General features: G+C 42.2%; 1 protein-coding gene across 2 annotated transcripts; it reads left to right on the top strand.

The window, feature by feature from the left end:
• The first annotated feature begins 9,775 nt into the window (after positions 1-9,775).
• SMARCE1 (SWI/SNF related, matrix associated, actin dependent regulator of chromatin, subfamily e, member 1) lies at positions 9,776-45,135 on the top strand. Of its 2 annotated transcripts, none has more exons than XM_054993172.1 (11): positions 9,776-9,859; positions 12,431-12,475; positions 13,230-13,273; positions 22,777-22,881; positions 26,972-27,052; positions 28,064-28,195; positions 28,868-29,039; positions 39,540-39,712; positions 41,723-41,824; positions 42,868-43,078; positions 43,354-45,135. In XM_054993172.1, the coding sequence occupies exons 2-11, from the start codon at positions 12,469-12,471 to the stop codon at positions 43,563-43,565; spliced, it is 1,239 nt and encodes a 412-aa protein (XP_054849147.1). In that variant the 5' UTR covers positions 9,776-9,859; positions 12,431-12,468; the 3' UTR covers positions 43,566-45,135. The 2 variants fall into 2 exon arrangements, with proteins under 2 accessions (XP_054849147.1, XP_054849146.1); XM_054993171.1 differs by having other exon boundaries at positions 22,777-22,944.
• The last annotated feature ends 21,592 nt before the right edge of the window (positions 45,136-66,727 follow it).

Raw genomic sequence — 66,727 nt, 5'->3', positions numbered from 1 at the left:
GTGAGGGGGGGGCTGTCTCTTTCACACACCCTGATTAGCTGAAGGCAGCGTGGGGTGTGTGAAACTGACAGCCCCGTTCTGCTGCCGCTTGCGGGCGGCAGAAGAAGTAGGCTGTCATTTTCACACACCTCGCACTGGGTTCAGCCGATCGCTGAAGGCAGCACGGGGTGTGTGAAACTGACAGCCCTGTTCTCCTGCTGCCTGCAAGCGGCAGAAGAACAGGGCTGTCTGTTTCAAATGCCCCCGTGCCAGCTTCACCCAATCGGATGAAGTCTGCGCCGGGTGTTTTGAAACTGACAACCTTCCCCTGCCAGTTGCAAGCAACAGGGGAAGGCTGCGACTTTCAAACGCCCTGCCCTGGCTTCACTTGATTGGATGAAGCCCGCGTGGAGTGTTTTGAAACTGACAGCCTTCTCCTGCCGCTTCCGGGGGACAGGAGAAGGGGGCTGTTAGTTTCAAACATCCCATGCCAGCTTCAGCAGCCAGTGCCAGGTGTTTGAAATGCCATGAACCATGAACCGATTCGTGAACTAGGGCAAGTTCATGGAAGTTCGTGGTTCATGGAACGCAACAAACCACGAATCACATGGTTCATTTTTTTTGTGATTCGTGCCCATGTCTATGCAGTACCACAAGAGAATATCGTCCAAATGAAAAACTACACAAATATTTCCCAAGGCTTATTTTATAAACCAGCTTAAGCCATGCTTTGCCATGTATAGATATCAGATCTTCTAAAAGATCCCAAACCCTAAACGAAGATGCAGTACTTTGCCCATAAGTATACATCTGAACTACCAAATTTTTCCCACTGGCCAACAGATGACATTGTGCTAAGCTCACTAGAGAGGTACTCTAATTGGCTTCCCCTTGGTGAGTATGTCAATGTTCTTGTTTTCTGGCATCCCTCAGAAAACAAACTACCAGAGAAATCTGAAAGCCAGATATAAGTCATATAGAATTAGCTGAATAATATATTTCTTGTTGGAGTTTCATTCTGACTTCCAGGAAGTAAAATATTTCCTTCAAAAGAATTCACTATTCAAATATATTTTTTTCCAAAACAGAAGTAGCTTTCACATATTTATTCATTTAGACTTTTTACCTTTTTCACCAAAGGCGCAGAGTAACATTCTTTCTTTATTGGTTTAGTAAATCTTGCTAGTTCATGTTTCTGAATATTGTGTAACTCTTGTATCAATAAGTTAAAATTCTAATTTCCTTGAAGCCAATGTCCAAACTCTTTATTCCAGCAGATCCAAGGTTATAGCTGCAGTATTGCAATTATTACAGTAACAGGGATAAAGGTATTTTAAATACAAAATATTGGGTTATGTTCTCTGTGCCTATTGATCTATGATCATTACAACTAGAAATCCATACTGCAGTAAGACAAATAGGACTAAAAAGGGCTATAAACTGAAGATAGAATTCTGCTCTAGCCTTATATGTATGTCATCTTGTTAACACTAAAGTAATCTGGGAGTAGCAAGAATAAAGCTTGCTCCATCAAGACATTTCAGCTACCATAAACTGCACAAATGCAAATACATCTAAATGCACACATCCAACATCTTGTCCTTAAGCACAGATGTACTAGAAATTTGGCCATTAACTGGTAGAAAATTGTGGGGGGACCTGTGGCAGCTTAAATTAATTTAGTTCCTGGTTAAATGCCATTCCTGCCCTTCCCTGAAATGGTTGGGAGAAAAGGTGGGGTTTACCAGCAACCCGTAAAACAGAGTGCCAGCATATTGCTTTATGCCAGCAAAAGTGCCAACTTTTAAGGTGTCATGGTGGTGTCCCAGCCTCTTTCTTCTGCTGAAAGACATGGTGAAATATGCTTTTGCCTACATAAGTCTCAAAGAAGCCAACCAGTTATTTACAGGCCACAGATCCCTGATGTGATTTAAAGCTGAATTGACAAAAGCATATATGATATAAACTAGCTGTGCATCAACATCTAGAAATGATGCATTCCAGACCAAATGGCATTCACTTGTGAAAGAACCCATACAACATATAAACCAAGAGAAAAGAGAAGTCCTTTCTCCCCACTGACCAAATGTTTGTACATATACAAGACATCTTGTTATATATGAGTCCAGGATCCAAAGAACCAGGCAACTGTATTGTCGAAGGCTTTCACGGCCGGAGAACGATGGTTGTTGTGGGTTTTCCGGGCTGTATTGCCGTGGTCTTGGCATTGTAGTTCCTGACATTTCGCCAGCAGCTGTGGCTGGCATCTTCAGAGGTGTAGCACCAAAAGACAGAGATCTCTCAGTGTCACAGTGACACTGGATTTTTGATGAAAGTACAGATATATCAAACGTACTCTGGAAACTGAAGCCAAAAATAGGTGTAGAACAACTATGATTTTATAGTGGAACTAATCTATTATTTTAACAGTCAAAAGGAACTTTTGCCCATCAATACATCCTGGAGAATCAGGTTCAGATTTTTCCTTCTTTAGGCCTTCGGTAGCATGCAGTAATCTTACTAGAGGGTCAAAAGTTGCCTTACATGGAATGCATTAGAAAAATACAACACAGCAAGTGTTATGTTACATTTAGATAAATCTCCAATTTTTAGCAACATACATTTCTACCATAACTTAAAATACTATGCTATCTTACTGTTAATATTTATCTTTTCAGAAATTCTGATCTAGAACTGTTAATATTTGATTGCTTATTCTAAATGTAAATTGTCTCATTTACTCCACGTCTTTTCCCTTTATTTTGTTGTTTTTGTTAATGTGTACTTTTTACAACACTTGAATTTCAATGAGTAAATTTAAAAACTACTTTTAAGTATTGGGGGGGGGACATTGGGATATGAATTTCCCAAAGTAATATTACCACTGTGCAATATACATTAATAAAACTGAATCTGGCAGTATATAACCCCAGTGTGCTCTTGATTTTCACAACTTGTTGGTAAAAAATGAAGGTGAATGCCTAAGTGAGTGTCACGATCAAAAATCAAATCTGTACCCTCCCTCTCCGATTAAATTCCAATAAATGGTAAAATGTAGTACAAGGCCTCTCAGATGAGCATGGAAGCACTCTGGCATGAAGCCCACTGTATGACCTTGACCCAATCACTTTCATTCTCAACCTAACTTAACACACAATTGCCTCAACTGAATCTTTCAAACCGTCCACAAATGCTCCTTCATACAAACACTAACAGTATTCTAAATGTTTGAAGGGCAAATGCAAAATTCTGATCACAGAAAAAAGTCTACAGCTTGCTTATTACTCAAGGATGGTAAAAGCACTATTGTGAATCAAGTGACAATGGAGGACCAGGGACTACCTCTAAATCATGTCTTTGACTTTAGAAGGAAAGTAAATAATTACATTCACAACATGCTCTACTCCACCTTGACAGATCTAGTGGCTATGAACAACTTTGCCCTGAAAATCACATTCAATTTATTCATCATCATCCAACCATAACAGTATTCAGGAACTTGTTCAAGAGAATCTGCTACTTCTTCATCTCATACAGACAAAAAATAGTTGAGCAACATTGGCATACTGATGATATCTTGTTCCAAAACTCTGGACAACTGTTCCCAGTGGCATACCGATATTTAAAAAGAGCCTTGCAGTGAACCACAAGATAAATTCTAGAGTACAGAACTAGTTACCCACCACTACCCTTTAGATAACACTATTTTCAGCTATATGAAAGCTAAATCACAAAGGAATGGCTATGATCATCCTACTTTTATCTCAAAAAATAACATGAACTCTTCCTGTGCCAAAATTTAATATTTATTGGTCTGGTTCTAGCCTGCTATGTCACATAACTGCGCCTCTCTCTCTACTACAACTCCATCCTGCAATGCTTTTGTACATGTAGATCTTCAGAACAGGCTTTATGTATGGTCAAAGGGGACCCCTTCTTTCATTTTTCAACAGCAGAAAAGCTGGTTGGAGCCAATCAATTATAACAAAACCATAAGAACAAATCAGCAATGCAATCCTAAGCAGAGACATCCTTTGAAGTCCACTGAAGTGAATGAGCTTAGAAAGGTGTAACTCTACTCAGGATGGCACTGTATGGGAAGTAAACATGCTGCTGTTCACTGAACTGAGTCTAACAGGCTTGGGGTGCCCCTATTAAATAATGTTTAACTGTATAAATCTTACATTTAGATTTCAGATACTTCCTTTTGACTGCTAAAAACACATCAAAAGAACAACGTTTGACTCACAGAAAAGCCCCCAGGAAACTGTTGTATCATTATCAGCAAGATAAAAATCAAACTCACTTAATCTGACTTCAAAGAATTCAGCAGCACACATACACACACACACAGTTATGAGGCTGAGGCAAAAGGAAAACATCTTTGAAGATTATGTCAGCTGGCTGCTTCTTCAGGCAGCGTATATTTATACTAAGATATAAGAACCCTGGGAAACATTCTATAACTTTGCCTTTCCCCCTATGCACGTATTTATTTTTACAGCTTAGCTCTTCTCATTCTAAAGGCTCATGAAAAACTTTATTTTTGAAACAACACATTCACAATTCAAACAGGTGTGGTTTTATAAAAGAAAGGTTTAGCCCTATCCACTTGTCATTGGAGATACAGACCTAACCATCACTCAGGCGGTAAACCAGGTTCTAGATTACACTATTCTGGATTCTAGGTATGGGATCACGTGACAAAATGCTCCTACACACACACACAAAAGCCTGCGTATAAAAAAATTCAGGGAGAAGGTCTTCCTCCCCAACATTAGTACAGAGAATTTTGTAAGGAAAAGCATTCAGTCATGTGAGTCTTCTCCTGCAGTCTTGAACTGGTCCTACCCAAATATAGGCTAACTACCTAATCAGTATTATATAGTTTTCCTAGAGGGTCATTCTTAGCAGGTCACTTTAGAGTCTGAAAGTCTAAGTGTTGGTCTTTCGGCAGGTTCTGTTACTAAGTAGTTCCCCTTCTCTTTTGCTTCAAGACTGGGCAAGAATGACAAGTGATCATAATAGGCTGAATTTTAGAATACATCTGGGGCTGGACTGGTGGCCCCACAAAGCCTGAGTGGCATGAGGGTGCTTCTGATGGCCTGTTCAGAAGGAAATACAGCCAGGCAGGAAATGGTGTGCCATCATCAAGGGGGGGGGGGGCTTGGCCTGACCAGTAGGGCCTTCAAATGCAAGTGGTAAGCCATAAGGAGGAAGAGGCTGGAGGAGAGCCAAGGGGGCTGAGCAAGGGCCAGGTGGCAGGAATGTGACCACAGCTGTGGCATCTGGAAGGTAGAGGAATGCACAGCAGAGGCCACCAAGGGGAACAAGCAGTCAGGCTGGCTGGCAGCAACATGAAGACACCAGTGAGATTCTGGGAGGCAAGGAAGCTCTTTAAAAACCCAGACTCAACAAGAAAAGCAGTTGGGGGAAAGGCCAGACCCAGGGAAGGACCAACGAGAATTAGAACATATTTATGTAACAGGATGCACAAAGTGGGTGAAGGAACTGTCAAGAGGAAGGTGGCACTGGAGAACACCCACTAGAGTGAGGTTTAAAGGGGATGATGCATTACTGATCAAGGCCAAGGAGGAACCTGGGAATCCCAAGCCCAATATTGGGTGTTTTTTTATTATTAGGACCAGTGTCAAAATGTTGTTCCATCTATTCACTTTGTATAATTAATTAAAGCATGACTTCTTTACATATCATAAATTGGATTAGATGAAGAGGGAGTGAAAATTGGCCAAGATAACTTTTTAAAAAAAAATATTTTATTAGTGCAAAACAAAAATAAATAAATAAAAAACAAACAAAAAATTAAAAAGAAAATATAAAATATTTATTTTAGTTATGTAATTTATAGTCTGCCTTTCTCATTGAGACTCAAGGAGGATTACACAGTGTGAGGTTAGTACCGTCAATATCAGGAACATTTCCATAAACAATGCCATAGGGTAAATAGATACAAGTTCACAAAGACACAGCATTAGTAGGAATCCAATGCAACATAGTGGTGAGGTCTCTGGTTCCTAACTCATTAACATATCATCTGAGAACCCCTCCCTACAATACACCCCTCCTACCTGAGTAAAAAGCCTTTTTGAATAATTTGGTTTTGCATCGTTTGTGGAAAGCTAGGAAAGTGTTAAGTTTAGAACCTTCTGTGAGAATGGGTCTGTCCCATAGGAAGGCAATAACTATTTTCACTTTTTTGAGATGCTTAATGATCCAAATACATTTGTTGGGTGTGTTTAAATGTTTAACATTCCATGTAATAAATTTTAAAATATTCATTGGTTCAAGGAGGGAAAAAAGTAAATTTTCCTTAAAATATTAGGAAATATACTAAATGAGGAAAATACATGTAATTATAGACCTATCATGGAAATTGCACCCAGCAGAATCCAGAGAAGAGAGAATAGATGAGATCTGGCTTAAAACAATGGCACCCTCCCAGCCTTGAGGCAACTGCCTCTTTAGTTGGGGGGGGGGCATGCCCTGACGTATAGCCAAATTTGAAGAACCCAGGCAGAGCAAACAGGGTAAGGTTCAATAATGAAATACTAGAGCAGTTAAGTAAGAGAAGAGTCATAAAAACGGGGTAGAATACAGGAACACTACAACTACCAAGAGCAAAACTAAAGAAGAAGCTAGATGGAAAATAATAAAGCTCCCTAGCAAGTCGGCCTTACTTGATCCCTATCCCTATGCTATATCAACCCCTCCTTCCAGTAGGCCATTCCCCCCTTCAGTTCCTTCCCAATACAGCACCAATCCCGATCAGTCTGAGGGAATGCTCTCCTGCCATCACTGCGCACGGCCTTATATACCCTCTGTCCAAGCTCTGCCTCATCAGTGATGAGATCCTGCTTTTCCAGGAAGGAGTAAAAGCCAGAACAGGTCGGAACGCACCAGAATGGGCATTAAACAAATAGTGCTACCACAAAAAACAGTGGGATGTGTTTAAGACACCAGAGAACAATATTTCAGAAATGAAAACATGGCGATATCTTGCTTTTATTAACCCTTTCCCTGCCAAAATGCTCCCGAAACACTATGGAACAGGCCAGAAGAGGCACTAAAGAAATGCTAGGGCCACAAAAAACAGTGGGAAGGAATAAAGACATGGGAGAACAGTAGTGTATAAATGAAAACATGGAAATAGCAAGTTTCATTAACTTTTCCCTGCCAAAATGGCAATAGCATGCTTTCATTAACCCTTCCCCTTCCAAAATGCTCCTGGAACACCACAGAAAGGGCCAGAACAGGCACTAAAGAAGTGCTAGTACCAGAAAAAACAGTGGGAAGCATTAAAGACATCAGAAAACAATATTTTAGAAATGCAAAACTTGGAAATATCAGGCTTTCGTTAACCCATTCGCTGCTAAAATGTTCCTGGAACACCACAGAACAGGCTGGATCAGACACTAAGGAAATGAGAGGACCAGAAAAAACAGTGGGAAGCATGAAAGACACTGTAGAACAAGATTTGAGAAGTGAAAACATTGAACTGGCATGCTTTTATCAACTCTTTCCCTGTCAAAATGCTCCCAGAACACCATGGAACAGGCCAGATCAGGCACTAAAGAAATGCTAGTACCACAAGTAACAGTGGGAAGGATTAAAGACAAGAGAACAATATTCTATACATGAAAACATGGAAATATCAGGCTTTCATTAACCCTTTCGCTGCCAAAATGTTCCTGGAACACCATGGAACAGGCACTAAATAAATTCCAGTACCACAAAAAACAGTCGGCAGCATTAAAGAAACTGGAAAACAATATTTTAGAAATAAAAAAGCCAAACTGTTTTATTAACCCTATCCCTGCCAAAATGCTACCAGAACAGCACAAAACAGGCTGGAACAGGCACTAAATAAATGCTAGTACCACAAAAAAATTGGAAAACATTAAAGACAAAGTGGCCTGGAGCTATAGTTACCAACAGTTCTGGAGAAAAATGTCTTGTCCCTTTAACAGAGGAAATGGGCAGTTGAAGCTTTTCATACTATGGAGTGGCTAGGAGCCACTTCAAGACAGGATATATGTTCCTACAAATATCAGGTGTACCTTTGTTCGCAGAAAAATCTTGAACTAAACATGGAGGTTACACTCCATGTAAACTTGCTCAGACATTGCACAAAAACTGTCTGAAATATGGGGTTGCCAAGTTCCATAAAAAGGTAGGGATGAGCTATGGGTGAGTTCTAGAAAGGACAGTTTGCCAGATTTTTAAGAGGGGAGATCACTGAAGAATTGGACTGGAACTAGGCTTGCCAGCCTCCAGGTGATAGATGGAGATCCCCCAGAATGACAACTGATCTCCAAGCAACAGAGATAAGTTACCCTGGAGAAAATGGCTGAATTATACCCCACTGAGACCCCTCCCCAAACCCCACCCTCTTCAGGCTCTACCCCCAAAATTTCCCGGAATTTCCAAATCTGGACCTCGCAACCCTACTCAAAAGAGCAGGGAGCAGGGGTTTCTGCAGTGCACCCAGATCATGTTTTCAGCTCCCCTTCCCCATTGCCTGGAGGTAGCCTAGGGCTTAAAACATGGCTTCAAACCAATAGGGGTCGCCTGGCTGGAGGCTCCAACTAACAATCAAAAAGAGATGTCCTATTAATATATATAATAAACCAAACAAAGGAAACTGCTTGAAGCAGTGTTCCCTATAGACCAGTTCAATCAGTGGGTCTGCAACCGTAAGACTGGGGAGGCTGAGGATGGTGGAGCAGCAAATGTCAAGAGGCTTCTAAGGAAGTGTAGTTTGCCATTATGCCCCCCCACCACCCAAACACACAAGCCCCTGCTGGCTTGTACTTGCATATTAGCCTAGTAGCTGGTAACCCTCCACCAGATAAGGCAGTGTTGCTGGAAGAGGGATGGGACCAGCGGAAGTAAAGAGCCATTTTCCATGACTATTTTGGCAACCCTGTTCACCCCTATTGCTAAATCATAAAGATGATCCGTTTCAGTCTGTTATTCTCATCACTGCAGACAAACATCATTGGTTGCCCTGATGAATGTTCTACACTGGTCCTCTGATTGGGAGACTGCATCCCTGTTTGTCTCTCTGTACTTCGCAGAGCCGTTTGATATTGCTGCCAGTGCCATCCTCAGGTCTTAATTTGAACCAGGTCTGTTCAGCATTTAACCCCATGAATTTACTTTCAGCGCCAGGGTTCCTAACCACGGAGATCATCGAAATATTGCACAGAATGCCCCTGAGTATGTGCAGAGTGCCCCTCCACCAGACCCACAATTAGTTCCTCAACGGTTAGCAACCGCTTCATCCAACGACGATTTTAGAAACTAAACAGCCAGCCTGACAGGAATTTAAGACATTGCGGGGGGGGGGGGGGCGTGAGAAAAGGCGTCCATTCAACCCTTACCGGGACATGTAATTCGAAACACCGCCCTCACCCCCGCCCTACCCGCGCACGCGCATCTACCACGGTCGCCGTCTACGCCACTCGCGGGCGCCACCTCTTTGAGCCGCGCCACCCCATCGTCACGTGACATGAGGGCAGCTTTTTGATCACCTCCCCTTTTACGGCTTCTTAAGGTAAAGGTAATTTTTAATACATCCGCCGCAGTTTCGCTATAATCTTTTTTGGGAAGAAAAAAGCAAAAGCGTTAGAGAGCTGAGAAGAGGAAAAATGTGTACCCAAATGGGGAGTTTGTTTATGTGGGAAATGGTTATGGCAGTTTTTTTAAAAACACGTGAGAAAAAGTGTTGTGTGGAAAGCGGCAAAAGGAAACAGAAGCTGCGCCTGCCTCTTTCTCTTCCTCCTGTGCCTTCCTCGCCATCCCTGACTGCATCGGTTCGGAGACAAAGAAGCAAGGCCTGAGGCCCGTGTTGGAGCCGGTGAGTCTGCGAGCCAAGCTGGACTTGGTTTAAGAGAGAGCGAGAGCCTGACTGTCCTCCCTCCTTTTATTCCACCACTTGAATCGCACGAAGCCACTCCTCCTTATTCCCCCGTCGCCTCCCTTGCAAAGCAACGATGGGCAATAATTGTTGGGGGAGGGGACTTTCTGTCCGCTCTACGCTGGAATTTTGTTTTTGTCAGTTTTTTTAACAACAAAATGATTCTAGTACACCCCTTTATTATTTTTGTATACAAAAATAAGCGATTTTTTTCGATCTTAGAATAAATGCACTTCTTACCTAATCAGTACATATTGGGGGGGGGCGGTCAGTTAAGAAACAGTAATTCTAAATTCAGTTTTCATCACTATTTATCTCTCTCTCCAGGAAAATAGCATTTTCCCTTGCATCTTTTCCAATATTGAAAAAAAATCCAATTTCTCCACATATTTAAAATGTTTTAAACAAGTTAACACACTCCTGATTTTCTATTGTTTTGTTGTGAGTAATAGTTTATTATAAATGCCAGCATCTCCTTGGCTTTTTTTCTTTTCATAGCCCTAGTGCAAATGGTTAGAATCAGTGAGCATGACAACAGAGTATGTGTAAGATCTGCCTTTGCCCCTACACATCTCTACCAATCTAGGTTAACAGTACTATAAAAAAATTTCAGTCTCCATATTGTCAAATAATATACCAATCATAATTATATAATATTCTTTCAATAATATATAAGGTGTCAGACTCATTCTTGGCATATGCATATACTCCCAGTTTTTTGTCTTGTGCAGTCCTTTTTAATTTGCTCAACCCACCCACTCAACCCACTTGAGGGGCGAGTGGAATATAAATCTAATTAACAAAATAAATAAATGCAGAGTTTTTCTTAACCTAGCAAGATTAAAAGTGGGATATGACTTGTGATGTTCTCTTCTAAACTTTTCGCTTTTTTATAGTATAAACGATATAAACAAATAGTTTTTTAAAAAACTAAAAGATCTGTGTGTACTGGTTAAAATTTCATCTGTGCCCCAAACCATTGGCACATTGCCGTTCTTTAGCCTGAGGGCCTAACTGCACAAGATGCTGTTCCTGGGCTTACCCCAGATCCCGTGGAGCAGATGCGCTCTTAGATTTGCTACTGAAACTTCGATTCTCAGACCCATGGAGTCCTGATTCAATCCAAGAGGATTATGACATACAGGGAGACAGGGCTTAAGCTTTCCCTTGTCCCATCTTTCATACATGAAACAGCACTGGGGAATTATTTGCCCCACTGTGTTCTGACAGATGAGCTACATGAAAGCTTCTCCATTGGGACAAGCAGCAGTTCTCCAGGGCTGTTTCAGGTCAGAACCATGGTGTGGGGACCCTTAAGTACCCTCTCCTTGTGCATCACAGTCTGAATTGGATCCCTTTTCTCTGGAGAATCTGAGTTTCAACCAGGAATTCTTAAAGCACATCTACTTGACAGAATCTAGGACAAACACGAGGTAGACAGAGGAGCAGTGTCACATGGAGCAACATGAATAGTAAAGTTAAAAGTTTTGTTGCCAGGAATGGTAGTGAACAATGGTGATGCAGTATGCTGGTTGTAATTGCCCCAGCCTTGTTACTGGGGCATTTCCAAACCTACTGCCCTCTCCACAGACTGGCTGATTTTTCTTTTTAAAATGCATGAGAGAGACTTTCTACGATCAAAGCTGTTCATACACTACCAATGGTGAAGAAAGCTTTCCACCCTACAAACAATGACCAGCACTTAGTCTTGTGGATATTCTTCTACAGCAGGTTGTTAAATTCCTATAAAACAAGATGCTTTTGGTTAGTGCAGTGCATTTGACTACCACCATTATTATTAACTATTCTTCTCTCGCTTCTCCTGAGCTGCTAGAGGAATGAATGGGGGTACCTTCATAATTATGTCCATTATGCTGATGGTAGTTCTTGGAATATGGGAAGGGGTATATATAAATTATAATTCCATTTTAAAAGGGTAATTTAATATTAGACATGGTAAGTTATTTGTACACTGACCTGGATGGCCCAGGCTAAGCCTATCTGATAAGATCTCAAGAGCTAAGCGGGGATGGCCATGGTTAGCACTTGGATGGGAGACCAACACGGAAGACCAGGGTCACTATGCAGTGACAGGCAATGGCAAACCAGCTCTGTTTGTGTTTTGCCTTAAAAACCCTATGGGGTCACATAAGTCAGCAGCAACTTGACAGCACTTTCCATCACCCAGATTATTTATAGATATGTATGTATTGTGCCATTGATGTTCATAGTGCTTTACAAGAAGACAGGCCTGTGTCCTAAAGAGCTTCTAATTTAAAATTCAAGACTAAGGAAGACAACAAAAGGAGAAGAGGGAGGTGGAGTGAAGGATAAGTGGAAAGGCTCAGTTTCACATACTTAAGTTCAATGGGGAATGAGAACAGAGGGTGAAGTTGGGGTACTGTTTCTGGCTCTTGTCCAATGTATCAGTTATGATCTTTATCAATATGTGTGATTGGTAGACCTTTCTATGCTGAAGTTGGTTCATGCTGTTATATTGTTATTTTTCAGGTTGAACGTCACCCGGGTGACCGTTTTTATCTACCAAAATGTCAAGTAAGTTCAACAGAAGGCATTTTCTGTTTCATTTACCATTCATATAAAATGGCACATATTGTTTCATTCCACAGTTCATTACAGTGGATTGTTTCATTCCACAGCTCATTACTCTTTAATCCTTCCAGCCTGCAATGCTCTAGCTCTTGAAAGGGGAGTGTGCAATTGACATAGTATTGCCTCAGGTAGACAAAATACATTGCCATGTGCTTTGCTTTAGCTCAGTGGAGCTGAGAGTCCCTTTGTTGCTAAAGTGCTACAGTATTCTTCCATGACTGGTGGCACAGGCTTTGCACATGAACTCAGGCGCACTTGTTTTAAAACTACTCTGCTTGAAAACTAAGCTCCATAGGAAACATTTGCATGTCAGAAAGCTTTTCAAGCAGGAACACTTTTAAACATGATTCTCCCATGTGAAGAGGAAATGGTACCCACCTCAGTGATTGAATTAGCCACCATTTGCGCATTAGTAGGGAAAAGAGTAAAACTGGGAAGAAAATCAATCTGTTATGCTGATAGGTACACTTTTGTATTAGGGCTAATTCATTCTGTTCGCTTGCTTGACTTCTCAGAAACTCCCAAGCCATGGATTGGACACACCTATAATATTATTTGAGGCACATTTTCAAGTTTTACATCTTCCTCCTTTGTCATCTGTTCATATTTTGCTTTGATGTTTTAAAAATGCCTTGCAGTTTCTAGATTCCAGATCCTGTACATAGTCATTCATTTCCCCCTCTCTCTTTTTACACAGAAAGGCCATCTTATGCCCCACCACCCACCCCAGCCCCCGCAACCGTAAGTATGCAAATATTTTTCTTAATTTCACAGAGATCCAAAAATCTGGAGTCATTTTAGTCACATTACATTTGAAATGAAATGTAATGAGCATATAAGGAGCTCTGTGAGTAAGACAAAGTAAGTGATGCATCTCACTGTTACTGGCAAACCCTGACTAATCCAATACAGTTGAATCCCAGCAGGCCTTTTTGCCATTTTTGTCTCCTAACTGGCCCATTTCAAGAATTAGATTGTGAAATGTACCAATTTCTGAAATTTACCATTCAAATAAAAGTGAGAAATAGCACTAACTGCAGTACCAACATCCATCTTTCCCCACTAGACTACACCAGACCCTGTTTCTCACAAGACTTCAGATGAAGATTTCTCTATAAAATGTTTAAATAGGCTTATTTGAATTAACATTTATATAAATTTTTGAAAGAACTCATATCTTCACTTCCTTTTTATCTTAAATAATCTTCCTCCCCCCCCCCCCTTAAAGCAAAATATTTTTTAAAGGTTGCAGTTACACTTTTTTGGAAGCCAAGAGAAAAGCAGGTTCTGGTATTTAAAATGTGTAAAGGACAGAGGGTTTTTTTGCTTTTTGCTGTAGTAGACATTTTGTGTTTTTCCTATTCTTATTATTTCATTCCCAAATAGTGAGGTGTATCCCAGTTCCTTGGTAGGTTAGAGAAGAAGGTACATTGTTGTTGCAGATATTAGAGAGATAATAGCAAAAGTGATACACATAGAAACTTCCTTGTTGAAGCCCCAGGCTACTAGTTCCTAGTTTAGTCCCAGGCTACTAGTTTAGATAAATCTTCAGACTTTTTAAAATAGCATAAAATCACATTTCATTAAAATTAGCTGCAGCAAAAATAAATTACAGAAATCAATATCAATTCACCAAGTATCAAATTCCCAGATGACAGCTAAAAACAAGGTCAGCCCAGATAAGAATACAGCAAGTCCTCTCTTCTCATTTTTCAGTGGACAATGAAGGAGAGAAAGTGTTCCACAAATGTGGTGCCATTACCAATAATGCCTGATCCACACATCCCAATTCCTCACACCTCAGAGACAGCAAAGGAAGGCCCCAGAGGGTGATCTGAGGAGTTGTCTTGGTACAGTTGTTCAGAAATGGTCTTTCAGATAGCCAAACTGCTTAGGGCTTTAAAGAACAAAATGGACATTTTAAATTAAGATAGGAAACGAGCAACAGTTGTTCTATTGTTCTATTCAATAACCTCCTGTTAATAACCAGCAGTTGTATCTTTGGCCAATTGGAGTATTTTTAACATTCTTCAGAGGCAAACCCACACTGACCACATGAATGACTGTAGCAAGGCCAAGAACACAGCTAGAAATATCATCCCTGGTGCCCTACCCAGTACTAGAAAAAAGCAGTTTTGGATGTTTGTTTATTTAGCATGCATTTGGACCACATTTTCCATTGAAGATCCTTAAGGCATTTGAGCATCCAAATTAGTGAAGGATCTAAGAGTATCTCTTGATTTTTTTAGAAGGGGAATACAACCCAGTCCAAACCCTGTCCCCATATCAGTTGAAGGACCAGCTAACAGTATGTCTGCCTTATCTGGATTAAGTTTGTTTGTTCACCTCCATCCAGTCCCTGTCTGCTCACAGACACTGGGTTCACAGTCTCCCTAGAATTTGGTGGAAAAGACAGACAGCTCAGGTGTCATCTGCATATTGGTAACACCTTACATAGATGATTTCCTGCAATCACTGCTTACTTAACATGGTCAGAATTTCAGATTCTTCACTTGACTATGTTCAGCGGCACATGCCCAGACAGAGGGATTTTTGCCTTAGGGTTATCTCAGAAAATTTCTGGAGCTTGGAAGCATCCAGGGCTGACGAAGCTGGAGAGAAGAGTGGGTTGGAACGTTTCTCCCAATGACTGTGTTATCTTCTCTTTCGATTCTTTTTTTTTTGAGTTGTTATTAACTTCAGTGCCTTTGTTTCCAAGAATATACTATTGTTCCAAATATGAACTAGCTAAGCTGCCCTAAAGTGCACTACCTTCTAGTGATTCATGGTTTATTGCTCAAATCCCTCCATAGGTTTACATGAACTTCTCTTTCTGCACAAAGAACAGAATGTGTTATCTAACCTTGTGTTTTCTCGCTGCCCCCAAATTCCAACCCAATAATACTATAAACCTGTTTACACACAGTGAATTGCAAAGGGGTAGCCATGTTAATCTGTTGTAGCAAAATAAAGTCCAGTGGCATCTTAAAAACTAACAACATTGATTTCAGTATGTGCTTTCATGAGTCACAGCCCACTTTATTGGACAAAGTGAGCTGTTGCTCAGAAAGGCTAATATTGAAATAAATGTTCAAGATGCCACTGGATTTTTGTTTTATATGCTGTGAAGCCAGCATGATCTGTTGACATTCTAACCATAGTAGGGTCTGAGACACCTGGGTTTGAATCCCCATTCTGCTGTGGAAGTTGGCTGGGAGCCTTTGGGCCAGTCATTCTAATGGAGATATTCACAGTATCTGCATTTTGTATGTAAGTGTGACATGTGAAGACTGGAGAAAGTGACCACCATCAGCTGAATGCCTCCATTAGGCTTCTATGCTGCAGCGGCTCAGGAAACATCTCCAGGGCTTCTTCACATTGAGGCTTCCTTGTGGAAGAGCTTTAACAATCCCCATTGGCTTTGTTGTTCCTGACCCATGGCACATCATGCCACTTTCTGACCACCTTCTGAGCCATATCAGTGGCCCATAAAAGACCTACATAATTGAGGAACAAGAACTGCAGGACCCATGGATAAGGTTTGCTCCATCAAGGTGGCTTCTTGGTAGAGCTGCAGCAGCCTTTTCTGCTAACCCTGCAGCCCCTTGTGAGACTATGAGTGATTGCCAAGAAATGATGCAGTACTGGAAAAGCCATCTCCCACCCACATCAGAAATCAATAAAAGACCTGCGCAACTGAGGGATGAGGTCTCAGTAGGAGCTGGTGGTCCAACCAAGAAGGCTGCCACAGCTTCATCAGCAGAATCCTCACCGTGGAAGATAATCCAGAGAGCCTAACAGAGGTGCCCCCCTCTGCACCCAGGACAATGAACATGGTAACACAGTACTGTAGGAAGTCATGTCATATGAGGTTTTGCTGTATTTACATGGAAGGAGATCTCTTTGATATCTACAGGATTTACTTCCACATAATGGGATTACCATCCAGTAACCAACATCCTGTCTGCTGAAATCTTTGGATGAAGTCATGTTCTGAATTCTTCTCCAATAACAGATAAGATCTCCTGAGTGTGCAGAACAAGGTTTCCCTATGGGAATATCATAGCTATGGATTTCCATTTCTAATGGTTACAGAATTATATTGTTTTAGAAGACAAGACTACCTTATTTCATCAGGCCTTCAAGGCTTTTGATCTTTCCAGCTATTAGGCTGTTGGAGGAGTTGATCTTCTCTGCACTAACATTTTATACTGTGCTTTTATCTGTATTGTTTAAACTGGGAAACCCTGTGAGGTTCCATGGCAAACTGGGTTTCGAATTTGGGTCTCTCAGATCCTAGTGTAACTTTCCACTACACCATGCTGGCTTCAGCAGACATCTGTGTATAGGATCATCTGGATGAGTTGGAAGCCTTTCAGATTAAGCATTATTGTCATACAACTTATTAAGGAATAAGCTTGAGCTGTTGTATCATATTATCCATACTTGATTTTAAGTAACTGTTGAATATTACTAATTGTTAAACATCTGAATTTGAACATCATACATATTTTAGCAGAACATTGGTGTACCATAAACCTATATAAATTGCCATTTTCTGAGAATGCCTTTGGAGTGTTCCATTTAATGCTCTGCTTAGGCACCCATACAGGCATTTCCAGTTTCTGCATCACAGATGTGGAACTCCCTTCCCTTGGAGACATGCCGAAACCTAAGCTTCAGTGTTGTTTGGATGCACTGTTAAGGTCTTTTTAATTTGAGACAGATGGAGCCATCCTGAAAGGTGGGGTGGTGGTTGTTAAAAAAATTTCATATTGTGTAACTTTAAAGCAGCCAGGCAATTTGCCACTTGCCTAAGGAGCATGGCAATTAGCCCTCAAACAGTACCTTCCCGTGCTCTTGTCTTTACTGTATCTTGCACTATATCTCCCTTACAGGAAAAACAGCACAATATTATGGTGCTCTTGTGACATTGGTCTTCAATTGTTTAAAAAAACTAACAAAAGAAGAACTTAAAATACGAAGTAAAATAAGTTTCCATTTATTATATCATTAAGTGTGTGTTTGTGCGTGTGTTCACAATGATATTTTCAATGTCAGCGTTAAGCACAAATGTTTCATATTACATGACAGTGTTTTAGCTCTGGTCACACCTTTATAGAGAAGTTACTTTAAGTGATTGGGTTGTGGGGGTTGGATGTGTATAGGAAGGCATTAAGCATGTCACATGAAGTCTGCTGCTCTGATATCAATTTTTGTGCAATTGCTGTTGCCCACATTTTTGTTTCTAACAAATGCGTAGACAAGGGATTTCCAGTCTACTTGTGCTTTTGATTTATCAGTATAGGCATAGTAAAGGCAAATTAGTAGAAATTCCACTTTGCCACCCCGAAGTTTTTTAATATCGTTTTATCAAAAACATTAAATCCATCTTAATTTAGTGATCATCAATTCCCTTGAGTTTCTCATCCTGAGCCTCCTTCTTCCTTCAGAACACATTCATTGGCCACAGGCTAAGGTAATGTGTAAGTGTTTCAAATGTATCTGCTTCCAAATATAACAGACGGTAGCCTCTACTTGCTGTTTTTCCTTACATGCAAAAAAAAAAAAGAGCAGCACATGTGCATACAGGAACAGAGTGCAGAAACTGGAAAGAAAAGAAATGCAACTGTGAACGCTGCAGATTCTAACAAATCTTACCCTGTAACATTCCTCCAACTGCTTTAGTATGGATATTAAAGGAATGGTTGAGGGACTGGTGCCATGACATGCAAGAGCAGCCAAAGCCAAGTCATTACTCTGCTAAGCCTTGGAAGTAGCGTAGAATATAATAATGTGTAGAATTATAATAATGGTCCTGCAGACATTGTGTTTGGGAGCTCTATTATTTTAATGTTCCATTAAAATATATTTGGATACCACCAAAACTTCAGTCTAAGTGCTATCTTGAAGGAAGCATGGGATATCGTGACAGTTTTTAGATTTGCTGTATTAGTACAATAGGAAATAAAACACGAGCAGAAAATAGCCAGCCAATAGCTATTACTAATTTCTTGGCTATTTTTTTTACTGTTTTCTTATTTATTCCCTATTGAACTAATATATCAAAACTAAAAAAAAAAGTATAGTGTTCTTTATTCTCAACCCCATTTTAAGATGTCTAAATTACTTTTTTAAAGATTGCAGACATTATAATATTTTTCCTTTTATATAGGACCCTACAGTAAGCTAAATGGTTGAGTGGAGACTGGAGCTTGGGTCTGTCGATTATATTTATTATATATAATAATAATAACTGTGCGTATATATCACTATTCTCGACAGATTAGTGCCATACTCAGAGTAGTGAACAACATCGGTGTTATTATTGTCCCCACAATACAGCTGATGCTGAGAGGAGTGGCTTACCAAGGCCACCTGCTGAGTCACGGCAGTTGTAGGATTCAAACCAGCAGAGTGCTGATTTGCATCCCAACCACTTAACCCCTATGCTACAGCAGCTTGACATCCCCCATATTAAACCATGCACTTCTCATTACATTACAAAGGGTACAAAAGAGTTCTATAGGTAAACTTTATCTTCAGGTGATCTGAAAATGTATAATGTGATCCACTAGCATCTGGATGTGTCTTGGACCTCAAAAATTATCTGCCTTGTTCAAGATTGTCTTAGCCCCATAGCGTTAGGAAAGCTGGTAGAATTTTCCTTTTTTCTATGTTCCTATGAAGAACTGGATTGTCAGTTCCGAAAGATAGGTTTGCTTTCTTTAATTGGTCTTTCATTAGTTCCAAAGAACTATGTGCCAAGGCTTTAAAAACCAAGACTTTTACATAAAATATTATCTTTAGTCAGTAGCATAAACTCAGTCTTGTCTTTTTCATGTTGATTGGTGGCAACCAGTAGTTAATAAACTGAGAATTACCTCTTCAATTCAGTTTTTTTTAATGTTTTCTTTTTTATTTATAGCTTGCCTTTCTCAGTGAGACTCAAGACAGATTATACAGGTTAAGACAATGCTATCAAATAGTTTTGAGACATCCAGCAAACTATGCAATATGACTAGGAGCACAAAAATTAGAGACAATGCAAAGAAAGATCAGATATACGTCATAAACAGTGCCAAAGAGAACGGGATTATGAAAGCAGATAGTAATGCAGTAAGAGCAAGCTACTAACTTATGGCAAATAGCAAAATAGACTACAAACCTGTTCCCTTTATAAAAGCTCATTCTGTTCCATTATACTACAGCCTTGTTCCCTTTACAAAGCTGCCCTCCTGAATAATTCTGTGTTACACGGTTTGCAGAATAACAGAAGACCACAGTTACTGGGAGCTTATATGTGATTTTGCAAAGGTTTGTGGGGCCAGCTGTTTGCAGAGCATCTTACAGAACAAAGGAAGTGTGGGACCTGCATCTTGCTGCCTAAATGATAAGTCATAACAGAAAGGACTGGAGGATGGGAAAGGGGGTGATCGAAGAGCAGGGAGAATGGAGCTGGATGTGTTGGTGAACTGGAAGCAGTCACTTCAGAATAAGGAAGGCCCAGAAGTGAAAGGCAGGATGCTATTGCAGACATTTAGTGCATGTGTGAACCCAGCACACACACACCCAAATCTTGCAGGACCAGGTTTCCATTGCAAGCCCACTACTTGGAGGATTTTAGCAAAAAGTGAAATAATGGAGGGTAGGCAGTAGAAGAACCTAGTTGACAAAAGCCAAAGTTGAGAAGGCAGGACAAAAAAAAACTAGAGCTAGAATAGCAGAAGCTAAAGTCATAGCCAGCTAGATTATACAGGGGAGGCAAACACCAGAACTAGGGTTAAAAAATCAACACCACACTAGGGGCAGTTAGGGTGAGAAGGTGGTTTGGGAATCACTGTCTGTAGCAGAACTAAATGATCTGTTGCCATGAAATATTTATCCTCTTGGGATTAACTGTGTCCAGTTGGGTTAACCATTGTAACTGCTCACCAGAAAGGCCTGCAGTTAATCCATCCAGGTAGCAAGGACTTGCAAATCATAGTGACTCACTGACAAAAGCAGCTAGGTGTTTGGATCACAAATATCTGCAAGACCCTCCAACGATAGGGCTGAGACATTGGGAAGAGAGTGGCAGAAGGCAAGAAGATGGAAGGAACTGTTTGATCAAACACATCATCTTGCTTTATCAGATAAGTGAGATGTTGTCTTTGCTCAGCTTTGAGTGCTGCGTTAAGTGCTTGACACCCTCTTAATTGTAAGAGAGTAACACAAGACTAGAATGTGAATTCTGTGCTAACTTCATAAGTTGCAAGCAGCCAGTTCACTTCTTGCCTGTTTTATGATTACTGTATCTATTGAATTTTTCTTGGCTTTTAAAAATGTTTTGGAGAGGTATTTGAACAAATTGCCAATTTAACTGTTAATTGGTTTGGTAAACGGCAGCTAAATGAAAAAGGAAGTTGTTTAGTATTCCTGAGATTTTGGATCACATAGTTCAAAAGAGCATTTACCTCTTAACTGAAAAATATTCAGAGAAAGGTGGGGATTGGAGACAATTGTATTATACCTGGAGGAATGGATAATCTTCTCTCAGAGGAGAACCCTTCAGGACAGCAAGTCTTCATACATAGCAATGAAAAATTCATATACAGCCATGTACTGTTAGAAATCTAGTTCTCCATCTTAAACTTGCTGCTATAAAAGGAAGAAAAACATCCATTTAAGCTAGGCCTGTGTGTAATGCCCTCTCCTTGACTGGGTTTATTCAACCAAGATGCTGAGTAGACAACTTGTGGGTTTTATATGGCTCCTAAACTACTCCTGTGCGGCTTATAGGTTTTCCCTTATACACTGTGTACATAAGAACCAAAAACTCTCTTAACTGTCCTGGCTTCCCCTCTGAAAGACTTGAGAATTGTAAGCTGTATGAAGGTGCTAAGAATCTTGATCAAAATCCTTAGCTCTTGCACCTTCCCTCACAGAACTAAAATTCCCAGTGTTTCAGAAGGGAGTATCCTAGCAATTTAACCAGTAGGTAAAGTACCCTTTCCCTTAATCCTGAGTGTTCCTTCTTACAATAAATTATTGGCATTCTAGCATCTTTTACTGTTTGATGGCAAAGGATATATGCATCAACTAAAAGATGGTCTCCATTTTGATACATATGAAGGAAAGGAGGGGGTTGGGGACAATTGTATACACTGAGGACTAGATCCTGACGTCCTGAGTATGAGCCTTTGGGAACAGCAGAGTCTTCAGATACTGAGAAATAGCATTGCGTTGACCTCAGCTTTCAGGGTAAGAAATGCTGCGAACCTCACTGTTTAAGGAGGGGTAGAAGAGTCCTGGGCCTTTAGTCAGTTTGGTGCCTAGAAATTTCATTTACTTACTGCATTGTTATCCTGCCCTTCCTGCAAAGAGCTTATGTGAAGGCATACAAAGGCACACTTTTTATCCATTCTAACAAGCCTGTGAATTAGGTTAGGCAGAGAGAGTGACAAGCTTCATCCACCCAGCAAACCCCGTCACGGAATGGGTGTTTGAATCTGCGCCTTCCCAGTGCAAGGCAGGCACTCTAACCACAAGAAAGATTTCTCAACCGCAGGCAGAGATGGAGCTCTAAAATTTTGGAAATTCCATTTGCAGGGCAATTTAGAATACATCCAAGTCTGCGCACTGCTGGGGCAATGTCATTACTGGCTCAGTCTGTGCTGGCTTTTCCCTTTGAACCACGTGAGGTTAGAGCCACAAACTTGGGACTAGAAATGTGTTATTTGTTAAAGCAGAACAGCTAAGCAAAACAGAACCTCTTTTTGCGTATGCATGGACAGAATTGTGGCTTGATATCATGGGAAGGAATGAACATCTCCTTCCAAATAAATCTCTGATCTAGTTATTGGTGGGCTTATATGGTCTCTCTCTGTGTGTGTTGTCTTGTTTGTTTATTTTTTTAAAAGCCTGGGTTCATCTGAAATTGATTCTTTTATAAAATGTTTAAATTTTAACCACTATTGATAAAGCGCTGAGGCCCTCATGCTGGAAGTGCTGAAGTCATGTCTGTCCGCGATCCACAGTGATGATTTTTCAAGCCAAAAATTCCAGTTTTCCTTGACCAGGTTTCACTCAGTCTCACTGTCCCTCTTGAGAGGGAGCCAGCTGCTGCTGCTACACCTCATTTTGCTCGTTTTAAATTTCTGGTTGCTTTTGCATGCTGTATTGCAAACCATTTTCATTTCTCTGTGTTCTCCTCGTCAGGACTCATTTCTCATTCGTGTTTTTGTCTCATTTGTTTCCATCAGCAAATGCCCAGCACACCAGGGTTTGTGGGATACAATCCATACAGCCATCTGGCCTACAACAACTACAGGCTGGGAGGGAACCCGGGCACCAACAGCCGGGCCACGGTAGGAGAATCAACTATTACGTCATCCGGCAAACAACAGGAAGTGACCAGAAATGGCTTTAGAGTTAGGTTCTTCTGAATCTTAGCTGCTATCATCTTTTTTTAAAATATAAAAATGGAAATTTTTAACTTGTGATTTCTTCCCCCTTCTCCTCATTTTCCCTCTTTTTACTGTGCAGGTGGGACTAGCTAGTAGAAAATAGCCTTTTGTTTGTAAATTAGAGCAAGACGTTGGGTGAGTTCCCGTGCATGTGTATCACTTGATGTCTGAAACATCAAGTACTTACTGCATGGATGAAACAGCTATCACAGATCAGAGACCACTGGCAAGATTCCATTTTATCTCCCACCCGGTGGCTTTCCGTGGAAACAGTTCACACACATTCAGCTGTGTATCCTCAAATGAAGAGAAAATCAAGTGATACACATGCATGTGTGAATCAGCCTTTGGAGTCCTATAGGAACAGTTGGCTTAAAAGCTGGGGGTACTTTGACACCTTCAAAACTCACTCACCCTGTGGTGGCACAAACATTTTGAGATAATTACTGCATTCGAAAGATGGAGCAATCTGGGAAGGTGATGATGTATATAGGCTAATGTTCTGGAAGTGGAGTGAACATCTGCCCACTCACAGAACTAAAGATTCTTTTGAATTTCCTTCATGACTACCTGTAGACTGAATTTATGCCACATTCCAATGTCCTACTGAAATTAATTTAGAATTTGGCTACAGCTTCCTTACCTTAAGTGGAGAGGAGGGAGGTGTTGCTGCTGCTCCCTTACAAGCGGGCACACCTAAATTCCAACCACCTTTCCTAATGCTGGGGCTATTACCAAGCTTGATTCCCTTTGTGTGTCCATTGAAATGGGTTGTTCCCTTCAAAAATTTGTTTCACAATAACCTGTTAGCTTTTTAGCCACCTTGAAGTCACATTGTCTAGATGCTGCAGTCTGAGGATGAATTAGGATTGCCAACCTCCAGGTGGTGTCTGGAGATCTCCCAGAATTACAATTGTTATCCAAGCCACAGAGATCAATTCCTCTGGAAAAAATAGTTGCTTTGGAGAGTAGGCTCTATGGCACTGTACCCTGCTGAGGTACTTCCTCTTCTCAAACCCCACTATTTCCAGGCTCCAGCCCCCCAAAATCCAGGAATTTTCCAACCTGGATCTGTCAACCTAGGATGAATGCATGTGGTCCCATGGCAGTGTGTGAGCTGCTTCCCCATGTCATCTGCCCATGGTACTGCAGTAACATTTGGATACAGGAAACATGAAAGTGGAGCTATTTGCACAACGTATTCTCCTGTAAATGCCATCCTCTTAGCTGAGCAACAGTTGTATGGGAAAGAATTGCATCATTCACCCCACTCATGCTTCCTAGCCGAAGCAGTGCAGGAAGAAGAAACAAGCAGGTAACCTCAGCACATCTGCAGTGGCACATGTATTGGTCCTGCTCTTCTGGAATTAACTAGTAATTAATAATTATCTCTTATCTACTGAACGAGGATTTGAGATAGAATGAGGATTAGGCCCAAGGCCGTCCAGTGAAATCATAGCTGGTATGGGTCTTGAACCCATGTCTTCAGGGTTCTTTCTCTCAAACACACCTGATAACATGCTAAATCGAAGAGAGCTTTTTCTTGTCCTTCACAGTCATCTGGAAAGTAGAAGAAAAAATATGGCAATGTTAATAGAACTGGATAAAAAACAAAAGATAGCATCCACTGTGGTGGCATCTTTCAGACTAGTTTTTCAGACAGTAGTTTGGCCACATGTTGTGATAAGGATTCCTGATGTAAGATAAGGGACTCTTCTAAAACAGTTCAGCCCATTCATGGTTAAAAAGTGTATTCCCCAACACTAAACCCTGAATTCAAACTTGGATTGAAACAAACTTTTTTTTTGTTTCACAGATTTTCATTGTATATATCTGTCATAAGCGTTTACAGCTTTCTCTACCATGTATATTTCAGTGTGTAGTTTATCTTTTTTAAAAAGTCCTCTTGATTTGTAAGCATTAAATTGAATCACTGAATGTTTTCAGATCCATCTCTCTGTGTGTATTTGTATACATTTGCTAATGCATACACTTCACATACATTTTTCTACTTCAGCACAAGTGGATGTATGCATTGGTTCATAGCATTTCATAAATAAGGCCTAGAAAAAATATCTACCCCCATCCACTCTCTTATTAAGAAATGTCCAGGTTCTTCTGGAATGCTAGAGGTCTGATGTTGCATACCATTGCTACCACACACATACTGTGTTATTACGGTTCATTAAAGTAACCTCATTTTAATAAAGCTGAAAATCCATGCTGTGATATGTCAGCATGCTTGCACCTTGATTCTGAATACCGTTGTCCTATTCCAGTTGCACCATTGCTCTGATGTGCGGGTGGATTTTTCTGCTCATGGACTAACCTGTTAATTTCAGTGGAGGGAGCAGATGCAGGAAACATGCACATGGATCTGTTTCTCTCCATTGAAGTGAAGTCTTTGTGGGTGATGAAGTTCTCAGTACACATCAAAGTTCCCACTTCTGTAAGCAGTTACAGGTGAGGATCCAGTCCAGCAATATAAATCCCATCTTCCAAAACAGAATTCTCTTAACAGTTGGCAGCAGTTTGGCAGAGTGACCTTTGTGTTCATGGAGCTTCATCTACCACCATTGTCTACACAAAATTCTGGACTGTAGCCACTACCTGAAAATCTCATTGTTTTCAGCAGGTGTATGTGAGCCTGGGGTCATTGTGATTCTTGGAACTAGTTCCTTTGAAATTGGTGACATTGTTTAGCAAAATTTTAAAGTGTGTGAGTCTATCATGTTTAAGGCATACCATCATTTACAGTTGATTCAAGTGAAGTTTTAATGTTTTTTTTAGGAAGAGCAAATTGTGTGTTAAGCGCAAATGCTGTATTTTGCAATAAAATGGTTTTTGTGGGGCGAGAGAGAGGAGGACCATGCAGGTGCCAGTGAAATAACACTTTTTTTTTTTTAGTGTCTGTCTTTTTTTCCCTATTGAGTGCAGGCAAGGTGCTTGGCGTTTGTACAAACCTTTCAGGAAGACAAAGGTCCCTCCAGGAACTCACAGTCTAGTTTGGACATGGACAGTACAGTTCGGACTCATGTGTACAGGTTGAGGGAGCGAGCCTTGTTCTGATCAATATTCTGGTTTCCCGCCCATCCACTCCTCAGTCTGTCTTTATGGAATAAGTGTAACTTGAAAAGGCCTTGAGTGAAATAATATTCATACAACTCCAAGCTTTGTCTTATTCTGTTCTCCCTCTTTTTCTTGAACTTGCCTGTTCTTTCCTTAGTTATTGAGGTTGCATTCACACCTGAATTTTACTGCTGGTCTATCACTGGAACAGCCACAGCCACCGCCCTTAATGCTGTACAGAATTTATGGTTCCCCAGGCTCATTCAGGTGAAAATCCAGTATGGTTAACACTACAAGATCCAGGGAGCCAACACAGAAAGAGTAATCTTGGGCAGGTCTAAAATTCAGAGTTGTCATTGTCCAGGAGAACAGCTGTATAATTGTTTAGAGAGTCCTAACAACAGTGGCAACATTCTGCTCCCTTTTGTAGGGGATTTCCAGTAAGGCATAGTTTTCATTGCATGAGATGTTAGTTAAAGTGAGATTGGGGGAGTGGGGCAGGATCAGGAATTGTTACATCCCAATGCAGATGTTACAGACATGATGTAAATTGGAGCTGAAGTTCTTTTCAGGGTACAAGTTACAGGGTAAAAGACATGTGTGAATGCAGCCTCAGATAGTTAGTGCAGGCAGAGTAACAGTTGCTCTCATTAGAAAGAAAAAAGCATTTGGAACATGTTTTAATCAAGTTGCTGGTTGTACTGTTATGAAAATTGCCTCTGTACTGATAGACAAATTCATTAGAAGTACAAGTTACAGAATTCGTGTCTCCCTAACTCAGGGTGTTCTACATACTCTGTTCTCATGAGAGCCAATGATGTTACTTGTACCTGTGTCTTGCTTACCTTTATGTGTCTCTATTTTGCAGTTCCCAAATGTTTGAGATAAGATAACCAGTGGATTTTATTTGGTTCTTCTCTAGGCATCATCTGGTATTACAATCCCCAAACCCCCAAAGCCTCCAGATAAGCCACTTATGCCATACATGAGGTACAGCAGGAAGGTGGGTACAAAATGCTTAGTCTTAATTTCGGCAAGCAGTGCTTAAGCGGTCACACTTAATCTTGTTCATAGCTGTTCTAAAGTGTATTTGTGTTCAAAACTCAACCTGAATGCTTGGCTTGATTTTTTTAAGGGAAATTTTAAGAATGCCATTGTCTTCTCTTTTCACAATGAAGGCAGTGGTGAACTACCCAAGTGGAGGGACAAAAAATAAAAATTCCTCCCCAGAATGAAACATGGCCGCCACACTGTCGGGGGAGAAATGAAGATCTTTTTATTTAGTATTTAGAAAAAATGCTTAGCGCTTACCACCACTTCCTCTGCAGACAAGGATGCATACGGTGACTTGTTGGCAGAACTTTCTGTCGTAAAGTATCCGCTGTTTTGCGGCAAAGCAAGATTTGTTGCAACTCCGTAGCTGGACCTTGAAGTAGTTGCCAGTAGGATCTACCTTTTTTTTTTTAAGTTCTCTTCTCCTTTTACTTTAGCGAGAGGGAACAGGGAGTGTAATATCACTCCTTTTTCTTCTTTTTTTAATCCAGTGATTTTTTTTTCTCTGATAAAATGATCCACTGGATCTTGTGGACAGCGCCTGATCCAATCCACTGCCAAGGAGTGACTGAGCCAGAAGGAGAACTGTTATTACCTGCCTTTTTACCTCTGTTTTTTTTTTTAAAAAAGCCCGTCTCTTCCAGCAACCTGTCTTAAGTCAAAAAAAGAAGAAACGTGTGCAGGATTTAAGGGCACAACTGGTGGAAAGGATGCTGTGGAACTGAGAATAAAACCGGGCAGTGGATAAACCTTGTGCCTCTGTCTTCTTGCCCCAGAGAAATAATCAAACCATGGACATAGCCTAACACAAAATAATAACTGTTTTAATGTAGCCTTTTTTTGTGGGGATAGTTCTCTGGAAAAAAAAGAGACCATAGTCATGTGGTGGTGTTAACAAAAGATGTGTTTAATTTATAAGTATGTAGTTAGCTGGAGCTTTATTACAGATGTTTTTGTTAAGGTCTGGGACCAAGTGAAGGCCTCCAACCCCGACTTGAAGTTATGGGAAATTGGGAAGATCATTGGAGGGATGTGGCGAGATCTCACTGACGAGGAGAAGCAAGAGTACTTAAATGAATATGAAGCAGAAAAGGTACACGGAAGAAATCTCCCCCTCACTCCCAAATGATGCTGGAAGTCTCTCTTTCTCTCACACACACACCAAAAAAAAAAAAAGCTAAAATAAAGACTGGTTCTGGAGGAGGTGATGATAAATACAAGAGTTATTGAGGAAAGAAACTGAATCAACTCTTTGCTGTGAAAAGCCAGATCTCCCAGGAGCTTTAAGGAGTGTATAATAGAATCACGTTATCTTGGATGGCTTGAAAAGAGCTGTTACATTCCATCCACCAAAAAAAAAAAATCCTACCGTTAAACCCGAGCCAAGGTGGTGTGCCCTCCCTCTCTGGCCCCCATCTCCAAATATAAACAGACTCGGAAAGAAAGCGCGGTTAATCAGACTCCCCTGTTGCAGGCGCCCCCTGCTTTACATAACCCCTGTATTCCCTTTGGCATTCAGGTTATACGGACACACTGCAGAACGTTTAAATGCAATGCTACCTTGTCTCCGGGTGTGAGGCCCTTGCAGAACACAGCAGTTGTGAATGTAGTCAGCTGTTCTTGAGATTGCCATCCCTTGCTTCGTGTGATATTTTCCTTGCCTCCTGCAAGGATCTTGCAGTCAGAAGAATTCCCCACAAAGGGTATGGGAGATCATCTTGACTGCAGTTCTTTTTAAACAAATAATATATCTGTCAAACTATAGATAGAATACAACGAGTCAATGAAGGCCTACCATAACTCACCTGCTTACCTTGCCTACATCAATGCAAAAAGCCGTGCCGAAGCCGCACTGGAGGAGGAAAGCCGGCAGAGGCAGTCCCGTATGGAGAAGGGTGAACCTTATATGAGCATCCAGCCAGCTGAAGACCCAGACGGTAAGCAGGGGCATTAGATGTGTTTGCGACACTTAAAGAATCCCAAGGTGGTTGAAGGCACATTAGTATCTTCTTACTAAACAGCACTTGACAGTGGAAATCTGTAGTTCAGACTCCTATAGTAGTTTACATACCACACCAATTTCTTCAACCTACAAGCTCTTGGTGGAGTCTTCTCTGCAAGGCTTCTTAGCTCTGATGTCTGGGAAAATTTATATATATATATATATATATGCTTATAACTTACTTTGCAACTTGAAACAGACAAAATGAAGATATGTAAAAGGAAGGCAGTTTTATGCTTCGAAGTCATATTAGTCATCTTTCCAACAATGCTAGGGTGGGATTGTGTTCTTAACCTTTATTTTACTAACAGATGCATACAAGGATGTAAAGGAAAAGTAATTTTGCTGCCACCTATTGCAAAATCTGTCATCAGCAGGGCTAGATCTTAAGTGCCTGATTGTACAGGTGCTTAGAAATGTGATGCTGGTCCCTAAGATTTTTTACTTCCATCTCTGTACAATGTTGGATTTTTGATGCTGCCTCCTGAAAATGTTGGCACTACAGAACTTGAAAATTTGTTTTCCAGTTCTGTTGATCAGAATGTTAACTCTAAAATCCGAGTATACGGGCCTGAATGTTGAGAGGGGACCATCTGGAATTTCTTGTTAGTTAATGATATATCAAGGAAACACACTGTGAGACTTAGCAGGCACAATGGATGATTGCTAAGGGTTAATACCTATTCTGTAAACATAGTCTAATAAATAGTCTAATAAATCCTAAGGCCTGGCATCTGTGCCCACATGTCAAAATAAAAACGGTGCCACCACCGCTCCCTGTGGACTTTTGCGGGAGAGCCATGTAGGTGCCCAAGCTCAGCAAGGCGAGGCACAGCCACCACCAAGAGCATCCGCCTGCCGTTCCCCTGACAACCTCACTTGCACCAGCCAGTGGCCACAGCCCTCCCCTGACAGGCGCGCACCAGCAGCACAGCCAATGGGGAGGCCACGATCTCCACTGCCCACCAACATCCTCCCATCAGGGAGCAGGCATCCCTGCCCGCGGGGCGGGGGTAGAGGTAACAGTGAAGGTACGGACAAGGCACCCACCCTCTCACTCATCCAACCCCCATTTCCGATGAGGGCCAGGTCAGTGGCTGCAGGTCCACATGCCTGCAAAATCCCCCCCTCCTGCCACCATGAGAAATAAGTTCCCCCTCCCTGAAAAGTAGGACCAGAAAGGCTGCAAAGAGTGAAGAGGGACCCAGCACCCAGGATCAGCTCCCCAAGGTCCAGGAGAGGCAGCTATGTAGAGGCGAGCGGGGACGGGTTCTGCAGCAGCTGACAGCGCTGTCCATTGGAGAACGTCGGGGAGACTGGAAGGACCATTCAATGTGATGGGAGCAACCAATGCCCCTTGACTTGCACTGGTTCCATTACACTTCATAGGCGTAAGGGGAATGCGGGGTTGACTTCACGAGCCATGCTCCAGTCCCAGGATGACGCCTCCCAGAATGGAGTGATGGCCTGCAGGACCAGAGAACCTGCTCCGAGGGCACCCATCCCACTCCCCAGTACAAGATCCCCAGCTCTGCGAAGAGCAAGCAGGAGAGGTATATGGCCTTGCAGGGGAAAAGCCCCTGAGATCCCAGAATAGCACTCCATCCCCCCCCCCCCCCCGCAACACCCTTGCTCCCCGCATACAGAGGTCCTCTGCCTGGCTTATTAGATGCCTTTGGCTGCCAACTTACCTGAGTTCATGGGCGTCCTCGCCTAACGTTATGTAGGGCACCCAGGGAGCTGAATGGGCATGTAGAGGGGAGTGTGGCTGCCATGCAGCCGCACACTAATTGGTTCCAGTGGTAGTTGGCATCCTGTGTTCCACTGAGCCGCTTGTGCAGGGCCGGGTGTTGGGCCAGCGAGCAAGTTTTCCTCATACAATGAGCGCTAATGGACTGTGCTACTGTTTTTCACGGTGCAAGTTTCCACCGCTGCAGTGGGCATTCCTGGGCTTGGAGCGGCTTTTGGAGCTGACTAAGTTGTGCCTCACTCCCTGGCCTCTCCCCCCCCCCCCCCCCAGTGCTGGCGCAGGGACTTAAGCCTCACTCATGTCTCCAGCCAGCCGCCTGTCCTGGCCGCTGCCAGCTCATGGTGGGGGTGCACCTTGCCTGGCCGCCAGCAAAGGGGGAGTTACGCCCATATAAGTGCAAGTTACGATGATGCAACTCCCTGAGCACTTCTAACCCATCCCTTAGGATTGTGCAGTTAATCACTTGTTTCTTACTTTACATATTTCCGCTAGCCATTTATTTAAACATAGACTGTCAAACTACTTTGAACTATGGAAAAGCAAAGTGCTTCAAATACATCAGAGCTAAGTCAACAAGTGAGCACCTGTGGGTTAAGAACTATGCAGAGCTCAAAGCCTCCACTCTGTGTTCCATGGAAGTTCCATTTACAATCCTTAACTTGCTCTTTAATGTATGAGTTTCATCAGCAAACAGTGACGCTGTCTTCTAGTGCAAGGAGCCTTCCCCTAATGCAAAAGACTGTTCTTGCACCAAGGCAAGGGAAGGGGTTGCCATTAATGCAGGATCCTGCCTTATAAATACACTGGGATGATAATAGCTTGCTTTTGCTGGGGGGAGGGGGAATCTTAAAGCTGAGAAATTGCAGAATTCTGCAATAAAATTCAAATGTCTATATTTGTGTGATGGAAGGACAGACAGGTAAAAATAATAGGATTGGGGCTCTTGTTTAGCCTAGTGCCGGTGTTATTTGGCCATATACACAAAATCTCAGTTGGTCTCTCTGTTGAACACTCTTACATGCAAAGGCACGTCTACTCTTTCTCTCACAGATTTCAAAACTGGTACCTGCAGGAAACTGACCCTCTTTTGTAAAGCATTGCACCTTTCACTGTACATGGTAGTTTAAAACTTGTTGAAAACTTCCATTGCATGAAGATTACAGACCTGCACAGTGGTCAGTGGTTCTTCGGGTGTGGCCACCTGGCCATCATTCTGGGGTTACACTGAACAGTAGCTAGTTCAGAAGTGCTAGCTTTTCTTGCCTTACCTTGGCCTTAAGCCCCATGAGTCAGGGCCTTTCAGTACTAATTCCCTTCCTGGGCCCAGACTTAAACTCTTTTGGGGCCAGGGTAAGTGTTTCTTCAGGAGCATCAGGGCTGATCAGAGGATATTGGGTTGCATGCAGTTAAATATCCTTGGGCTGACTTGGTTGATGGGTTTGCTCAGGGCTTGACATATCTCACACTTTGCAAAAGGGAAGGAAGTGTTCCCGAGACAATGCTGACTGTCTTATTCGGTATCTTTTTGCATTGTAACTTGGCTTGGTTGTCTGAACCCTATGGACTGGCTGGTTTAGCTGGCACTTTTGGAGGTACTGGGGTGGATCCAACCATCTTCTAAGTAACCTTGCTCCAACTTAAGTAGTTCTTCCTTCAGTGGGAGAGCCAGTTGATGGAGGAAAGTGCCTTAGATTGGAGGAAGGCTTCAAATTTGAGCCAGAAAGAAAGGTGAGATATAAATATTTTAATAAATAAACTTGGTTCAGTGGAAAGGTAAGAGAGGGGTAGGATCCATCCTGTTATCTATTGTCTCACTATGGTATAGTAGTCTGGATTCATATGGGGGAGGTGTCAGCTGGCTAACACTGTGTAAATTTTGTCACTTGGGGCCAAGTACTAGCAGAATCTGTCCCATTCCGCCCCATTCTTGCAGAGTCCATGACACTTTTCACAAGTTAGATTAGAACAAATAATGTTCCATGAAAAATGCAGGGGTGGGGGGGGACTAAAATTCCAGGGGCCCTGGCCATTCTGTGATCCAGGTTATGTGATTTGCATTCAAAAGGTGTAAGGGGGCAGGGAATCCAAAGGGAATCCTTGGGAACAGCCTAGTAGCTTTCAGGCAACCTGAAGCCAGGGAGTTGGTCTATGCAGAAAATCGGTAAAGTGTAAGCCAAGAGTGGCTCAGATTTCCCATAATTTTTGCCAGAGATTAAAACCGCCTTGCTTGCTGAAATGCTGGGTCAAGTCCAGCGAATTCAGATGAATGACTGGAAAAAAAGCAGCCTTCTCTGTTACGCATAATCATACGCAGGTGGGCACGCTGCTTCTGACTGTGCATGTCTTGCTTGGCCCAAGAAGTGGGATGCTCCCCTGCTCATACCTTTGAATGGGGCAAAACTCTTGGCAGACTGGTGGGGGAGCAATTTTTCAGAGAATTGATGCAACATTTGGAGGATTGATTTGTATATTTTCTAATAATTTTGCATCTCTGAAACGAGTTAGATTTGCTGTCAGCTGTTCTTAGTTTTCATTTTGGCCTTGGGTGGGCTCAGACCATAAAGTTGTAAGAGCCCTTGCATACGTAGACATGTTTCAGCACATATACACACCCTCCCTGCAGGATCCCTGTTAGTGTGGCCTGGACCACACAGTGTCAGAATCACGCTTTACCTTCCCCACGATAGTGTACCAAATTCCAGCAATCGCTGTCTGAGAACCAGTGTGGTACCGTGGTCAGAACATCAGACTAGGACTGGAGGGACCCATGTTCAGATTGCCCACTTTGCCAAGAAGGTTACGGGCTATTTCTCTCATCCCAATCTGTCCTCATAGGGTTGTTGATACCAGATAGAAGGAAAGCTCTGAAGTATGCTGCCCTGAATTCCTTGGGAGAAAGGCGGGGTTAAAATTCTAATAAATAAATACATCTAAATCATAAATGCTTATGATAAGGATCACTGAGATGCATAATAAGGGGCAGAGTAACTCTCAGGGCTGAGAGCCGCTTTACTCTCCACCCCACTGGTATCCCTCAAGGGCACTCTGTTCTGTATAGATTCAAGTATTATTTTTATCTTCCTGTTTCAGGGCTAAAGCCACCCACTGAGTTCTTATCTCTGAGCCTGTAGGCTTCCCAAATCAGCCTGTATCTATAACCACTGTGCTAGGCTAGCTATATCAGCTTTAACCCTCCTTTGAGATCTGGCGCCAAGCTTGTGACAGACCTCCTTGCTTTGAAATAATAACCTTGTCAGTGCCGTTGTTCGTACTTCGGTCACATAAAGGTTGCCTTATGCCGCGTTGTTAGTCTGTCGCAGTCACTGCTGTCTGCTCTGACTGGCAACAGATCTCCAGACTGCCAGGCAGCGGTTTTTCAGATCATCTGCTACCTGACCCTCCTTTTTTAAAAATGGAGGATGGCAGGGATGGCATGTGAAGCAGATGCTCTACCGCTGCACCATGGCCCCTATATCCAAGGAAGTATCCAAAAGAGCTCCCCGCCCCCCCCAAGCATAAGGATATGAATACCCTTTGCCTCACCATCCCTGCAGAGTAGTTAGGTTTGTGTTGATTGATATACTGAGCCTCAATTTTGTTTTTAGTCTACTAACTGTAAACCTGAGGAAACAGAATTTTTAGTTTAAAAAAGGTGCTTTTCTGTTGGGCCATACATAGCCATGAGACCTAATTCCAAGGCAAAGAGCTGTATGAGATATGACTGAAGTAAGCAAAGCTGATCGTATACTACCCTGCCCTGGTTCCAGGTTATGCCAAAAAGGATTCTGGGCATCTCCTATAGCACAGAGTTTCCCAGTGTTGCTTTGGGCACCAGTAGCCCCCACAGACTTCCCCAGGTGCCCACCATGTGCTTCAGAAAAGTAGACAGGGCCATTGTGAAGGCAAGAACCAGCCACTGGCTGCCTGCATACAAATAAAGGAGCTTTTCACATGGATCCTCTCCACTGATTACTAGAGAAGGAACCAAAATCCTTTAAACAGGACCTGCAGATCGGCCATGAGGCACTGGGGGCTCATGGCACCCCATCCCCCCCCCCTTGGTATGTGTGTGTGTGAGAGAGAAAGAGATCCTCCCTTTCCCCCTTGGCTGCCTTCTGTGAGTGTATGCTGGTATTCTCGATCCCCTTTCCTCTTGTGTGTGTCTTTATGCAGGGCTTTACCTTCTATGGCAGATATTTTAGTGGCACCTGCCCCCATGTCTCAAAATTGCCCACAGGCTCAAAAAGTTCGGGGACTCCTACTACAGCAAAAAGACTTTCTGAGTTCCCTCTCCTCAGTAGGGACAGGATTCATGCACTGTCAGTGGAGGGCTCCTTGATACCCAAGGAATGGGTATACAACTTTAGCCTCTTTCCCCACAAGGGTTTTCTAGACTTCAGAGTTTTTTTTCTTCTTTGTGCACTGCATTAGTGTACAGCAGAGGAGACACACCACACTCCTCAGCCTCATACCTCGATCCATCTAAGTGGAATCCCCAGCTCACACAGTACGTGCATTGAAAGGACCAACTGTCACCCAGCTTGTTGAATGGATGCTTTTAACTATTTTGCCTTAAATGATCTTGAGTATGGGCCCTTTATCTTGGCACAATAAGCCTTGTTCTCTTTTTTGTAGAGCGGTGAGCAGAAGCCCCAGGTAACAGACCCCTTTCCTGTCCACAGAACCAAGTGAAAGCAAACTGTTCCGCCGCCACCACGACTGGGCAGTGGACTGTCCCATACTTTTCCAGCACTGCCCCCCCACCCCCATTTGCTGAATCCACTCTTGCTATTTTCACACATATTGAATAATGCACTTTCAGTTCATTTTCACCTTCGCTCACAACTGGATTTTCCTGTTTCACACAGGAAAATCCAGTTGCAAATGATCACGGAGGTGCATTGAAAGTGCATTATCCAACGTGTGTGAAAGCAGTCTTTGATAATATACTTCTCACATCAAAAGGACCAGACTGCAGCAAATCCACTAGGGGTTCAGCATCTGCCCTAGAAACATCAAGCCCCATTTTGTTAAACCCCAATTTTTTTAAAAAAAAATGTAGCAACTTTATAGCTGTCTTTAGGCTGTTTCACAGAGTATATCATTCTTTAAGTAGCACCCTGACAGCTGAGAAATGGCATTTTTTTCAAGAAATCACATTGCATTATTTTGCCTTGTAAGAAAAAGTCCTTCATTTTCACAACTGTTCAAGCCCCAGATCTTGTGTTCATTGCTGTAGTACAGTCTACTGACATATGCCTAACTTAGCAGAAAGGGCTCTCAGGGCACTTCTTGTGACATGTAAGGCCTTGTTCATGTATGCCACTTCAAATGGCAGGTGGTGGGTTCCAGCGCTGAATGTTCCTTCACATAAAAGCTTCCATGCACATAAGAAGCATACCTCAGCAGAGAGGAAGATTCTCTGTTTGCTTGCTGTGTTGGTTTTCTGTTTTGCAGTGTCTTTGAGTATCAAGGAGAATTCCAGAATGTGGTTCTCCTGCGGTCTGAAGTGGTGCAGTCTGTTCCCTGTTAAAGTTGTAGAATATGTGCATACAAGGAGATGACAGCAACTGGAAGAGCGAAAAGAGCAGTCTATGGCGAGCCCTGTGTTAAACTAGAGGTGCTGCCTTGCATCATCCCAAACACTCATTCTACCTCTTAGTTCCCAGTGTGGTTAGTGTCAAACTAGGATCTGGGAGGCCCAGGTCCAAATTCCCCTTCTTACCTGGAAGTATGCTGAGTGACCTTGGGCTAGACTCACACACTCAGCCTAACCTACTTTACAGGGTTGTTGTGAGGATAAAATGGAGGTAAGGAGAACAATGTAGGCCTCTCTAAGTCCCCTTCGGGGAGGAAGGCAGGGTATGAATAAAATGTCATTCTTCTGTATGTGTGAACCAAATCCAAGTAATGTTCCCTCATACATTCACAATATCCCTCTCATTTTACAAATTAAGAAAGGGGTGAGGCCTGGTATGGAACAGGAAGTCGTTGCATTGCTCTTTTTCCTTTTATTAATCTGTATTCAGTGGTTAGAAAGGATAGCCTAGAATTCAGGGCGTTCCTTTTTGAAACCCAATCCACAAATGTTACATTTAGATACAAGGCCAAACCCACACCTGGCATTTATCCTCCCCTCTCCAAAAAAACACTTCTGAGGATCTACCTTTGTTGTTTGTTTTATCAGTGATGGCTGCTTGTTTGTCAGTTGTGGGGATGGGCCTATGGCTGGGTGTGAGATTACCATTTAGTATTAACCATTATTGTGGGAAATAGAAAAGGGCAACAAGGGTTCCTACGATTGTGCCAAAAGCTTACACTTTGTGTTTCCTTTGTCAACATGTGAAGATTTATCTGCAGAATGACCACAGCACCAGTTGTCTGTATTTTTTTTTTCATTGTATCTGACATTTTGGTCAAAGGATCTTTTTTTAACACATAGTTGCTGTGCAAAAGAAACAGCTCATATTTCAAATCAAGTTAATCTTTCCCGTAGGTTTCTCTGTTTGCTTTTCCAGTCACCGTCACCTCATTGTTCATCTTCCACAGCTGCAAGAAAGACAAAGTATTTACCTTATCCATTCAGTTCAGTTTATTGGTCTGTTGCAAAGGATCTCTTGTAACAATAACATTAAAATACAACTTTTACTGTTATCAGACCTCAGTGCAAATTCCTTGGATAATTTTTTTGGGGGTGGTCTAAGGATATAGACCTCAGTTTGTCTACCATTTTTGTGCAAAACCCTTGACCTGCATGGCTTATTACATTTTAAGGAATTGCCCAGCTAAGTAACTACCTTCCAGTAGGAAATATTCTGAGGGCAAGGAAGGCAAGTGGTTGGAGGACAACAAACTCCAGGTTTTCTTGAATGGGGTGCATTGTTTTGGCCGCTTAAAAAACCCTTTTCTTGCCTTTTGAGACTGACTGGCCTTGATTGAAACTGCCTCGGTTGCCTTCATATATAGAGAGGCAAGAGAGTGAAGCTTACTTTATGATCATGGCAGCCTTCATGGTATCCTTTGGGATTCGTTGGCAGGATGGATGTCTGGGTGCCATACTTTGGAAGCCCTGTTCCAGACCAGCTGTACTAGTACCAGAATGTGCTAATGCTGAGCCTGTGGCATTTGTGCTGTGGAATCCTGCTGGGTTTTATTTTGTCCTCCAAGCTTTTCAACATCTATGTGAAACTGCTGGGAGAGATCATCTGGAGAGTGGAAGAAAGATCATTAATACTGCATAGAAACCCATCCCCACTTCTCCTTTTTAGCTACATCAAATGGGATAGTGAATGTTCTGAAAGAATTTCTGAAGGCAGTAATGGTTTTGGTGAGGACCAAAAAACTGAATATTAATCCAGATAATAATAGCGCCAACCAGGGAGTGCTGCTTGTTCAAAATGGGGTTGCAGTGCCGCTTATGGGGCAGGTTCTCAGCTTGGGGGTGGTATTAGATCCTAGCCTACAGATGGAACATCAGATAGCGTCTTTGGCCAACTTCAGCTAGTCTGCCAGCTGCAGCCCTTTTTTGAGAAGGAGGAAATTGACAGCAGTCATATCCAGTTAGACTACTGTAACACACCTTACCCATGGCTGCCTTTGAAGACAGTTCAGAAGGTACAATTGGTGGGAAATGCAGCTATGATACTACTGACTGGTAGGATCAGATTCTTAGCTTTAAGCCTCTTGATGATCTTGGATCAGAATATGTGGCTAAGCCAGCCATCTCACCCTATCCAAATAATGCTTCAGTAGAGCATATCGCTTCCACCAGAGCATGGCTTTACCATTAGGGGAACAAATTCATAGGATTTGAAACACTTGAAATACTTTTTAAACTTGATTTTAAAAATAATCTCATTTTCCTGCCCATCAGGACCTCAAAGTGGCTCACATCTATACAATCAGTAAAGCCTATAAAACATTAAAATGATTAAACTTCTATAGAATGTCGGGAAAGTAAAATAGCTTCAAATCATTTTATTACTGAGACAGAGGTTATAGGCAAACCTTAGGAAAAATACCTTGCTCTGAGACTTTTTAAGCAACAGATTAAATTGACTAAAGATGGTTGTATTGAGATTTGCAAGGGAAGCTGATGTACATATATATTCAGCATGGAATAATGACTTTATCAATGATTTTTATTTTACTTTATTTATACCCCACCTTTCTTGCCAATGGGGATCCAAAATGGCTTACATGATCCTCCTCTCCTTCATTTTATCTCCACAATAACAACAACAACATTCAATTTATATACCACCCTTCAGGACAGCTTAACACCCAGAGCAGTTTACAAAGTGTGTTGTTGTTATCCTCACAACAATCCTTGCCTCGAAACTCATTGTGTGACTTGGGGCTAACCATTCTTTCTCAGCCTACCCCAGGAAGAAGAAACAACCATATATTCTGGCCTGAGCTCTTTGGAGAATGGGTGGAATAAAAACGAAACAAAGAAAGAGAGCAGTTTTAAGAATACTCCGTGTATATTTTAACAGTGTATTTTTGCTTCTAAAAATCAAGATTTCGGAGCGCTTGAAAGTGTCACATAATGGTGTAGTAGTAGCAGGAGGTAAGGGGAGGAATGGAAGGTTGAGGTGCAGCAGTCTTCCCTCTAAAGCAAAGCAAAGGTAGCAGCATACAAGTTGCTTTTACACCTCCTGTAACTCGCTGCATTTGTTTCAGATTATGATGATGGGTTTTCTATGAAACACACGGCCACAGCTCGTTTCCAAAGAAACCACCGTTTAATCAGCGAGATCCTGAGCGAAAGTGTAGTGCCAGATGTCCGATCAGTGGTCACCACAGCACGGATGCAAGTTCTCAAACGACAGGTCCAGTCTTTAATGGTTCATCAGGTAAAGTTTGGAGATCTGAAAGCTATTAATATGTGTGTTGAGTCTGGGTGAATGCAATGTGTGTAGATGGGGGCTGTCTCTCTACAGGAGTTTCACTTGAAGTGATGGACCTGCGCGCACACACTAGGCCTGTGAATTTTTTTTTTGCCTACAGAGCTAACCTCTTCTTGACTTTGGGAGAGGTAAAGGGGTGAGGTCCAATACTCAGTGCTTCATATGTATTCTGTGGAATCTACTTGTGGATCAGATATAACAAAGGTGTGGACTAATTCTCCAGGTATTCCTGTACATGCCATTCTATGTTGTAACAATACACTTCTTGAACTGGGTGAAACAGGGAGTTGCTTCTTTCAAAGGCGGTGGTGCATCTTTTTAGCATGTAAATGCCAGAACCAATTTCTTCATAAGTGTTTTTTAACTTCCCCAGTTGCTAAATAGAGTAGAAATTGCATGGTACTCTTCTGGTACCATAAAGGACAGTTGCAAATACCCTAATCCTAAGTGTTGAACCCACCTCCAAGAAACTTCTGCTGTTATTCTATAGTGTTGAACTCACCTCCAAGAAACTTCTGCCTTCCATCTCTTTGCAAGGGTAGTAGAGAACTTAAGATGATCTACCCTGCCCCCCTTTGACCACAGGGCCCAGTGGCTTACCTCTCCCCCTCCTCAGAAGTTTTTGAAACAGAGAAGTAACTTCTAGAGGCATTGTGGCAGCATGAGATGCTGAATTACTGGGGGCTATCCTCCTTGGCCCCCTGGTTGATTAGAGAGTTCTGGGGTTTTGCAACTGCTTAGGAAATTACTGTCATATTGTTGGTTGAAATATGGAGCCAAATCAGGTAGAACCCACCATAGAGCATGTTTGCAGATCCATCGAGTACTGGTGATGGGGACAATGAAAGCTCCCACACACACACACACACAACACAACACACACCATCCTTGCATGAGTAGATGCTTGTCCTGTACGATTCTTTAGGGTGAGCTATGATCTGTTGACATGAACATTTGTGTAAGTTAATGAAGTTCCTAGTGACAATTTTGCTAGATTCTTGGCTGATAGAATATCTATATTATGCGGGTCAGCTTGGATGCCAGGTTAAGGGTAGATGTTGTACCAAAGGCATCAGAAGCCCCCATTTGTTGGAATTCTAAAGCTGCCTTCAGATTGGTCTCTTTGGCCCTTGTGGCCGAGACCCTTGGAATTATGACGGCCACCACTCACATACTGAATTACTTCTCGCTGTCTGATCCTCTTCTTCAGTCTTCTTTGGTTGATTGTGGGTTTTCTGAGTTATCGCTCAGATCATGTGGCACAACTAGGTGGAAGGAGTAAGAAGAATCTCATTTCTTTCTAAGAAATGACATACACTGTTCCTTTATCTGCAGGATTTTGCCTGGGTGCCTGTGGCTATGGTTGTTTTAGAATGGCTGAAGACTGTTGTTGTTAACAGTCGGCAGTTAATTATTGTAGTGGTTTTCATTGTTAATCTGTTCTCATATGTAGTGATTTTGTTGTGTTTGGCTGTGGGGATGGAGGTGCATGCGTGCCACCATGAGCCTTTTAGGGAAAAGGCAGGGGGGAGAATTTTAATATGTAAACATATATGTTTGGCTTAGCAGTCTAATTCTATTTGGGAAACATTTAGTACCAGCATGCTTCTGAAAATTAATTCAGCTTTCCTTTTTGGCAGAAATTAAAAGGCATAACTACACTACAGACATAAACCAGTTCAGTAGTCAGGGTTTCCTTCCAACTTAACCCTTTGAATTGTGATTCTGCAAGGCATTCAGGTTTCAAAGAGTTCTGAGTAGCCACAGAAATCTGCAATTAATAGTTTTACTCTGGTTAAACTTAATTACCATATTTTTTCAGAATTAAACTTTTTTTTTAATCTTTGAAATTCTGTATTTTCCCCTCCCCAAGTACAGTAACATTTACATTCGATATGACATTTGTTACAAGCATGTGTTCATCTTGTATCCTTTTGTTGTTCTTTTTTTCTCCAGCGGAAACTGGAAGCTGAGCTCCTGCAAATAGAAGAACGTCACCAGGAAAAGAAAAGGAAGTTCTTGGAAAGTACAGAATCCTTTAACAATGAACTCAAGAGGGTATGGTTCTGCCATGTATGTTCTGTATGTAGGATGGAAGAAAGGGGAAACAGCAGCTAGCCAGCCAGTGCTAGGTCCCAAAGTCCGGAAAGCACAGAATGCACAAAGCTTTTGTGGGGTGGGTTTGTTTGTTTTGCTGATGTGGCCTAGTTCTCAGTGAGTAGGGCAAGTCTGTGTCTGGGCTATACCACTTCTTTGTTGTTAGCCGCCCTGATCTTTTTAGAAGAGCAAAGGTAGATTTGAAAGGGACAGTTCCACACCCTCAAATCCTGTCCTTCCTCCCTACTCTGTCTAGTCAAAAGTTGGACAGAGCAACAGCCACTCTATCCCCTAAGATCACAGACAGAGCTGTGGTTAAAGTTGTCACAATTGCCCTTTTGGTCCCCAGCCTCCTTACGCCTAAGTTTTGCCTTCAGCCCAGAGGGACTGGTTGTATTGAGGGGGAGAGACTTATTTCCCCCTCCCAACATTTAACTTTACTGGCTAGGCTTTTTTTGTTTTGTTAGAAACCAAGGAAGGAAGGAAGGGGGCGTGATATGGCCCGATCTCATCTGGTCTTGGATGAGCAACCACCAAGGCAGACTCTGTAGAGGACAATGGCAAACCACCTCTGCTTCTCACTTGCCTTGAAAGCCCTTTGCTGGGATCACCATAAATTGATTGCAACTTGACTGCACATACACATGCACACAGAAACTGGGGAATAGCAACTTTCCATTTTAAAAGCAGGTTTTAGCTATATAAAATGGGCTCTGCAGCCAATATCTTTAATATCATAATGTGGTATCCTTACTGTACTGTAAAATGTACCAAGTGCTTCATAAGTATTATCTCAACAGCCAATAAGACAGGAGTACTTACAAGGTGGATTGCTATTTTGCCAAAGGGTGCTGGGTTAGCTTGACTGCTCAAAAGTTGAGAAAGTGGCTCACCTGGTGACTTCAGGGCAGAGAAACAATGCAAGCCTTAGGACAGGATGACAAAACAACCCAGTGAGAGCATGGGGTTCAGAAGTAATAGGGCTTTTTTCCTCTCACCCTTAGCTGTGCAGCCTGAAGGTAGAGGTGGACATGGAGAAAATAGCTGCAGAAATAGCTCAAGCAGAGGAACAGGCCCGCAAGCGACAAGAGGAACGGGAGAAAGAAGCTGCAGAGCAAGCCGAACGCAATCAGAATAGTGCTGGCACTGAGGAGGAGCAATCAGGAAGCAAGGGCGAGGAGAAGAAAGAAGAGGGAAATACTCCCATGGAGACAGGTAAAGGCAACTGCAAACATTTCTTTTAGGTACCCGCAGACGGCTGGGTAGAGAAGGGCAGACAACAGATGAAATTTAAAAACTGGAGCTTTTAGTTATAAAAAAGAGTTTTAGGGCCACATCAGTTTGAGAAAACTTTGAACTCCCCACCACCACCACCCAGTTCCTTCCTGCAGATCTGCTGTTCTGCCCCTAAGCCCTAGGGATAAAGTGGGCTGCAACACCTACAGATGTTTAGCAGAAGGATACCTCATTGACATATGTCTCTTTGACAGAGGAGCCTCCTCCAGAGGAAGCACTCGAGACACAGCAGAACGGGGAAGGGACATCCACACCAGAAGACAAGGAAAGTGGCCAAGAAGGAGCCGAAAGCATGGCAGAGGAAGGAACCAGCGACAGCAACACCGGGTCAGAGAGCAATAGCGCCATGGTCGAGGAGCCTCCCACTGACCCCGGAGTTCCAGAAGACAATGAAAAGAAAGAATGAATGCAAAGCCCATTCTTGTTGTGTGATTGACTGAATGCTCTGGGGGCGGGGGGATGTCTTATGGGCTTTATATGTTGGTCACCACCTGCCAGGTGTTGGACATTGTAATCACTCATCCCCCAGATTCAGATTTCCAGGGGGAAGCAATAGCCAAAGGCATGGGGAAGGTATCAATTCTAGTGCATTGATGAACACAAGAGCAGCATCACTCATCTCTAAGGAAACAATTTTGCATTTTGTTTTTGTTTTTGTCTTTTTTGTTTTCCTTGCCTCCTTTCCCCCCCAGGTAAATGTTTGAAGAACTGTAGAGATACCTGCATTTCTCATATCCACCCTCAAAGTCATCTTAGAATCTGATTAATTTGTTGAGGAGTGAGTTACCAAAAATTATTTCTCCCCTTTTTCACATCTCTTAAAAGGGTGTGTGTGTGTGCTTATTGTGAAGCTAATATTTTCCAAATTTCAATTTCTGTAAGAAATTGATTGTCTATGAATCTCTACATCCTTCGTACAGAATTAATATTCTGCATGTTTATTTTCCGCTAGGTCTGAAACTAAAATACTAAGTCTGCAAAGACTGTTGAAAAATCTTCTTGGTTGTATTCCTCTTCTCTCCCACTCCCCCCAAATAAATTTTTAAAAACATGTTCCTTAATTTTAGCAAGTTTTTAAAAATGAAAACAAACCTATTAATGCCATGGCCATACAATTTACTTTGCAGGAGAACAGCATGCAAAGAGAGATTAGGGTGAGAACCATAATCACAGATACTTTGCTCTTAACATTCCCTTTTTCAGTGGGGGAAAAAAGGTTGCACTGTTAGGTACATAAAAATGCTTGGATCCTGAAACCATACATTGAAAATGTAGCATTTTAAATCTGTTTCAAAAGTTAATTTAGCCTTGGGGGATAAACCTGTAACCTCCATTTCCCTTCCTGTAGCTGTCTGTTGGACAAAAAACAGAAGACATGCAGTTTATTATCCCAAGACATGTGACTCTTCAGAGCATTCCTGCTGAAAATACAATTGCATGATTTGATAGTGTTATGACTTGGGGGTGTTTTGGAGAACTGTGGGATCCTTCAAGAGAAGTATTTTTTTCCTTCTGGTGCTCTTTGATCCCTTTGTCAAGAATGATCTGAAGTGAAGGTGTGGTGAAACAAACCCAGATTAGTTACTTGAAGCCTGTCAACCCTCTTCCCCTCCTGAGCTGTGTCACACTCCAAAAGCACCATGCAGACAGTTTGCATCAAAACAACAAATTTGAGTTGACACGAGTTTTTCAGATCTCTTTCCGCATCACATTTGTTGTTTTTCTTTTAAAACATAACCTGTCTGAAAATTCCACTTCTGGGCTGTTCTCTGATATTAGACAGACATCTCCCTAAAGGTCCCCCCTCCCCCCAAATTGTAACAAAGCGAAGGCAACACATGGGGCTTTGTGAATGACTCCTGTTCCATCTTGATTTATGGTTTTGTGTATTGATTTGTTTTTTTAAAGGACACTTCATTCTGTTTTTAAATAGTAATTTTTGACATAATAAACTAGAACATGTTTTTAAAAATCAACAGGTTGCAGTGGTCTGTACTTGCTTTGTCAACACACAGTGAAACGCTGCTTTCAACAAAGAGCATAGTGCTTTATTTATAACTTTCTATGGAGATACAGCTTTCAGTAATTTCTATTAATAAAAACGTACTGCTCTAGACAGAGTTCTGGTTGACTGCTCTGGTATAGCTGGTGGCCCCAGTGTAGATGCTCTTGCCAGTGTGTCACAAGATACGTCCAGATAGCTCAGTCGGGGCACAAATTAAGGCTGTGAAGCCAAAACTGCTTACTGTATCTTGAGAAGCTTTCTGTGGGGTGAAAAAAACACCTTGTTCTTTCCATTATTGTTTAGACACTTCTGAGAAGAATATCCATGTATTTCTTTGATTTCCTTCCCTCCCCCAGTTGGCTGCATTTGTTTTTACCAACATCAAGTAGCCAAAACTGATCAACTTGTTAGTACCGTAATTATAAGCCATTTACTAAGTCAATCTAGATTGGACTGGATTTTTCAGGCTACAGCTCTACTGCTAAAAATCAGAATGTTCTGATGATGGTTAAGTAAATATAGATGTGCATCCACAGAAGCTGGCATTTGTGCATGACTCTGGCTGCATGTATATGTAAACTTTTGAGAGAAAGGGAATGGCTGAATGGTTAAGAAGGTGACTAAAATAATAATAATAACGATTTATATACGCCTCTCCCCATATGTTCTCCAGAGATCGCTTCGATCAGCTAATAAGCCGTTGCTGATGGTCCCTGGCCCCAGGGAGGTTCGTCTGGCCTCTACCAGAGCCAGGGCCTTTTCAGTCCTGGCTCCGATCTGGTGGAACTCTCTGTCTGAGGAGACTAGGCCCCAGCAATATTTGTTATCTTTCCACCAGGCATTTGGTGGGGGCTAGGCTGTCCTCTTGCCAGCCATACCACTGAAGACCGTCCACAACCCATGCAGGAGCTCATAAAGTGTGACGCAGGTCATTATGTAAGAACTAAGCCCTGTGCCTAAAATGCTGAATTTTAATATTTATATCTGCCACTTGAGAAATTTTATTGCACATGGAATCATTTAAAATGTTTATTTATAATGTTTTTATTGTTTTAAACTGTATGCTATAAATTGTATGTTGTTATACCACCCTGAGCCTGTCCGACGGGGAGGGCAGTCTAGAAATGTAATAAATAAATACCGTCCTTCAGGATGACTTAAAACCCACTAAGAGCGGGTTACAAAGTATGCCATTATTATCCCCACAACTATAATCATCCGGTAAGGTAGGTGGAGCTGAGAGAACTCCTAGAAGCTGTGACTGGCCCAGCTGTGACTGGCCCAGCTGGCTTCAAGTGGAGGAATAGAGAATCAAACCCGGTTCTCCAGATTAGAGTCTCACACTTATCCACTACGCTAAACTGTCCGATGGCACCTAAAGACTAATAATGTTTATTTCAATATGAGCTTTTGTGTGACAGCACACTTTCACACTTGACAGCTGACTCAAGAAATGTGAGGTACATAATGTGAGTGTGAGGCAGGGGGGAAACTAACTCCTGACATTCTGTGGGGTCTTTGTAGCTTCTGGGCTGTGCCTAACCCTGCCATATTTCAGAAACATTCGTTGGGGAGCTGTTCCTGCCCCCTCCCTTCATTTCTTTGCCTTGCCCCCAAAAACTGGCTGAGATCAACATCATTCCCTTTCACAGCAGCCGCTTGAGATTTCTTTGAGCTCCCACTTCCCTTTAACTGCTGTGTGTTCCAGTAACGCAGGCCCGGTATCCTAAATTCAGCTTGTAACACTTCTTTGCTCCTTGGGAGTAGCTTATGTCTACCAGGTGAAAGCCTCTAGGTGAAGGGGATTTGGAAACGGTTGCCTATTGCACCTCAATATGCTTCTGATGTTTTCTTAAGGCTCCCCCCTCCCCCTTCTAAGATCCTTTAAACCAGCTTTGCTGTCTTGTGTATCTGCACTTGGGTGTGGAGAAAATGATTTTTCATAACCGCCTGCGGTAATTTCAGAACTTGTGTGTTCTTATGTTGAAACCCGGGAGGACTTGGCTCTTAGAAACAGTTTAAATCCTTACTGTCAAAATTTCATTAACCTTTCCTCCACCCCAAAGGCAATGATGGCCTCATTCCAGCGTGCTTTTACTTATTCTTTACTGAATAGATAAGAAAATCATTTTTCCTTTTTTAAACCAAGTATTAGGGTCTTAAATGGAGTGTTCTTGGGTAGGTCCAGACTTACCAGAAAGTGACAAGATAGGTGAAAGGCGATCAAGAACAAATGATAAAATTGCCAATAATTTGGAAGACTTGTACGGACTCCAGCATACAGCTCATATGTTGGCGTTCATCTGCCCTTCTCATTAAGTCTGAAACCAGTTATGTTAAATTGAGCAAGATCAAAGCCCCGATGTGTGTGGGAAAGTCTGAAGGATTGTGTGCTCAAACGCGTGATGCAAATCAGATACAAAACAGACACCCAAAAAATGGTGATTGCGTATTCCGTTACAACTTCCACTTATTCTTGCTTCTCCAATAGAAAAGCTGCAAGGTACATGAATTGGGACAGAGATCTTTCAAGGCTAAGGCTGTTCGGATTATTGTCATAACTGAAAAAGATCCAGGATTTTCAAATGCAGCACTGGATCTATCTCTGCAGCAGAATGCTATGGTAAACTGGAATGGTGGAAAGGACACTCCATGTCAAACCAGGAGAAGAGACCCATTTTTGAATGCTACTTCAAGGGCAGGCAGGAAAACCACACTAGCACATTAGATGAAAGGTCCAGTCATTCACTTGCTTATACTCGTTTTCTTTTGGCATTGTGGCTTTTAAGCAAAAATAGATCTCCCCACCAGAAGCCCAAAGTGGTGCAGTCTGTCCATTCTGCCTCCTCATTCCACCTGCATATATAAATCAGGTTCTGATTTTTGAGAATTATGCACATGCTCAAGCAAAGAAAGCTTGAGATTGTCAGCTGTTTTTATCTGATTGTGCCTTTAGTGTCTCTGGGGCTTGAATGGAGGAGCAGCTGAGATACCTGGCTGCCAAAGGCAAGTCAGGGAAAGCAGAGATTAACAGTAGATGAGACAAGGAAGCTATCTCCAGCAATCTTGTTTCTCTAATGGTGTAAGAAGAGCCCAGCTGGATCAGATCCAAGGTTCATCTAGTCCAGTATTCTGTTTCCCACAGTGGCCAACCTGGTGCCTCTAAAGGCTCACAAGAGGAGCAAAGGCCAACACCTCTGATGTCCCCCAGCAATACCTCGTCCAGGGGTATATCGACTATAAAGGTCTTCATAGTTAATATCTCCTGGTGGACCTACTCTTCAGAAATTGTGTAATCCAGTTTAGAACCATCTAAGCTAGTGGTGTTCACTACCTCTTGTGGCAGTGTGTTGTGTGAAGAAGTCAGCCATGAATCTATGGTTGTTACCATAATTGGCTGTCCCCAGTTTTTCATAGTTTGAGAAAGTTTTTTCTACACTGTGTATAATTCTGTAAACCTCTATCATGTTTCCTTTTGTCATCATTTTTTCTGAACTGAAATATCCCAAATCTTTTGGTATTTTTTCTCATTGCTTCTAATACCAAATTGATTTATTTCAACCTGATATGCTCAAAGCAGGTAAAGCAGAGGCCCTTAGTGAGCCAATACTGCCAACATTGGGGGTATGCAGCTTTCCAGGATACCAAATTAGATCGTTGCTGAACCTCAAGGTAGAAGGAGGAGCAAAGTCAGTTGTTACAAATAGGATTACCCACCTCAAGGTGGGGTCTGGAGTAGACATGGGCACGAACAGAAAAAAAAACCCGAACACCCTGTTCGTCATTCGGTGCCATCCACGAACAAAGAACATGGACTGTTGCCGGACATGTTCATTGTTCGTGGGGGCCAGAACTCCCCCAACCCCCTTAGCTCCCCCTCCCCTCAAACCCACTTACCTGGCCCTTTAAAGATCCCTTTAAACTATCAGCTGGCAGGCGGCAAATTGGGCTGTTTGTGGGTTTTTTCTGTTCGTAATGCTGTTCATGCCCATGTCTAGTCTGGAGTTCTCTCAGAATTACAACCAATCTCTAGACTACACAGGTAAGTTCCCTTAGAGTAAATGGTAGCTTTGGAGAGCTACTTCTATGGTATATTGTAGAAATGGAAGTCATAGAGTGGCTAACTGGTGAATGCTCTAGGACTTATGGCTATCCAATGGTATACCATAGAGATTAGGAGAAACCATTTATTGTCTGTTAAGGTAATCAAGGCTAGAGGACAGATGGAGATTCAGAGAGGGCTGGGAAAACTGTTGACTGGTATCCTATGGGCCTTCAAAATGGATTTTTCTCTCTAACAGAAAAAAATGAAGAGGTTTTGAGGGAATTTTTGGTTGAGTCAAACATAACTGCATAGCAGCCAGTTATACCAGGACAAATATTCAGGATTATTGGGTCAGTGAGAGATTCAGAATATATGCATACAGAAGCCTACAAGTGATTTAAGGTGGGGAGGGAGAAAGGTGGAAGAAGTGATATGAGGTAGGAAATTTAAATTTTGAATCTCGGAGGTAATATCACAGGAAGGCGAGGAATTGGAGGAGCTGATCTTTTACTTGGACATAACATCATAGCCCCCATTGAGTTTTGCCCCCTAGCACAGCCCCCAACACTACAGGAATTTCCCAAGCCAGAGTTAGCCATCCAATTTACAAAAGAATTCAACAGTTATATGCCAGACTCGACTAGGTCCAGATGTGCAGCAAATGTGTAGAAAAGAAAACTTGCTTAGAGTTGTGATTGCCCAGAAACAACAAAAGAAACGTATTTTGAAGCATATATTTATTGCTTAATTGTGACTAATTTTTTCCACAATTAATATATTGTGATGTGTGAAAATATATTATTGAATAGTTCAGTACTTTTCAACGATATCCAAATATTGTCCTATTGGAACTTATCCTATAAGGAACTTATCCTGAGACTTTCTGTACAGATAATGCACTTCCTTTTCTTTACAGAAATTGTTTTTTCTGTATTCAACTATTTTCATATTTTCCTACATATAACATGGCAAGCAGTTTGTAGCTTTCTCTCTATACTTTTAAATTTAGGTAGTACATCTTCTATATGCTAAGTTAGAAATGATGCATTTTATGATCCTATCTCCCTACACTATCACCACCATATGGCTTCAAAATTTCTGGAGATTTTGTCTCTAATGTTGCCTATGGCATATTTATTGCCTATGATGATTGTCTTCCCTTAATGGAGTGTGGAAAGGCATTCTGCAGATGGTCAGAGAAATGCTGCTACTGAGATTCAACAGCTTCCACTAAAGCATGGGGACTTTGTGAGGCCTCAAGCCATCAAGAGCCCTGTTCCAAGAAAATAAATTTACAGTTCCATCATAAACAGAGTTACACCCTTCTAAGACCTTTGATTTAGGGGTGCACTGTCAAATACAATTGTACACAGAAAGAGGAAGATTCATGATACATATAAAGAAAGCAATATGGCAGATGATTGTATGGTTGAAAACGTATATTTTTGTACACTTTTCTTTATACAGCCTTGTTTGTTCTGTCGATGTTTGTGTGTGTGTTTTCTTACACTGTAATGGATAGTTTCGGTATTCGCGGAAATGCACAGCTATCTTCTTAGAAGTCAAGCATTTCTGTACATTTGTGGTATACCCACCTTTAACCTGTATAGGTTTGATTGCCCTCACCCCATGTCATTTTTGGTTCTCATTGGGCACCTAAATTCTCGTAGCAAGTTTTAATTAACAGTAATTAGTGGCAGAGATGGAATGTCTCGCTGGAGAAGGGTGTGTGCGCAAAGGAGAAATAACACATTCTTTATTTTCTCACAATAGAAATGGTGAAATGGAGTGTCCAGAGCCTCTGGGAATCTGCTGGAACAAAATCCTCAAGTGAGTGGTTAAGCCATTAATTGTCAAACTTTCAATAACATAAGATCAACTTGTCAGATGAGTCACAGCGGCATTTGTGTTGATGGGATGATGATGATGTACCTGTGGTTAGGAAGATTGCTGCATACAGACACACAGACTGGCTCTTTAGGGTTAGCTAAAACTTGTGCACCTGTCCCGTGACACGCCTTAGTAAGCTTAGCCCTTAACACTGAACAGGCAATGTTTCTTGAAACCACTCGAGCCAGGGAAGAGAAGCACCCAAGTTCTCCATGCATAAATCCTTTTCCCTACACCATGTCAAGATAAGACCCTGACCCTACACCACTTTCTCCTCTGAGCAGACCCTTAACAAAATTAGAAAGCAAGGAAAAGAAATCCCTTCTTTGGAAACTAGCTTATGGGGGGAAAGCTAGACTAGAAAATTTATTGCTGATATTTAGGTTTCTATATGCAAGGAATTTTCTTTTGGGAATTGAATGGTGGGCAGTTGTATAGTATATAGCCAGGTAAGTTTGAGAATAGGTTTCTTTTTGCGATATATAAGAACAATACATTTCAGAATAATCTTTACCCATAAGAGGTTTTCTTTTTTCAGAGTTGTAAACATTGCTAGATATTTTATATATTTTAAATATATTGTTAAGGACTTGCTGAACAGACTGAAACAGCACGAATGAAAATTATATGATCAGATATCCAAGACATTGGGGAGGGGGAATTCTGTTTAGCCAAAGCAATTCATTATGGTGCTGTAATCTCAGAGAATATTGCCATCTAATAATGATGAGTGGGTCTGTTCCCCCTAGCAGATCCCATAAAATGATTCCCAGCTATAATTCTAATTGTTGAATTTGCTCAGAAGAATCTGCACACACACACACCATTTATACTGATCATGCCTGACGGTAACACTGTATAGAATGGCCGAAGGAATTAACATGAAAACAGAAATTAATTTGCCTTTTGCCCCTTTAATTATTCTTCACTGTTATATTACAAATATTGAAATTAGAAGCAGACAATTAGTTTTGTATATGATTATAGCTGCCAGAATTTTGCTTGCAAAATCCCGATGTGATTCCTGATACGAAAGAGTACGAACGAAAGTTATTTGGAAGGCTAAACTGACTAGCTATCTTCCAGAGAAGAAAAGGAGTCAGACAGCAAATCTTTTGGTAATTTGACGGCTGCTTTGTATTAATCTATTGGAACAGTAAAGAAATGGGAAATATTTTTATAAAATGTATGTATTAAATATATGCATTCTTTATTGTATTTTAAACCTGGAAGATGATAATGATAATAAATTAATCATCTCCATGCTCTCCCAGTTGCTTATGACCTCATTTCTGGATGAGGATGATGTGCCTGCAGCTCAAGGACAAAGAATAGTGGGTTCTTGAACTAGGGCAATAAAACTTGCTTATTCAAAAGTGTTACAAACTTTCTAACTTACAGTGTTGCTAGTATAGACAAGTCCAACCTGATAGGCTCTAGAGGGTCGGACCCAGCAATGTGTGAGTGGAAAGGAAACTACACTTAGGACAGCTCCACTTGCATAAGCGTAGTGCAAGGGCAGCAGCTACATACAGCATTTCAGCATAGTTTTTAACAAAATAACAATGAGCTGATGGAATACCAGCCTGTACAATAGAAACTGTTACTTTTGAAACTGTCGAAAACTTTGTACATATGGAAAAGATAGAGGGGAATGTCACTACCGTCACTTAGAACAAGCCGGCAGTGGGCTTTTCGACACGGTGACGCTTTCCTTCAGACATCCCCTTGTTGCTGCAGCTGCCAATGCAACAAAGCAGCAGTGAGGCCTGCAGATGGTGGGTTTCCCTTCATTTTCTCTGCCCCAGTCCTCATGGTGGCCATTCCCCATACTAGGGAGACCTCCCTGTCTCCCTGCCTGTCGTCCATCTGCCTGCTGAGGGCCAAGTGGGAATGGGGGTAAAGTAGCACTACACTGACAGTCACTTCCAGGTATTTGCCAGAAATGACATTGTGCCATTGATGTGACATCAGTGTGATGCTCTAGGATTTGAACAAAACAATGGCTATCAACCCTACCCTCCATGCGCTCTGTGAGAGGGGTTTTTTTCTGAGATTTTTTAAACCTGCTAGCAACAAATCAATATATCATTTTATCAACGTGCTATTTGCCATTTTTTTAAAAAAAAATTAAAAGCCCCCTGGTGTCAGGGAGAGGAAATGGAAGCCACAAGGGCAGAGGAAATGGTTGTTCTGTGGACAGGGCCTGAAAGATCCAAATCTTCCCATCCATACAGCAGCCAGCCTGTTTTTGCTATGATCTTTCTCAAAGAATCACAGCAAAGCAGGTTTGTGAAAGACAGAAGAAAAGTTGAGGACCCCCCTGGTGGTGTGCAAAAGCTGTGGGGAAGTAGGACTATCTGCTGCTGTTTATCTCCTGGGGTTTGGCCGGTTGCCCACCCATCACTGATGATCAGAGGGAGGTGGCAAACCCCCAGGCGATTGCCCGCCAGCGGCAAGCAACCCAGGAAAGTGCACACCAGGAACGCTTCCAGCAGGGTGCAATGACATCACTTCCCAAAGTGATGTCATCACACCAGCCACAGGTGTGTTCCTGCGCTCTGTTGGGACCAATTTGGGGCTCAAATGGACCAGAATTAGGCCCATGCAAAGCATGGGAGCATGCCCATGGTTGGCATAATGATGTCACTTCCCAGAAGTGACATCATCACGCCTCTCCAGGAGCACACATGCAAGGATGCTACGACAGGTAAATCCCAGGTCCCCCACCTCCCACCAGGAGGTTATAGAGACCTGGGAACCCTATACAGTGAGAGGAAAACACACTTCTTGCAAGTTTCTAATCCAGGGTACATCAGTGTATAAATGGCCAGTGAGGAGTAATTTTACTGCTGCTGACTATGCAAGGACTGTTGTGCCCATTGAAATTTTCCATGGGATCTAATCCAGAGTATACAATGTAGTACCAATGAGGTAGAAGTGACTAGTTTCAGACCAGGCCCAGGAAGACAGAGAGCCGAAACAGATGTGACGAGTTACCTAATTCAACCTGGCTTTCCTTACCTCGAGGTTTGACGGGAAATGTAGGCGTCCTTGTAGGTGGATCACTGCATTTCTCCTTCCCCTGCTTGCGTGGCCTGGAGTTACATAGCCCCACGTGCTCTGCCTCCCCCCCCCATCGCACTGAGTGTCGCTTCATCTCCCCCCCCCTCGCCTGGCCCAGCCCTCACAGAGCAACACTGGGCTGCACCGGGAGAGCAGGAGGAAAGGCTCCCGGAGCATGCTGCACTCCCCCTCACTCGCCCGGCTCCCACCAGAAGCCGTGCATCCCAGAACTGCGGGGACTGGGCCAGACGAGGGGAGAGGGGGAGATGAAGTGATGCTCAGTGCGACTGGGGGGGGGAGGCTTGCGTGGCCTGGAGCTACATAGCCCCACGTGCTCTGCCTAATTAACCTTCTGCCTGAAGGTTAATTTGCGTTCTTCTGCTTTAAGGCCTCATCAGTCAGTCCTCTTCGCCCCCCCCCAACTCTCTCTCTCTCTTTTTTTTGGCTGGGTGCAATGCAAAAGAATGCGGCTCTCTTGCAAAGGGAAGAGGGAGGGGGAGAGAAACGTCTAAGCGGGCAAAGGGGTGCTTGAGGAATGGCTGGGCAAGCAGAGCCCTTTGCAACCGGAGCAAAGAAGTACAGCGTAGCGCAAAAAGGCCACGGCATTAAACCGCCTGGTCATCTAATGTCACCGAGAACACGGCTGTGCTGAAGCGGAGGCTTGCGTGGCCTGGAGCTACATAGCCCCACGTGCTCTGCCTCCCCCCCCCCATCGCACTGAGTGTCGCTTCATCTCCCCCCCCTCGCCTGGCCCAGCCCTCACAGAGCAACACTGGGCTGCACCGGGAGAGCAGGAGGAAAGGCTCCCGGAGCATGCTGCACTCCCCCTCACTCGCCCGGCTCCCACCAGAAGCCGTGCATCCCAGAACTGCGGGGACTGGGCCAGACGAGGGGAGGGGGGGAGATGAAGTGATGCTCAGTGCGACTGGGGGGGGGAGGCTTGCGTGGCCTGGAGCTACATAGCCCCACGTGCTCTGCCTAATTAACCTTCTGCCTGAAGGTTAATTTGCGTTCTTCTGCTTTAAGGCCTCATCAGTCAGTCCTCTTCGCCCCCCCCCCCCCACTCTCTCTCTCTCTCTTTTTTGGCTGGGTGCAATGCAAAAGAATGCGGCTCTCTTGCAAAGGGAAGAGGGAGGGGGAGAGAAACGTCTAAGCGGGCAAAGGGGTGCTCGAGGAATGGCTGGGCAAGCAGAGCCCTTTGCAACCGGAGCAAAGAAGTACAGCGTAGCGCAAAAAGGCCACGGCATTAAACCGCCTGGTCATCTAATGTCACCGAGAACACGGCTGTGCTGAAGCGGAGGCTTGCGTGGCCTGGAGCTACATAGCCCCACGTGCTCTGCCTCCCCCCCCCCCATCGCACTGAGTGTCGCTTCATCTCCCCCCCCTCGCCTGGCCCAGCCCTCACAGAGCAACACTGGGCTGCACCGGGAGAGCAGGAGGAAAGGCTCCCGGAGCATGCTGCACTCCCCCTCACTCGCCCGGCTCCCACCAGAAGCCGTGCATCCCAGAACTGCAGGGACTGGGCCAGACGAGGGGAGGGGGGGAGATGAAGTGATGCTCAGTGCGACTGGGGGGGGGAGGCTTGCGTGGCCTGGAGCTACATAGCCCCACGTGCTCTGCCTAATTAACCTTCTGCCTGAAGGTTAATTTGCGTTCTTCTGCTTTAAGGCCTCATCAGTCAGTCCTCTTCGCCCCCCCCCCACTCTCTCTCTCTCTTTTTTTTGGCTGGGTGCAATGCAAAAGAATGCGGCTCTCTTGCAAAGGGAAGAGGGAGGGGGAGAGAAACGTCTAAGCGGGCAAAGGGGTGCTCAAGGAATGGCTGGGCAAGCAGAGCCCTTTGCAACCGGAGCAAAGAAGTGCAGCGTAGCGCAAAAAGGCCACGGCATTAAACCGCCTGGTCATCTAATGTCACCGAGAACATGGCTGTGCTGAAGCGGAGGCTTGCGTGGCCTGGAGCTACATAGCCCCACGTTCTCTGCCTCCCTCACCCCTCGCACTGAGTGTCACTTCATCTCCCCCCCTCCCCTCATGTGGCCCAGTCCCCGCAGTTCTGGGCTGCGCGGCTTCTGGTGGGAGCCGTCAGAGTGAGGGGGAGATGCAGCATGCTCTGGGAGCCTTTCCTCCCACTCTCCCGGTGCAGCCCGGTGTCGCTCGGTGGGGGCTGGTCCAGGCGAGGTGGGGGGAGATGAAGCGACGCTCAGTGCGACGGTGGGGGGAGGCAGAGCATGTGGGGCTATGTAGCTCCGGGCCACGCAAGCAGGGGAAGGAGAAATGCAGCGATGCACTTGCAAGGATGCCTACATTTCCCATCAAACCTTGAGGTAAGGAAACCCAGGTTGAACTTAGGTAACTCGTCACGTCTGTTTCGGATCTGAGAGCCAAGCTACAAGTGACACCTGACACAGGTTGGACACTTGTCAGCTTACCTCAAGTTTTGATGGGAAATATAGGCGTCCTGGTTTTACAGCTTGGCTCTCCATTGCTGCTGCAAGACCAGGATGCCTACATTTCCCATCAAAACTTGAGGGAAGCTGACAAGTGTCCAACCTGTGTCAGGCGTCACTTGTAGCTTGGCTCTGAGGTTCAAGTCCTTACTCAGCCATAAAATGCTCTGAATGAACTCACAGTCTCTGGGTCAGCCTAGCCTACCTCACAGAATTCTGAGCTCCTTGGACGGAATAGTAGGGTAAAAAGGTAATAAAATTAGATCGATAACTCTCTGATCTGATAAAATAATTGTAGGCATCACTAAAAGTCATGAGCTATTGCTGTTTTAAGATGAATCCACTAGTTGGCTCCAGAAATGAGACAATGGCGTTTATAGTCCTAAAATTCGTAACTTTACCTCCATCCCCCCCTAGTGGCGACCAGGAAACATTTCTTCGGATTTTGGTCTTTGTGAAGATAGACTTTATTTTTATTGACTCTTCTGATAAATCTTACGCTTAAATACCCTAGGAACATGTTCACATAGTTAAAAGCTATTTTAAAAACCTTCATGTGTCAGTCTAGTACAGTCTGCTCAAAATATTTATCTTTCACATCACAACTCTCCCCAGTACACATTTTTGGGAAGCCTGTCATGTCTATTACATGGAAGAAATATATTTTTGTTGACAAATACGAGGGGCAGTCAGTAACATGAAATCTTTTCTTTTCCAAAACTACTCATCATCACTTTGTCTCCTAAAAAAGTATTTGCATCATTCACACACACACTATACCACAAATTTATCTACACCACTATTGTGTAATTTATTTGTTTGGCAATTGGATAAGAAGGTTTTGTTTTCCTGGACAGTCCACCAGCACTCAGTTTACAGTGACACTCAGCCATGTGCTTCATGGAGCTCAGAACTGGCAAGACATGAGCTGCTCTACACCCTGTTCATTGGCCATTGTGTGATACAGGATGCTGAACAAGATGGACCACTGGTATTAACCAAAGAGCAGGAGGGATCGCAAACTCGCAGTTTATGGGGCCTGGGCCTTTTATACACAGATAGCAAATTGATGCAGTATTTTGCCATAAAGAATGAGGCAGTTGTTCTAAAAATATTGATTGTATTAACTAAAAATCTAAAGATCAAAAGCAAGATGGAAATACAATTTAAAAGGCTGTGGGCAGCAAAATATTTGGCAAGTAAAAAATAAAGATGATGGCCTTAGAATCTTTGATATTAAGATACCCCAATTATGTCCCACTCACATCTAGTCCATGCTCTCTCTCTCTCTCTCTCTCTCTCTCTCTCTCTCTCTCTCTCTCTCTCTCTCTCTCTCTCTCTCTCTCAAAGTACACGGGAAGAAGACTTGAAAGAAAGAGAATGAAAGACAATATGAGAACTGAGTTAGGCAGCCAAATGGTGGGCTAGAGTTGCTAGTTATAGCATAGCAACCAGCAGGAGATGGTGCTTATGGGGGAGCATACAATCAGCAACCAGCACAACCTGAAAATAACATCACCATGCTGTGAGGGATGCTCTAGCATTCAGCCAAAACTATATGGTTTACCCAGCATCCCCTGGTGTAACAACGTCACTCACAATGCGACCAAAAACTATAGCTTAATCAGCATCCTTGGCATGATAATGAGATAATGAGAAAAGGGACAAAAAGCCTTCTCCACCTCCCTTTCTTCTGGCAAAAGTGGGGTGGGATCGAAGTTGGAAACTCTTGTCATCGTCCCTCCTTGCAGCACTGAGCAAACAAATGCTTTTCAAAGTGAGTTCCCCTAATGTACATCTGTCTGTGAGTCCAGTTGTATACAGGTTGTATACCTGTGACCCAGCCTGTGTAGGGCATATTGTGTAGCTCAGCTCTTAACTGCTCAACTGTCCTCTCCTTGTGCAGGTAATTGAATGCATACTGTGGCCGTAGATGTCAGCAGGCAAGCAGACACATCACTAGCTTGGGACATCTTTGTGGTTCATTACCTTCTTAATAATAACAATAATATTTGATTTATATACCGCCCTTCAGGATGACTTAACACCCACTCAGAGAAGTTTACAAAGTATGTCATTATTATCCCCACAACAAAACACCCTGCGAGGTAGGTGGGGCTGAGCTAGAAGCTGTGACTGACCCAAGGTCACCCAGCTGGCTTCAAGTGGAGGAGTGGGGAATCAAACCTGGGTCTCCAGATTAGAGTCCCGCGCTCTTAACCACTACACCAAACTGGCTCTCACCAGTGTACTGAGAGCCTGTTGGTGTGAGCATTCTTTTCTTTTCTTTTGTAAGCTGCTTTAAGTTGCCTGTATGGGAGAAAAGCAGGAGAGACATATTCTCAGTAATAATTAATAAAGCCAAATAGGGATAATAATTAATAAAGCCAAATAGGGATGTATATATGAATGGTTTAATTTGCATGTTGTTTTTTACAGACTGCAGGACTCATATTTCCACAGTGCAGGATTTGGATTAAATGGGTACATATTTTTTATTTATTTTTTAAACTCAATAGATACAGTTCAATTTTAAAGTCCGTGGGAAAAATCCAAATCTGGGTCACTTACTCCCCATTTTGATCTCTCTTTTTGCTTTGTTTTCTGCTCTCATCTTTCCTCTCCACTTTCATTCTGACAGCATCTCTTTGACTTCTTCCAACTCTTTTGAAGTGGCTTCTTGTTTTGTAAAAAAGTGAGGTTTCAGATGAAATGAGGAACATTTGTAGCTTCGATGGCACAGGATCACTAAGAGCCATTGAATACCTGGTAAACAGGTAATGCGGTGAACTGAATTTTCAACTCATGCACCTCAGCGTTGCATGAGTTGAAAAGAACCTCAGCGTTCTTTCCATAAAAGAAATGGGAGGTGTCACAACATCTGATTGTTCTGATGCGCAACCTGTACTCTGGACAACAGGCTACTGTCAGGACAGAATATGGGAAAACAGAATGGTTTCCATTCTGGCAAGGGTGTCAGACAAGGATGCACATTATCTCCCTACCTGTTAAACCTATATGCAGAGCATATCATAAGGAAAGCTGGGTTACATCTAGAAGAACGTGGAGTGAAAATTGGTGGAAGGAATATTAACAATTTGAGATATATAGATGACACCATGTTACTGGCAGAAAATAGTGAAGACTTGAAATGACTACTGATGAAGGTTAAAGGAGAAAGCACCAAAGCAGGATTACAGCTGAACATCAAGAAGACAAAAGTAATGACTACCAAATTACACAATTTTAAAGGTGACAATGAGGAAATTGAAATTGTTCAATATTTTCTATTCCTTGGCTCAATCATCAACCAAAAGGGAGACTGCAATGAAGAAATCAGAAGAAGGTTGAGACTTGAAAGAGCAGCTGTGAGGGAAAAGATCCTTAAAGATAAAGTTGTCTCTCTCGGGACCAAGATCAAGATAATCTGAACTATGGTATTCCCCATAACTAGATATGGATATGAAAGTTGGACGGTGAAGAAAGCTGACAGGAAGAAAATTGATTCATTTGAAATGTGGTGCTGGAGCAGAGTTTTGCAGATACCATGGACAGCCCAAAAGACAAATAAGTGGGTACTAGATCAAATCAAGCCTGAATTCTCCCTAGAAGCTAAAATGACAAGACTAAGGCTATCGTACTTTGGTCACATCATGAGAAGACAAGATTCTCTAAAAAAGTCAATAATGCTAGGGAAAACGGAAGGCAGTAGGAAAAGAGGAAGACCTGAAATGAGATTGCTTGACTTAATAAAAGAAGCCACATCCTCCAGTTTACAGAATCTGAGCAAGTCTGTTAATGATAGGACATTTTGGAGGTCTTTCATTCATGGGGTCGCCACAGGTCAGAGGCGACTTGATGGCACATAACACACACAAAGAACTCGATAGATTCACCCAATTACAGATTCCCTCTTGTCAAATCCATGTCAGAATTTGTCTGCCTCACCTGCTAAATATGTTTACCTGGATACACATTAGGACAGCCCCTTGGTTGTCATGACAGGCAAGTCCTGAGCTCTGCTATTTATTTTTTAAAGTATTTCTGTTCTGTCTTTATGCATAGCTCAAATTAGCTAACTAATAAAATTAGAAAACAGGTTCAGTATAACATAATACACCTATTCATTTATTAAAATATTAATGGGCCACCTTTCATATCAGGATCTCAAATTGTGCATGATTTATACGTGCTACATAGAATATAAATATAATTATTGTAGTTAGCACATCAAACTGTGATCTGGAAGACCCAGGTTCAAGTCCCTACTCTGCCATGAAACTTGACACTGTCTCAGCTTGACTTGCCTCAGAGGGTTGTTGCAAGGATAAAAGGGAGGAGGAAAGAATGACATACACTCTCCTGAGCTCTTTGGATTAAAGGCAGGATTTTAAAAAATCTACCAAATTAATTTGAATTAAAATAAACGGAAAACATACTACAACAGCCACTCAATCACTGTCACTCCTGCATAGTCCATGCTACCGATGTGAGATGGGAGGATGTTCTCTCCTGACCATTCCATCACTGTTACTTTTCTGATCCTGAAGCCTGGGAGGTAGCGCACTTGGGGCAGCCGAATGGTTTGAGCAGCCCTGGAAGTCTCATGCACCCAGCAGTGGGAAGAAATGATGAACACAGCTGGTGCATGAGTTCATACAAGAACAGGCAGTCCATGTGGCAACCTCAGCACTCCACCTGCTTTACTTAGTTGGGGAATTTAAGTTCCAGGACCACATTAAGGAGACCTCATCTTTCAGAGCCTTATTCAGAGCCCAAAAAGAATCAAAAGCCTGTCACCATAGTCACATCAATAGATCACTATACTACAGCTCTTGGCCAACTGAACATGTCTCTTAAAGCAATTTTTAAAGTCTTTCTTTTAAAAATGTCCAAAGGAAATTCTGAGATCTATCATCCAACTTTACTTTGAGCATAAGGGCCAATTCTTAGGAGCCAAGTCTGCTTTGGTAATGAAACATCTAAAACAGGATTCATAAACCTCCCCCTTTTCTGGTTACGGTGTATCAACAACTTAGGCGTGTATAGATGTGCAGACCACAAAACCACTCAGAGTGAACAATACATTTTTTCAGCTTTTACTAAACATAACTGATTACAGGAAAACAAAATCATGAGCAATTTAGCATTTTAAGCAAGGGAAAAAAATAAGAATAAACACATGCTTTTCATCCTAAATCTGAATGTACTCCAAGTCAAAATTAAAGTAGGCAATTATAGTTAAAGTTCCAAAATTTAGGGTCAAAACAGGTGATTACATGATTGATCTTCCTGGGGGTTTTCAAAGCTCTATTATAGCTGTGCATGGCCCTGATTTGGATTGGGGCCACAAGGAAAGTGGAGAGAGGGTTAACTTTTTCTGCCCCTCTCATTGTTTTGCAAATTACAACCAGATTCTCTCTACTTTTTTAAAAAAATTTTATTGGTGAGCATAATTTCAAATATCATTTCAGTTCAACCCTATCTAATTTAGTCTAACCTAATGCCCACCCTTTCCCCCCCTCCTTGTTGACTTCCAGCAGCTTTCTAACCCTTTACCCCCTTTATTGCTTAACAAATTCTATATTAAACAATCAAACATCCCTACATAACATTCCTTACTCTAAGCCCAAATTTACTCTATACATACTATTTTAGTTTTACTGATATTCCTTCCCAAAATTAATAGCATACTTTTCAAATTGATTTAACTATTACTTCTTCCCGTTATTAACAACATACTTATCATATCATATATTTAACCATAATCCAAATTTAATAATAATTGAGTTAATATTCTAACTTAGTAACATTTATTACTCTAAATATTTTCATCTTCTCTTACATAACTATATGTATGCTATAACACAATTTCTAATATATCAATCCCACTTCTAAGTAACAGAAACAAATAAATTCTACCCCTCCTATACTTAACTATAATCCTAGCTTAGATTAATATAAACACACATTTCTTCTATTGGTAAAGTCACTTCTCTCTTCCGTTTGTAGTATCATAGTTTAAAAATTCTTGAACTGCCACAGTTCTTTCACATCCCATTTTTTCTCCAAATATTGTTTCATTTTCGCCCAGTCTGCCATAAATTGTTCTGGGTCTTGGTCTTTAAGTTTTCTTGTCATTTTGTCCATCTCTGCCATGTACAGCAATTTGTAAATCCAGTCCTCAACAGTAGGTACTTCTTGCACTTTCCATTTCTGCGCATACAATAGTCTTGCTGCAGCTGTCATATAAAATAACAATGTTCTGTTCTGCACTGGAACATTCTCCATTCCCAAGTTCAGTAGCAACAATTCTGGGTTCTTATTTATTTGTATTTGTAAAATCTCATTTATTGCTTCAATTATTTCTCCCCAATACTGTTTAGCTACTTCACATGTCCACCACATATGATATAATGATCCTTCATGCTTTTTACATTTCCAGCACTTGTCTGACATATTAGCATTCCCCAGCGCAATTTTTTTCGGTGTTAGGTACCATCTGTATATCATCTTGTACACATTTTCTTTAATATTCATGCACGTTGTAATCTTAATTGTATTCTTCCACAAGTACTCCCAGGACTCCATTGTTATTTCTTTATGAAGATTTATTGCCCACTTCACCATCTGTACTTTCACTGTTTCATCTTCAGTATGCCATTTTAGAAGTATCTTATAAATCTTTGAAATTTGTTTCTTGTCTTCTTGTAGCATTACTTCTTCCAATTCTGAGTTTTCCATTCTTATTCCTCCTCTTGAACAGTCCGATTTGTAAAGATCTCTAATCTGTCTATATTGAAACCAGTTATAACAAGGAGACAATTCTTCTTCTGATTTTATTTTTAGCATTAAATGTTGTATTTGTGTTATCTCCTTGTAAGTTAAGCATTGCTGTTCGTTATCGACAGTTCTCAGATCTATTACTTCATACGGGACCACCCAGGAGGGGATTTGATCTTCCAAATACCTCTTATATTTCTTCCAAATTGTGAAGAGGCTTCCTCTAATATAATGATGCAGAAACAGAGAGTCCGCTTTTATTTTATCGTACCATAGGTATGCATGCCATCCAAATATTTTCTTATAACCTTCCAATGCCAGAAGTTTGCGATTTTTCAGCGTTATCGAATCCTTTATCCATGTCAAACAAATTGCTTCATAATACAGTCTTAAGTTGGGCAGTTGCAAGCCACCTCTTTCTTTCGCATCTTGTAACACTTTCATTTTGACACGTGGTTTCTTGCCTGCCCACACAAAATTCGAAATTTTTCTTTGCCATTTTTCAAATTGTTTAGAGTCTCTGATAATCGGGATCATTTGTAACAGAAACATCACACGAGGTAAAACATTCATTTTTATTGTCGCGATTCTGCCCAACCATGATAAATTCAACTTGTTCCATTTTATCAAATCTCTCTCTATTTGTATCCACAGCTTCTCATAGTTGTTCTTGAATAGGTCTATGTTCCCAAATATTTTACTTTGTTTGTAACCTCGCAATCCGTCAGTTCCATCAGCTCTTGTTGTTTCTGTTTAGTCATATTTTTACATAGTATCTTCGACTTCTTTTTATTTACAAAGAAACCAGCCAAGTCTCCAAATTCCTTTATCTTCTTTATTACCTTTGGCATATTGTCAATTGGATCCTCTACAATCAACATTATATCATCCGCAAATGCTCTGACCTTGTAGGTAAACTCTCTTATCTTTATACCTCGAATTGTATCGTCCTCTCGTATCTGAATCATCAATATCTCCAAAATCAGTATGAACAGCAATGGAGACAATGGGCAGCCTTGCCTTGTACCTTTGCTTATTTTCAGTTTTTTTGTCAAATCGTCATTCACTACAATTGCTGCACTTTGATTTTTATAAATTCCTTTAACTGCTTGTATGAACTTTTCTCCCATTTGCAGCTTTTCCATGGTGGCGAACATAAAGTCCCAGTTCAAATTGTCAAATGCTTTTTCTGCGTCTACGAAAAAGAAACCAACCTCTCTATCGCAATGCTTATCATAGTATTCAATAGCATTTATAACTGTTCTCAGATTGTCTTTAATTTGTCTATTAGGTAAAAATCCCGCTTCTTCATCTGCAATGAATTCCGACATCCATCCTTTAATTCTTTCCGCCAACGCCTTTGCAAATATTTTATAATCATTATTCAACAGTGAAATTGGTCTGTAATTTTTAACATTAGTCAAATCTTGTCCTTCTTTTGGAATCAATGTTATGTTAGCCTCTTTCCAAGATTCAGGAATCCCTTGATCCTGCATAGCACCATTCATCACCTCTTTCAGGAGAGGTGCCAATTCTTGGCCCATTATTTTATAAAATTTTGCCATTAGTCCATCCGGGCCTGGCGCCTTCCCCAATTTTGTTGATTGAATAGCTTCTTTTATTTCTTCTTCTGTCACCTCCTTATTCAATTTCTCTTTTCATTCTTCAGAAAGTGTCGGAAGTTTCATCTTATCTAAATATTCCGCTATTGAATCTTTATTCACCTCTTTTTTTTGGTATAATAACCAGATTCTCTCTACTGTTATATCCCTTTAAAGATAAAAAGACTGGCAAGGACTGTCTTTTTTCCTTTAAAGGGATAATAAGAGCCTTTTAAAGCAGTAATTCTCAAACTTTACCAACCCCACATCCATTCTGCTTGAAAATTTTTGTGGCCACCCTCCCCAAGACCTCCCCTGCTCCCTCACTGGCGCACATCACAGCTTAAATTGCCCCTGTTCAAAGCACATACAGCCAATCATATATGCCCCGTGCAGGAGTCCTTTTTTCAGGGACCTCAGAACAGTTCATTGTGGTCCTTATTAGCTACATCTAAAAAGCAAATTAAAGTGAAATGTTTGCATTGCCTCCTCGTGGCCTATGAGGTCCAGTCTCCAAAGGGAGTTGATTCTCTAATTTTAATATCACTATTTTGATTTTAAAATTTTCACAAATTCCCCCTACCAAGCCCTCCCCATCTTTGTCACCTGCATGTACCAGGACAGCCCCTTTTCAAAATGCACATGGCAAGCTGCGTGTGCTCACAAAAGGCAACTTTAGGAGGCAATATCAGGGGAAGGTCTTGGCCTCTACCTGTTTGTTGGGCAACTAGTTATGAAATAGGATACTGAACAAGATGGATCCCTGGTCTGAACCAGCAGCATTCTTTTAATGTCTGTATGTTAAGGCCACCATCTTCTCACATTCTGCAAACAATGCAGAGAGAACTGTAGCAATAGTTTCAGGTGGTATCTGACAAAGGGAGCTTTGACTCTCAAAAGCTTTTAACCTGAAAATCTTGTTGGTGCTATTTGACTTGAATCTTGCAGACTGGGAAAGATTCTAGAAAGTGCTAGAGTTTTCCAAGAAGATCTGGGCCGATTCCAGATGACTAACCTTAAGGCGCTGCATGCCGCCCTGTTCCGGATCGCGACGGGGAAAACGCGAAATATCGCGTTTTCTCGCGCGAGTTTGGCGAGTTTCTCGCACCAAACTCGTGCGAGAAAACGTGATATTTCGCGTTTTCTCTGTCGCGATCCGGAACAGGGCGGCATGCAGCGCCTTAAGGTTAGTCATCTGGAATCGGCCCTGGAGTCAGTCAGCTACTGCTCTCTCTTGCAGCTGTAATGGAGAGCCAAGCTGTAAAACCAGGAAGCCTACATTTCCCATCAAAACTTGAGGTAAGCTGACAAGTGTCCAACCTGTGTAAGGCGTCACTTGTAGCTTGGCTCTCAGTCACTTTTCCCAGAAAGGGCAGATTAGAGACTGGGCAATAATTGGCCACATCAGTTTTGTCTAGGGATGGTTTTTTATTTAGTGGACAGATATAAAATTGAAAGTTCTTTTTATCTTACTAAAGACTGTGTAAAATTAGTGATTATAAGTTTCTCATACACATGAATAGCTTTTGCCCCTCAACCATCCTTGAATCATACTTCCATGAAGTTAGACATTCCTGCTATTCTCAGATGCTCTCTGCACCTGGGCTGTGTCATCACATAACCACCATTTTATTTGCATTCTTACTTGTGCGCCCAAACTATATTTGTATCAAATGCCTTTGGAGCCAATACCACCAGAGGATAGTGTAGTCAGCCAGTATGTGCAAAGGAAAA

This window comes from Eublepharis macularius, chromosome 12 (assembly GCF_028583425.1).
Source record: "Eublepharis macularius isolate TG4126 chromosome 12, MPM_Emac_v1.0, whole genome shotgun sequence".
Classification (NCBI taxonomy): Eukaryota; Metazoa; Chordata; class Lepidosauria; order Squamata; family Eublepharidae; genus Eublepharis; species Eublepharis macularius.
The sequence above is the reverse complement of the archived record's forward strand: the minus strand, read 5'-3'. Positions and strand labels throughout refer to the sequence as shown.

Coding starts and splice junctions, on each gene's coding strand:
- SMARCE1 (XM_054993171.1), top strand. Junction 22,945..26,971: donor TGACCAGAAATGGCTTTAGA/GTTAGGTTCTTC, acceptor GTTCTTCTCTAG/GCATCATCTGGTATTACAAT. Junction 41,825..42,867: donor TTAACAATGAACTCAAGAGG/GTATGGTTCTGC, acceptor TCTCACCCTTAG/CTGTGCAGCCTGAAGGTAGA.